The sequence below is a fragment of the Wolffia australiana genome, chromosome 4, assembly GCF_029677425.1.
Source record: "Wolffia australiana isolate 7733 chromosome 4, ASM2967742v1".
NCBI lineage: Eukaryota > Viridiplantae > Streptophyta > Magnoliopsida > Alismatales > Araceae > Wolffia > Wolffia australiana.
Window position 1 is genome coordinate 8,520,168 of NC_135838.1, and position 72,089 is coordinate 8,592,256.

Below are 72,089 nucleotides of genomic sequence, written 5' to 3' on the forward strand. Positions count from 1 at the left end.
TCAGGGACGTTTGTGCAAAATTCCTCTAAAAACTCGCCCGACAATGAGAGATAGACTCATGATTGCGTGTTTCAAAAGTTAAAATTAAATAAATAAAAATTGATCCAATGGCTCAGATTGGTCGATTTCCATTCATTAATAACTTTTGATCCTGAAGTCGGATTGAGGTTAAATTATGGATTTATTCGTCTTTACCTCCTCTTTATATCTGTATGGTTGGATCATTCAGATCAAGACTACGTTGATGGATAAAAATCAATTATTTATTGGGGGTAAAATAGTAGTTTTTACCATTTAACCCAAGTATAAAGGCTGAACTTCAAGATGAGGATGTCATTCGGGAAGAGGCTCTTTCACAACTGCAAGACAGAGATGAGCTACATCCTGGATCAACCCTATTTGGTATTATTTACTTTATTGTATTTAAGTTTTAGTATAATTTGGATTATGTGTTAGTGAATTTTGTGATTCTTCTTCTTAGTATGCATTTCTAAAAAAGGTTTAATTGCTTGGCTTGAGACGAATGTAAAAGCCCTTACTAGGATTGAGAGGAGAAATTATGAAATTGATCTAGCTCTTCCATTTGCACATTAAGAAAAAATTATAAAAAGGTTTAATTTCTAGGATATATTAGATTGTGTTTATGAGTTAGTAGTTAGTGAATTTGGATACCCAATTCCCCCAAAACAACCAAAATTAAAACTTGTTCTTAACCCCTCTACTTGAGTCATTTGATCCTTTTTATTGGATCAAAGAAGTCAATTTAGAGATCCAAAAATTTTCTAACCTTCCCATCTCTTCTACCTTCCTTTCTAAATTATTCTTCTACTTAGGGTGAATTGATCTTCATTGAAGATTAAATGAACTCTAATTAGGGCTAAATTATTCCAGTATTACGAATTGAATTCCTTACTAGCTTCCCTTGGATGATACTTATACTTATCACTATACATCTTAAGTTAGAGTTTCATAAATTTTATTGATTAAGCTAAAATTAACGACAAGGGATTCTAAAATTGCATAATTCACCATTATTTTTGGCTTATCAAGTGCCTTTTTTACAAGGATGAGAGTTGTATTGATGGATCTGAGTTAGTGGATGGGTAGGGATGTAAAGATGGAAAAAATGTCAAAGTTTCAGCCGGAAAGTTCTTCTGAATCTTCACATATTATAGTCTGAATTTGGGACCATCTTGAGCCATCCAACTTTATCTCTCCTTTGATCCATGTGGCAGATTTACAGCCATTGTAAAGTCTCAGAAGACGTGGAAAATAAAAAAAAGTTATTAAAATCTTTAAATACATTTGAACTTATATTTTCTGACATATAAAATTATTATCATTATGAATTTTATGTTAGAAAGTTCTGTAAAATTCCATGAAATCCATAAAAATTATAATATCACTCCAAAAATATTTAAATAAATATACGGAATATATTTTAAAACATTTAAAATTTACATGAAATTAATGCCAAAAAATTATGTTTAATTGGCATAAAAGCAAGCAACTGATAAACTCCTTATAATAAAATAATTTATTTAAGCTTTAATAACACAAATTTATGATCATTTTTTGAGAATAATCATAGAAGATACATTCACGATTTAGTAAAAACAATAGGTTATTTGCAATTATCAGCCAGAGATCAATGTGGATATGTCTTGAGGCTGGGATACATGAATATTTCAACATCTCACTTGAGGAAGAAATAAATCACAAATCTGAAATGTTTTGAAAGGCGAATTATAACTCTGATTGGTCTTATGATGCACAACCATTCATATTTTATATCAATCACGACCATATGATGCAACATTCAGACTGTCATCCTCGCAGCAAGAAAGTGGCTTTCACCGATTTGGCCAAACAAAGTAGAAGCTGGAATATCCAATGGTAGCGAGAATATCACCTCCAAGGATTCTTAAGGGATCAACAACATCTACGGCTCCTCCTCAACCCATAAAATCAGATTTTCTTCATTTGTGTCCCCATCTATTGTTTTGGTACATTGAAATTAAAAAGAATGCCCCTCCAGTAGTTTGGAGTGTGTGATGAAATTGATTTGAGATCCATGATGGCTCAAAAACATGGGGAGGTTGCAGAGAGGCACCATGAAATCTAGATTTACACAAGAACATATGACACAAAGTGGGGAAGCACACTAAAATTAGGGGGCCAATCGACACCCCTTTCATTTTATCATGGAATTAGGGTAATATGTTCATTTCTGAATATATTGGTGAAATTTAATGTTTTTCCTTGGAGTACATTGGATTTAATTAGCTTGAATTAGTTTTTATAATAGAATTAGATAGGTAGATTGGATTAGGAAGTTCATTGAACAGTTGGTGACTCTATGCATTTTTTTTTATTTTTCCTTCAATTGTACATCAATACTTTATTAAGTAAATGCCTAACTCTATAAATCTCTTTACATTTTTGAAGATAATCTCACCCTTTTCCTCTACTAATGATATTGAATGTTTCTTAATATCTTATTATTCCTCTCACTCTTATTTCTAAATTGAATATACTCCTTATCCTATGCATTTACATCTTCATCTTTCTTATAATGTTTTGAATCACATTTTTCTTCTCACCTATCATCCTCCTATGATTTCTAGAGTATATAAAAAATACTTCCCCTCCCAAAAATACTGTAATTACTATTTTCATACATCTCTTTTAGATATCTACTATTTTTTAGTATTATACATCTGTTTCCATTTCCTAAAATATATGAACTAATTATACTAATAATTATCACTGTTGTCACCATCTTACTCATTCATTCTACATTACTATATAATAATAGAGTTATTATCTTGCTATCATGTATTCTTCTCTTCTAGATATAAATTGGTTTTATCTATAAGCTCCAGTCTTTTGGAGATGACCTCAAACAACAATGGATTCTTATTTATTTTGAAATTAATAAATACTATTTATTGAATTCAAGTTGAAAATTTCAAAGGCATAGTTTTATGGTCCAAATTTAAGTTTGTTAATAAGAAGGGAGCTCTATGAGGATAAGGTTCATGATATTTTTTGGTTAATGATCTATACAGATGAGTTAGATGAGTAGCTCCTTGATGATACACTCTCACAAAACGAGTTCAAATCTGTTATCCTATGTTTTTCATGTGCATAATAGAATGCATTAGCTGGAAGATATTTGGCTCTAATGATACTGCGCGATGGAGGCACTGTGATAGAAATTTGAAGATTTCTTAGCATATGTTGTATCTAGAGAAGTTCTGAAGCCATATTTTCCATATCCTTGTATTCATCATCTATGTTGGAATAAGAAATATTTGTTTGTTTCTTTGAATGACAGTACACAAATCCTCTCCATATGAAGATAACATAACCTCCAATATTTTGGTGAAGATGCATCATGTGTAGGTATCATCTCTTTTTGCACAAAGAAATAAGTCAAAGTGTCTGTTCATGAAATGTGCAGTAACAATACTATTTGCGATAACAGAGTGGATGGTCAAGAGATTTCTCATTGGATGTTTTTGGTAAATTCATTTTTAGGAAGCTCTTTTGATGTAACACGATGGATGTCGGGATCGAATGGCTCATGTTACTCAGAGGGAGGGCGAGGGCAGTCATGTCATGTAGTAGAGACGACTAATGTGGACGTAATGCAAGTGATGATGCAACAATGAAATCACTGAGAGATATAAATCCAGCGTCGACGGAGATACAAAACCCCTAGGCTACGGCAAGTGTGACCTGGGAATACCACTAGACTCACGATGACCCGGATGATGGGTTGAGGCCAGAAAGTGCGAGTAAGACTATTGCAACTCGTGCGTGCACTGTTGGAAGCGCCAACCAAGACCATACCAATAGAAACCTATTCCCACTAAGGTATTCCTATCTATCACTAACCTAATCCCGACGGTGGAGAAAACGTTTCTGAGGCACTGAAAGAAATCATATGATGTTGAGTGGTAGTTTAGAAGTGCACCAATAGTGGTAGATGGGGGCAATGCCTGATTCGTCAGCACTAGAAGGCGAGCCGCACGTAGGCCTGATGACAGTGCGGGTAGGTGTAGTGGCGCAATAAGGCACAGTGTCGGTCATGACGCCGGTCGCAGAGATGGGCGCGACAAGGGTCGCAACGGCTAGCACGGCAGGGCTCGTCGGTTGCAAGGCATAGTGACAGTAGGATGCGACGATGACAGAGCACAGCCGGTGTGGTGGAACGATACCAACACGGCGTGGTGACGACGTAGTGGCAGCACGGTGGAGGCACAATGACAGTTCGACAATGGCCGGGTTTGGGTAGTGCGACGCCGACAGAGCAGGGAAGTACAACAGAATGGTAGCGGCAAGGTGCGACAGCAAGGCGTGGTGGCATGGCAGTGCAGCGATGGCAAGGCGCAACTGACGTAGGACAACTACGGAATGGACGACTAAGGAATGGACGACTAAGGAATGGACGACGAAGGAATGGGCGACTGGGTTGACAGGACAGACTACGAGTAGATGGACGACTAGGGATGGATCGGATACTGGAGGGATAAAACAGCCAGAGAAATCACACGGTCGAATTCGGACTTTAAAACAGAGAAATCACACTTTCGACACCAAAGAGTTCAGGCGTACCCCGACACCGTAATGCGTGAAGAGGATGCGAGAAATTCTGATCGTGACGAGGCTGGGCGAATCCGGGCGTTGAGCGGCCCACTAGACGAGGAAGATTCTGGGCGTTTTGGGCGTTGAACGGCCCTGGTAGAGAGTAGATATCGTTGTCGCAGAGTCAGGCGTAGGCGAATACCCGCGCCCGCGAAGCGCGCGTAGGGTGCGCAGAGCACACGGAGCGCGCAGAGCAGCGCGCGCGGGCACTGATTGCGCGGAGCGCGCGGAGTGTCGGCGTGCGCGCGGAGTGCGCGGAGGGCGTGCAGCGCACCCGACGGCCTAGGGCGTAGCGCGCGTGGATCGAAGCGTCGGACGGCATCAGCGATGACCGCCATCGATGGCACAAGCGCGCGCGGCGCTGGCTGGCAGCCTGGGACGCTCTGGGCGGCGGCCTAGGGCTGCCTTGGGCGGCGGCGTGGGGCGGCCTTGGGCGGCAGCCTAGGGCGGCGGCCTAGGGCGGCGGCCTAGGGCTGCCAAGGGCGGTAGCTTCGGGCGGCCTGGGGCGGCGGCCTTGGGCTGCCTTGGGCGGCAGCCTAGGGCGGCCTGGGGCGATGGCCGTGGGCTGCTTGGAGCGTCAGCCTGGGGCGGCCTGGGGCGGTGGCCTAGGGCTGCCAAGGGCGGCAGCCTTGGGCGGCCTAGGGTGGCCTAGGGTGGCGGCATTGGGCAGCCTGGGGCGGCGGCCTTGGGCGGCAACCTGGGGCGGCAGCCTTGGGCTGCCAAGGGCGGTAGCCTCGGGCGACCTTGGGCGGCGGCCTTGTGTTGCTTTGGGCGGTAGCCTAGGGCGGCCTGGGCGGCGGCCTAGGGCTGTCAAGGGCGAAGGACAAGAAGGGAGAGAAAAAGGGAGAGAAGAGGAAAGGGGAGGAATGGAAAGGAGGAGGAAAACGGCGACCGACGACGTGAGGCGGTGGCGGCGATGGCAAAGACGACGGAGGCGGTGGAGATAGGTTGAGGAAGAGATAGGGAGGCTTGGGCAGTCCTCCAAAAAGAGTTAAACAATAACTCGATTCTTGAATTATGACTGCCTAAGTGTTTCTTGAAAATAATGGCCTATATATAGGCCTTGGAGGAAAGAGAAAATGACGAGAAACTAGAGAGGAGAAATTAAAGACGTGCGCCATGTCATGCCAAAGGGCAGTTGTGGATCTTCCTCTGGCGTCGTGTCATGACGCGCGTAGGGACGTGCGCGGTTAGAGACGTGCTTGTCGACGGTTGCGGCGTGTTGACTTTGGTTGACCATGGCGGGTTGACTTCGGTTGAATTCGCCGTTGGGTCCATAGCAGGCGTGTTGACTCCGATTGACCGTGGCGACACGTTCGACGGTGATGTGTTGGCATCCTCGCCATCAGCGATGGTAGTAGGGTGTGGCGGCGCGATGAAGCGGCGGCAACAAGGCACTATGGCACGGCAGCGGCAAGGCACGGCGGCGCAGCGGTGGCGAGGCACGACGGTGTGGTTGCTGCGGTAGAGATGGCTTGCGGCCGCAGTTGTGGCCACGGTTGCGACTGATGTTGCGGCATCGGCGGCGACAGGTGGGCGTGGCGGTGGTTGTGGCTTGCGGCCACGGTGGCAGCCCGACTGCGGATGTGGCCGTGGCTGGTGGCCGAAAGGCCACAGTAATGGCGCGGTTGGCCGTTGCAGTGGCACGGGCGACCCAGGGGACGATGGTCACTGGTGGGAAGGCCGCCAGCCGCAGCGGCCGGAGCGCTGGCGGCGGTGGGTTTCGGCGATCAAGACTAGGGTTTTTTTCTTTATCTATTTTCATTGTGGCATTTTTTTAAATACTGTGAAAACTAAAAAAACATTTTAAAAAGTCAGGAAAATCATTAAAACTCATATTTGTTGAATATTTTCTTCTCTTTCTGTCTCCTATGGGCGGCCGCACCTTTTATAGGGGCAAATATGAGCCTTCCCCCTTAAAAATAAAGGGGAGAAGACCCAATTCAAAGTAATTAGGGCCCCCTAATAGGAGAGAGAGACCCGTAACATGCCCACACATGGACTCACACTCGTGCAAACGTGTAGGTCCCTCCAGCGGTCCAAACACATGCAAACAAACAAAAATAAACACATACGCGGCCGACATACAAGGCCTACTAAACAAGGAAAATATAAGGAAAGATAACGTCAAACCTTTGTGGCCTGTTGACTAGGCCGGTTACTCTGAAGGCTAGGTCTCGTGCGTGAATCCTCGTTCAGCGAACTGGTTCGATCGGATCTTCGAAGGTTGATGGTCCCCCATCATTTTTTGTGGTGTTGAGAATATCTAGAAGAGTCAGAGTGACATATTAAAAAGCTTGAACAATGCTTCTATGAATTATATAATCCACTATAGAAGATATGTTAGTGGAAAGTACTGAAGATGAATAAGTAAATATGTTTTCATATGAGGTTTTCACGTATCTATGTTTTCCTAAGAAAACCTGAGTATTGTGCTCTTTTGGTGTAGTCGGTGGTTTTGTATTCAATGTAAGTCATAACAGAATGGATAGCATGGTTAGTGTTTAAGTTGATATTTTTGGGTTGGATCTCAGTGCTAAATATATTATTTTAAAGTTTTTGAAGATTGACAACATAGTTGGTATATATCATAGTTGGTATATTTTTGGTAGGTTGACAGCTCAACAATGGGCATAATTGGTGAGGTCAAATTATACACGGGCTATGATCTGTTTTATGACTTGAAGACTCATAGAGTGATGTATCAGCAATATCACATGATTTTCTATAATGTGGGTAATCTTTATGAGGTGATGATAAGAAAAATAGAATGGGATCACCGAGGGGTTTGATAATTTTCCACTATATGGGGTTACCTATGGAGCTAACCTAAAACATATAGTGGTCAGTCTAGTGGAATGAGGAAATGATCCTAGAATTTAGTTTTTGGGTGGAAACGGATCTATAACATTTAATGAAGGTTTAGTTTGGATAACATACATTCTATTCAACAAATATGGCATGCCAAGGAATAAATATTTAACCAAAGTTGAGAGAAAGACATAATAACAAACTGATCAGAAAAATAGAGGTAAGAAAGAATAAAATTGGATTTTTTTAAAAATAGAATAAAAAACTATACAAACCAGATTATAAACTTATTTGATACAGGATAAAGCCGTGACCTTCCAGCTTACAAAGTAGCCCTGTAAATGCCTTCAAAATGAATAGGCTTATGATGCGTGAATGTTTTTGTTAATTTAGTTATTATGGATCACAAATGCTGATGTAGAGATTAGTGGTTGATAATTTTTATCTCTCTAGACTAGTGTTTAGCGATTTAATATCAAGAAACATAACCAAAATTTTTATTTGAATAAAATTTATGATTAAATACATTTTAAAATCACAATTAGGTAGCTACTTGTTCCTTTGAGAGAGGGCATTTATAAAATCATACAACTTATTTTTATTTCCAATTTTTCTAGTGCACACTAGCCAGAGTTTGTAATAGGGCCTAATAAACTTTTAATATTACCATAGCAAAATGATGCCATCATGGTGATGTTCTTGGCATGATGACATTGGTCCTCCCCATTTCGTCCAACATTGTCCTCCAAGATGGATATCACATAAATAACTAGTGATTGTACTGCTCATATGAGAAATAGATTTTGGGCAACCCAAATAGACAATCGGGCTTTCTGTTGGGCAAAATATAGCGTCCAACATGCCAGGCCCCAAAGCACCTACATGCGTCTCTGGACAGACCTAGAAGTTGCACTAGGAGGCCCATAAGAGTAACCTTACAGACCGCCAAAAGCATATAGACCGACACATGAGCTGTCTATGTCCAGAAAAAAAACTACCATTCAGCCTACAATGCCATCACTTAATCATATATATGTCCAATCGCTTATATAATTACACTTTATCTCAAAAAGTTCCTAAAATCTTGAATTTCATCTCAATACAAAAATACTATATAAAATATAAAACTCTATTGGATACTATTTTTTACATAAATCTCTCATATTCCTTGTAATTTTAAGATGAAAATTGGCTAGTTTTATAACATGCGGTCTTATTTTTCCTAAAAGTTGGGAATAATTAAAGACCATTAGAATAGGTTTTTATGCAGTCAAACATGTTCAAGTTTTGGGGTTTTTAAATATATAATACTAAACTAATTTATTGAACCACTCCACAACCTATGGTCCAAGGGAGTTGATAAGCCAAAAATAGGGGTCAATTATGCGATTTTATAATCCCTTCTCGTTGTTGATATTAACTTATACAATAAAATTTATAAAACCTTACCTTAAGATGTATAATGATAATTTAAGGTACTCTCCAAGGGAAGCTGGTAAGGAATTCAATTAGTGATCTACTTCAATAATTTGACCCTAATTAGATTTAATTTCATCTTCAATGAAGATCAAATCACCCCAATTAGATGAAGAATTAAGAAAGGGGGGTAGAAGAAATGGGAAGAATAGAAGAAGTGAGGAGCTCTTGATTGACTTCTTCGATCCAATAAAAAGGATCAATGGGGTCAATTAGAAGGTTTAAGAACAAGATTTTGTTTTAGTTTGTTTAGGGGAATTGAGTATCAAAATTCACTAGCTACTGTATCATAAACACAATCTAATTTATCTTAGAAATTAAACTTTTTCTATAATTTTTTTCTTAATGTGCAAATGGAAGAGCTAGATCAATTTAATAATTTCTCTTCTAAATCCTAGTAAGGGCTTTTACATTCTGCTCAAGCCTAGCAATTTATAAATTCACACCAAGATTGAGAAGAAAGATGAAGAAATTCACTAAAAAATCATCCTAATTACACTAAAAAATCAAATACAAGGAAACAGAAAGCACCTAATAGGGTTGATCCATGATGAAGCTCCCCTCTGTCTTGCAACTGTGATAAAGCCACCTCCAAATGACCACCTGCTTTTATACTTAGGTTAAATGGTTAAAATTACAATTTTACCCCCAATATAGAAATTAATTTTTAGTCATCAATGTAGGGTTGACCTGAATGATCCAACCATTAGAAAGCGGAGGTTGAGACGAGCAAATCCATAAAAAAATACCTCAATCAGACTTCAGGACCAAAAGTTATTAATAAATTAAAATTGACCAATTTGAGTCGTTGGAACAATCTTTATTTATTTAATTTTAATTTTTGAGACACACAATCACATTTTAAAGATTGTTCCAATGACATTTTATTTATTTATTTAATTTTTCAGGATCCCTTTGGCTATCGCATTTTAAAGATATTTTGGCACGTTCATTCTCTGCGTGCCATATATCCCCTTGTCATGAAATCAAAATAAAAAAAAGGGGATCAGAAAATAATCGCAATACATTTAAAACACAATTACCTGTGCGTTGTTCCTAGCGCTGCCTAATCAGAAGTGGCCACGTCACAGCCCCGGTGTGCACTTTCTATGCGCCGCATGGGCTGTGAACTTACAGCCCAAAGAAGATTCCTTAAGGAACCTCTTTTACACCGTCGGATTCTCATCCGACGGCAGCGATTTGGCCACGTAGCCACCCAAAATGCATATTTGGAGTTTTTGAGCTTAAATCCTTTAAAATATTCATGTGCATAAGTTGACGCTGCCCAAAAAATATTTATGCATATGCCCCTCCGTATCTCTCTCCTCCATATTTTCCTGAAAAAACTCCGCAAATATTTTAACTAGATCTTTACGCCTACCACGGGTGACCGATAGCTGTTTTAAGGTAATAATTGCAATTAAAATTTTAGAAAAACTTCTCTGACTTTAGAAATTGCTTTAAAACTCGTATTTTCCTTGAAAATATATTATTTTATATCTAAAAAAATTATTTCTTCCTCGAACAAATTCCCAAAAAATCCACTAAAACTCCAAAAAATATAAAAAATTCTGTAATTCATCCTCACATTACTTAACTTTAGAATTATTCCAAGCTTAAATAAATTCCATAAAATTTATAAATTAAAATAAAATTAAGAAAAAATCATAATTCACTTGGAAAATTTAATTAACATGTAATTTATTTAACCCTATTTAAATGCAGAAAAATGTGCTATTTTCTTGAGTTAAAGACCAAATTTAGGGTGTTATCAGGAGTCAACCTCATAAGGCAGGTAGACAAATGAGCCGAAGGTAACATCCCATCCCCAAAAATGGTGTTATGACAGGATAATAGTAAAAGCACCTATAGTAACAACCATAATAATCCAATTTCAGCCTTAATTGATTATTACTCCATTCAGATTCTGTGTTTAGCCTGTTTTAAATGTTTTTTGATCTCTTATCCCTTCCCTAAACTCCAATTCTCAATTCATTCCCTTCTCTTGAACTTATCTTAGCTTATTTTCATCCATTTGGGTATTCAAAGGATGGACCTTCTAGAGACAGGACCTCTAGTTAGGCGGGGATATCACAAGATGGCTCTAAAAGTTAAAAGAAGAACTCTGGCCTATGATCCTTATTTTTTTATCCCATCATACTCTAACCAAGGCTATTATTTTATTGTCCATTTCATCCTCAATACTTGTCATCACTGATGGAATCTTCATCGTGATGATTAAGTTTTGATTGGGAAGATACTCCTAATAAATAAGGGTAAGGTATAAATCCATTTCAAGACTGTACCAGATACTGTCTTGGGAGTCTCTTCTGGTCATGGAATCAACCTCTAGAAAATGAAAGAACTATAAGTGAAAATTAGTATTTCAATTTAGTCAAGGGATTTTCCTTATCCTAGGATGGTGATGTAATATAAATTCAAGGTGAAGAGAGGGATACAAATGAAAAAATATCATAAGATACTGATATCACAAATGGGGAGAAGAGAAGAAACTAGGGAGTAATCATATCATAAGCATCTAAGAGTAGCAGGGAATAGATGGGTACCTAAAGGAATGAGTGAGATTGGGATAGTGGTGCGAGGTAAGCTAGGAACAATGGGTGAAGAGGATACACACATAGGTTTCAAAAGGTGTTTGAAGGTGACTCAAGGAAAGGTGATTCTGTGCTTGAGAATTGAAAACATGACCATTTTTACCCCAAGAGGGATTCACTTGGTGGAGATGAAAAACTCTAGACACGACTCACTCACTGAAGGGTGGCTGATGGGTGGCATACTGAACATTTCCCTAAAATTATAGTACTTCAACCCATTGATTTTCATGTCTGTTCCTCACCCTACCAGATATCCTAACCATTTGGAAGAAAAACCCATGCATCTAGGCCATGGCTCATACCATTAAGACATGTATTTGATCCGCTACGTGAGGCTAACTTCTATACTCATGTTGCTAGGACATGTAGTGAGTGATTCTCCAAGATGGGCATGATTAAATTCATACAAGTATATGCTACCCTCCAACTTGAAATGATGCAAGGAATAGAAAAAAAAATTACAATTTTGGAAACCATTTTTTTCCTCCCCTTCTACTTGAAACATGCATTGTCCCTAATCCAAGCAAATATAGAGAAATATAAAATAACTTGCAAATCGTGGTTCCATAGGACATGTGACTTGGAATGAGTTAGTACCTTTTTCTTGTACCTCCTTGCTCCATTCAATTGGGACTCTCGTTGTTAGAGCCCTGTCAAAATGGAAATTCCGAGAGAGGGATATTTACAAGGTCATCAAAACTATGCATCTGATAGCCATTTAGTGGTTAGGAAAATAAAAGTAAAAACCAAAAAATGTCAAAGGTAAAACTCAAAATTTTAATTGTTGCAAAGAAACTCTTTGATAATCTCAAATTTAGGGGATTTAATTTGTCGTTGGTAATTGAGATTATTCAATAAAAAAATATTTAATCGTACTTACTTAGGAATATTCAGCTAGTGCTAGGTATGGATCGTCTCCATAGGGAATGATGATTAAGGAATTAATTTATTATTATAGTGATGATCAACACAAGAAGAGATGAAGAAGAAAATATAATATGTGAGCTAGTGATATCAAGTTAAAGGATGTAATAGTTATGTTTTAACTGATATTAGTAAAGAAAAGAGTAAGTGAACATAGAATTGTGTGAAACGATATGGTGGTGCGATAGAGAACGTGAAGGACATGATGATGATTGAGTGCATGAATGATGATATGGTAGAAACGAGATATGGGGATACAAGGAAGTGAAACTACAGTGAAAAGACGATGATAAACCCTAATACAGCTAACTATTATGTCGGAACAACATAAGGCGAAGATGCTTACCTTAGATCCTTATGTTCTGCCAGGATCACGACAATTTGTGAGTGCTGGTAAGCTTTTCCCATTTCTCTAATGCTTCTCTCCACACACCCAGGACACCCAGAACACACTTGATGGATCTCAAAATTCACTATCTTTCAATTAGCCCACACAAGTAGGAAGCAAGTTCAGGATGAATTTCACAGTAATCCAGACTATTTATAGATCACAGGGTATGAATGGAACGAGGAGGGGGAGATGAAGCAGTGCTGAAAATTTCTGCTCAATCAGAGTTGTAGATCGTCAGTTATGGCCATTTGAAGTTGGAGCAATCCTCGCCCTTGATTTTTTCTCTCCTCATCATTGTCGCTGACGCTTCCTCATTTTCTGTTTCCGTTCAACTGTCCAATCGTTGAAATTTCGCATCTTCTCATATTCTGCACGCATGCATTTGAGAGTCATCACATGTATGTGTAAGAGAGAAAAAAGTCAAAACAAAATGTTATATATATATATATATTAGATTGTATTTTAATACTCTTCATAGCTGACGTGGTGTCATGTCAACGCTTCTCTTTTTTTATCCACTTAGAGTTTGATAGCTGCGCGCCATGTGTACTTTCATGGGCCACATCTACACGTGGCACCGTGTGGTGCGGCCATGTCGTATGCCGCTATTTAAAAGAAAAGGAAGAAAAAAATTATATTTTGTTGTTTTGTGCCTTGGCCGACGTTCTCATTTAATTGGTCCACATCGCTTCTGCATCAGAAAAATCCAAAAGTCGATGCGTTAGTCATAAATGCAATCATGGCTTCGTGAATCGCAAAGCCATGATTGCATGATGCCAATCATTAAGGAAGTTAATAATTGGCTGTCACCAATCATCAGTGCTAGCTATGATTCATCACCGTTCGATGAATCAAACAGCGACACGTGGCGACGTGAGATAAAAGGGCTAGAAAATAATTTAAATTTATATTAAATAAAATAAAAGCCCAGAAAATACAAATACATATATATTCTGACTTAGAAAAATTGTATCTTGTCAAATTTAATGTCAAAACATTCCAGAAAAATCATATTCTGTCTGTAAAAGTTAAATTCTTTTAGAATCTATTTTCAGAAAATTCCCAAAAAATGCAAAAAAATAAAGAAAATTCATAACGTCATTTTAAAAATATATATAATCATTTTGAGTTTGATAACATGCAAATATAAGTAATTCATTAAAAATAAACATGTAAATACGATCATAAAAATTACTAAAAATGCATGTTATCAGACCCCCCAACTTAAATCATTGCTAGTCCCTTAGCAATAGCTTTGAAGATTTGTTGGGTTGTTACTCAAATTGTGACCCTAGAAACTTGGGCATGAAGTGGTGAGGCTATCAAGTACACTTATAAGTAAGAATATTTCCATGCATTTCTGGACCACAAATGATTAATTCCCTCATGGTTTTGGAAAGAGCTGGTGGTCATGAGGAGGGAAGCTTACTTCTCGCAAGGTATGATACTATAATCAAGGTGGTGCTATCTCTTTCCTTCCATTCTAGGGCACTCTCTCACTTGTGATAGCTATGTTGACCCCTGGGATTCCCTATTAACCTTCCTCCCACATGAAGTTAGAAGGTGAACATTCTTCTCCTCTTGTTTGAGCACAAAATATCAACTGCGTGTCAACAAATCATGGGTAGTGGAATTCCTATCTAACTGAGGGAAAAGAAAGAAGCGAATGGTGGATGGCTCAAAAGAAGGGTAAGGGTAGGTAAGGGATGTCGGGTGGATAGGTAGCTTAGATAGCTTACTCCCAATAAAAGATGAATGAGTAGAACACACTAGAAAGGCGTAGAGAATAATGATGATGATGCATGTAGTGATCAATAGATTCCTCTAACTAATGAGCATATAGAATTTTTATCGTCATTTTATAAATCTTATTTTCCTTCATGTGAGTTCATATTATTTCTAGAGGATTCATCCATTTTCAAACAAAAGACATCATCAACTTGAACGACAGAAGTATCATCAAAAGGGCATTCTTCACTTTCAACCTGATCCAAATCTTTCTCAGATTCTTCAATATGGTTCGAAGCTGGTTTAACAGAAAATATTTCCATTCTTATATTTTTCAGTTTCCTTTTAAAATAGAACTTTTCAACATCACTATTGGTATTATTGGCAATAAGGAATTAGTGTAATGTGAACAATCCATAATTTTTGAAATATATTCTTGCTTTTTACAAATATCAATTATGCCAGGAAATATATTTCTAACTATATTTTAAAGAATTCTCATTCTGAAAATGCATTGATACTTAAAATCCTAATTTTACTCCTTAAAATAATCTATTAAATATTGGTCACTTTCAAAAGAATCATCAAGGTGTCCAATCCTATTTTGAATCAATACATAAGTATTTTATTTTATTTTTGGCTATTTACGTATTTGAAAATAGGGAACTTGAACATTTTGATTTATACAAAATTGAAAATGATTCGCATAGGAAGTGTTATGATTTTCAGAAATATGATAAGGGAAATCTGTAAATTTCTATGAGATGACTGAAGACCATGATGATACTGATCATATGAATCAAGTGGTGCCTCATGAGGATCAAAGCTTTCATAATATTCAATATCATAATATCTGCGATTCAATTTAGAATAATAAGCATTCATTTATGAAAATTAAATAAATCTAAAAATGATTATCAACAATAAATTTTTTTTTTATACCTGCCTCTGAAGACTTCTCTTGACTTTGTTGACAAAATTCACATTCAAAAGACATCAGTATATGACAAGGCAGATCACCAAAATATAAGAAAGTAGAAATCCCTAACTAGATTCTATTTCACTTTTCAAAAACACTTAATGCACTAGTTCTAATGTAAAAATAAGTTTATTAAACAAAAAATAACTCACCAAATAAGAGAGTAAAATCTTGAACGACAACGTTCCCCGGCAATGGTGCCAATTTATAAACTCAAAACTGGGGGTGAAATTACGTTGTTGAGAATTTGAGTTTAATCAATACAATTTATACACCTATACTCATGAATAATTTAATTAGATAGTGACGAGTAAGCGTCGTCTTCACAAGGAACAGATGTTAGGAAAAAATGATCTAAAGTAGGTGACATCACAAAGATGAGAAGAATTAATGATGGAGTGTGCCAGTCCGCTCCACCGAACATGTCTTCGGAATCACCAGTATCGTCATCAACGACCCCCGGTTCGTGTCCCACCAGACCGGCACGCCAAGGCGTAATTGAAGACACCTGGGTCACATAACCCAGGCGAGAGCACGACCGCACCATCGCCTGTTTTGATTTCTAGCAGCTTGTGCTCGTCCTGTTCGACGTTTTACCACGTTCTTGTGTTCGTTTTCATGTTGTCGCGTTGGTATCCGTAGTATTGTGTTCGTGTTTGTGTCATCGCATGTTGTGTCTGAGTCATATCGTCGAACAAGTGTCAGATCAGTTGATTTTTGTGTTAAAGGGGGGAGGTCCTATGCATAATACAGGGAGGAAGGAGGCAGGAGAAGAAAGGGAATAGAAGAAGACGGGAAGAGATCAGGGGAGAAGACATGGGCCACTGTCCCTCCCGTTTCCCCGTCGGCTGCTTCGCCCCAAGCCCGCCATCGCCGCCGCGGGCTCTCGGCCTCTGGTGACCCTTCGGCCTCCCCATTGAATGCCGTAGACCATTTCCCGTGGTCGCGCGCATGAACAACTTACGTCGCGCGCAACGAATCTATCGCGCCAGTCAAAGCGCGAGAGCTCCCGCGACGTCCGTTGTCGCGACGTACCATCACGGCGTCATGATTCCACCGCGCCAGTCAAACGCCGTGGAGTTCCCGCGACGTGCGCTGCCGCAATAGACGGGCACGAAGGTGTGGCCTCACGCGCTTGGTCAACTCAGGATCCTCTACTTGGGTCTTTTCACCGCGGAAGCCATGCACGGCGCAAACTCTCGACGGGTTCAACCGTGCGCTGGGTCATCGCTCCTTGGGCCATCACTCGATCGCGCGACGCATTCGTCCGCGCGCTGGGTAGCACATCACCCCACGATTCCTGCAACGTTGACTGGGCCTCCGCGCCCTCGACTGGGGCTACCGCAAACATATCCAGCCATAGTGTTGTACCGGCCTGCTGCGTCCTCCGCGTACACGGAATGCCTGCACCAAGCTGATTTCGTGTCGCTTCAAGCTGTTCCCCCAACAGCGCCATACACGGAACTCGCCTCTGGCGCTGACGCTGGCTAGTCTCTGCTTGGTGTTATACTGCCTGCCACAATTTTCGTGGCACCCTCCGGTCGTGCCGTGCCGCAAGACCATTGCACTGGCGCCCGCCTGTGACGCACGCCACCTGCTCGATCGTGCGCTGCTTTGAGCTGCAGCACTCCGCTGCACCTCTGAGTCATTGTGCTGGCCGACCACCCACCGGTTGTTGCCTCAACTTGCCCTGTTGGCGAGTTGCCGGCCGCCGCTATGCTCCACTCGTGCTGACACACATCAGGGTTGCCATCAGACCCGGCCGACCGCTTGAGCCACTTTTGCTGCCGACCGTCTCTACCACTCATCCTCGCCTCCATCCCTCTCCACCACTCCGGTGCCGCATTCCGCCAACTGTCGAGCCACACCTTGCCTGTCTCCGGCACCTCCCCACCACACCTGCCTGGACCGGTTCGCGCCGACGAAGACACCGCCGACGAGGTACGGCGTTCTCCTTGCTTGTTAGTTATATTACATCTTTCAGTATATTTTCGGCTGCACTCTACCGCGCTCGGGTTAGAATAGGTGAGAGAATTATCTATCGAAACTACGAATTGAGTGAATTCCCTAGGACGGGTCAAGCTTGTCTGTTATGTGCGAGAGCCAACGAATTTATTCCGCTCGATGCCCTAGTCGCCATCGTGGCTCCGATGAGGGTTAGAAGGTCACCGTCATCGTCACCATCACCGGTCGCCCACCCCGGAGCTCGGAGCTTGGCGAATCCCCACAAGTCGGGGCTTGTGCATACGTCTGCCTAGGATTCATCGTATTACATAGTTACATCCCCGTTAAGAAATTATCCGTCGGACGATTGATGACTCTCATTATGTCATTAACTATTATGAAATTTCTGAGCATCAAAGCATCATTTGCACACATTTAACCCATATTGATCATATTTCAGGCATATTATTTTCTTACTTACTAACCCCACTTGATTCTCTGAATCAAGTGGACTGGATCTCACTTGTGTGATTAATGAGTTCAGATATGGGTTAAGCATCAAAAGGAAAATGCAATTGATCAAGAAGAGCTGGCGAAAATCATGAAGAAGAAAAAGCCCTAAAAATCTCCAAGAAGCATGATTGAGAGAAACCTATAAATAGCTCTTGAAGGCTCATTTTAGGTTGTCCAGAATTTCTCTCCAAAGAGGCTAGGGCTTGGAGAAGAAGGATTTCTGCAGACCCTCCAAGAGCTGATGAGCATTGGGGCTGGGAGAGAAGCAAGCTGAGGAATAGCTGGAGCACGACAATCGTCATCTCGCCGGGAGGGGTGTGACACCAGGTGGCGTGAGGGCTCCAGTTTCAGTTGATGTATTCTTCTCCCTACAAAGACAATTGAGGTTGGATTGGAAGGTGCTGAGTTGTGTTTTCCAGTTGTTCCAAACGAGATTGTACTGTTTTCTAGATTCATTGCAAGTGTATTTGTTAGAATCGATCTCCCTATTCAATCTCCTGTTCGACTTCACCATCATAACTGAGTTTTTGCTTAATTGTGCTGCATTGCTGTGCAAGCTTTGCCGGGGTTGAGCGTAGCTGAGCCACGCCCAGCCAAGGCAGGGCGCAGCAGAGCCACGCCCAACCAGGGCCGAGCGAGGCTCAAACAGGTGCACACCACCTGTTTGTCGCCTGCGCGTAGAGAAGTTCTGCGCGCAGCCTCACGGCCGCGAGCTTCTCCTGCGCGCAGCAGCACCCGCACGCAGCAGTGCCATGAGCAGGGCTCACTCGCACGCAGGAGCGCCGCGCGCAGCAGCGCCGCGAGCAGGGCTCACCCGCGCCCAGCAGCGCCGCGCGCAGCAGCGCCCGCGTGCAGACGCGGAGCGGCGGGCTTGTACGTCCGAGCGTAGGTAATTGCCTGCGCACAGGCTGCTACCCGCACGCAGGGTGTTCGCTCACTTGCCCCAAAGGGCAGAGGTGAACCGTCAGCAAAGAAATTCTCTGCTGACGGTTCTGCTCAGTTAGGTTCTGTAAAGATGACTCTGTAGAACTTAACTGAAGATAACTTTAACTGATTATTTCAACTGAATTTAGAAATCTGACTATAAATATACATTGAATTGAAAAGGAAACTGCTTGATTTACCTGCTCCCTGAGGATCGACACCCCACTTACCCTAAGGTTGTGGGGTTATAAATTTTGTTGCTTAAGCTCAATCCTCACACACTTGACTGATAAATAACCAGTAAAAAACCACCCCAAATTCGAGCTTATCAACGACATCACTGAAGGCATCTGACATCATCTAGGTATCCGAGCATCTCCTCGGTATCGACTGGACGACGTCCCCGACGCCGTCTGGCATCAATTAAGTTTAGCATACACGATAGTGAATGCGTGATGAGAGGGAATGATAAGATGAGAGATGACTTATTAGGGTTTTAGTTAGTAGGGATTAACATGGAAGAGAATGGAGATACAAGATGGGATCATGACAATGGCGTGGTAGTGGCGTGGTAGGTGGTGGATATGGTGAATGATGTAGTGATATTGAGGTAGGATGATAAGTGGAGTAATGAGATAGTAATGTTGGTTTCAATGGGAAATATAGAGGTAGGTGACAAGATCGTGATGGTGTAGGAGGAGACATGAAATGGATGAGAGTGGATGACAATGGATGATAATGAAGTGGAGATATGATGTTAATGGATGCATGTGATCGATGGTAAAGATGGTTAAACTAACTAAATGTGACGGAGACTATTCAATGCTAACCTTAGATCCCAATATTCTGCCGCGATCAAGCCATCTTTTTGCTACGGATCAACCTCCCTACTTCTTTGTTGAGCCTCTCTGAGCACTAGAGACACTAATGAACACTTAATGGACCTTCAAAACTTCACATTCTTTCAATCTGCTTCTCTAGAAGGATCTGAGCATAAAGATGTTTTTTTACAAAGATCGGGGATCAGTTTATAGAACCACCAAATGGATGGATCGAGTATGGAAAGACGAAGCTGCCCTTAAAATTTCAGCTCAATCCAAGTTCTGGATCGTCGAATATCAAGCCTGCAAGTTGGATATTTCCTATTCATTGATTTAATTAAAATATTTCTCTCTCCTTGTCCTCCTCAGTGCCATCTTGTCATTCTGTTAGGGTTTTGTCTCGTCCAAGCATTTACTACGATCATTGGCTGAGATTCTTTCTCGTCATCCATGATTGATGGCTCTCATCACACCACGTGGCACCCAGGAGAAAAAGACAAAAGGGAGAATAATTATTGGTGTCGGACGTCGTCCGGTCGACACCGAGTATGATGGCTCGGTGCCGATAAGGGATGATGGTATCGAACGTCAACTGGTATCGAACGTCGAAGATGTCGTCGTCCGACAGATCTAAAACTCTAACGGGTTGATGTAACTACGATGGGATGAATGTCCTACGTGTCGTACGTGCAGGCTCCGACTCGAGGAAGGCGCTGAGCTCCAAGCTTGGACGGGTCGCCAGGTGGTGGTGACGGTGGCCTCTCGAACCTCGTCGGAGCGACGAAGGCATCTACGGCCGAACGGAATCTATTCGTAGGGCTCGCACGTAACATACGTACTCGTCCATACCGGTGAGACACTCAAAAGTCGTAGTTTTCACTCAATTTATCTCTCTCACCTGCCTAGCCCAAGCGTGGTGGAGTCGAATCGAAATTATACTGCAAGTGATAATTAAACGAGCCAAGTGAGAGGGCAGCGTACGTCATCGGTGAGGCTCGTGGTGCAGGGTTTCATCGACATCGACGGGGATTCAGAGCGGGTGGAGCGGAGAACGTCGGAGAAGACATGGCAGCTCGACTGGCGGCTCGGCGTAGGACCGATCTAGGGGGGGGGGGGAAGAATCGTTGGGGACGTTCGGCGCTCGGGGCGATGACCACTTCGGGTTGGCAAGGAATGGCACCCCGGGCCAACGTCCGTCGAGGCGTCTCAGATCGGGGACGCTCGGCGAAGGCGTAGGGCATGGAGGAGGTGCCCAGTGGCAGCACCCAGTGCGGTGGCAGCGCAGGGGGCAACGGCAATGTCAAGTGGCTGCGACCGGCGTTGACGGTTGCAGCCGCCCTAACGGCTGCAACCGCTCCGGCAGTGGCGACCGCTCCGGTGATTGCGGCCGCTCCTGGCGGCTGCGGCTGCTCCAGTGGTTGCGGCCTGCTCTGGGCAGTTGCGGTCAGCTGGGCGGTTGCAGCCGCGTCGACGGCTGTGGCCGCTTTGGTGGTAGTGGCCACTTTGGCGGCTCCGACGGCTGTGGCCCGCTCAGGGCGGCTGCGGCCTACCTTCAGCGGCTAGGCCGCCCTAGCGTCTTGCCGCTGCAGCCTAGCAGCTGCGGCGGCTCTGCGGGCGCCGATCGGTGCCCGGTGGTGGTGCGGCGACGACGCGAGGTTGCGAACAAGGGGGGCCCATGACAGGGGCATCCGACACACGCTGATCCAGCTCTGACGGCGACGGCCTCAACGGGCACGATGCCGACCTTGGGCAACCTGGCGGCGGCCGCGGGGCAGCGCGGTGGCGGCGCAGTCGCGGTGGCAGCCGCCTAGGTCTCTGACGGGCGGGTTCCGTTGAACGGAGCCCTAGAACGGGCGCGCAAAGACGGAACGGGCGCGATTCCGACCGCGTTCCTTTCTGCCACTCCGTCTCCTCCTTTTTTTCCCTTGTTTTCCTTCCTTTCTCCTTTTTTTTTTCTTTACTAAAGGTCAGACCAAGATTGAACAACGATTTTTTCTTCTTGTTCCTCGTACTGCCTTCTCTAGGGTGCCCTCTCTTCCCTTATAATGGGGGGAGGTCAAATGGGCCCCCTAGATGGGTCAACAAAAGGGAGAAGGGTCCATTAGGGGGCCCTTATAATTTGGCCCCCCCCAGTACAAAGAAACAAAGGGAAATTGAAAATATAAAAAGAAAACAAGGGAGGCAAAGGGGTCCCTCCCGTGATGACGACGATGGGCGTGCGGACATGTCGCGCACGTGATGAAAACAAAACGATGAGAACTGGAAAAGATCAAAACATGCATAAAGAGCGATGAAAACAAAAGCGATAATCAAGCGTCTTTAACCCGGTCTCTGACGTCGAGGGCGGCTGGCTCGGATGACGTTGTCGACGAACTTCGATGGCGTGCGCCATCAATTATTACTTAAACAATTGTCCTTTCAGATATTTACTTAAGAAATATGGAGTACATCACAAGATGCAGCACTAGATCGTAGCTGACATGCAGCACTTCATCGCACACCACATTTTCAGCAATTTCTCCTAATCCAATGGAAATGTGACATGTGGCGCTGACATGTTGCTCGTTTGTCATTGTTGACCATTCCAATGAGAGAGACAATAAAGAAAAGTCATCATTTTTAATTTTTTTTTTGCTTTAGTCCACACATGCATTTATTGCAAATAAAAGAGGTTCTTCTTTATGATTGGTCCACGTCACTTGCGCCACGAAAAAGTAAAAAGTTTTTTGTTAGTATTTAAAGCAATTATGGCATCGGTAATTAAGATGCCATAACTGCTTAATTAAATGATTAGCTGAAACCAATCATTAACTGAGCTTAATGATTTGTTGTCTCCAATCATTATACTTAATCCTAATTCCTTAGCATTTGATAAACCAAGCAGCGATATGTGCCGTCGTAAAATAAAGGACCTAACATATAATCTATAATTCATATTTATTAAAAAAAGTCTAAAAAACATAAATAAATATATTTTGACTTAGAAAAATCATATCTTTGCGAATTTAATGCTAAAAATTATGGAGAATCATATCATGACTCAAAAAATTATATTATTTCAGAATCTGCTGTCAGAAAAATCTCCAAAAATACAGAAAAATTCCAAAAATTCATAATATCCTTCTAAAATAAATTCAATCATTTTAAGCTTGATAACATGCAGATATAGTTAAATTAATACAAATAAACATTTACATATGGTCAGATTAAGCTACTAAAATGCATGTTATCGATTAGTATCAAATGAGTTGGAGCTAGAGGGTAACGAGGCATGAAGTGGTGACATGAGACGAGATGGGAATGAATGATAAGAAGTATACAATTTAGGATTTTATAATCTAGGGTTTAAAATATAGAAAGATGCGATGGGATCGTGACGGCGTAAGTGACAGATGAAGTGGGTGATAGAAGAGGATGGAAAGGGGTGAAAATGGATGAGGATTAGTGATGATGATGGATGGAAGTGGAGGATGTTAATGATAAATAATCTACTTAAATGTGTTGAAAATCAATCAATGTATGGCAAGAGGCTAACCTTATATCCCTATGTTCTGTCGAGACCAAGGCAGCTTCCTGCTACAGATCAATGTCCCCACTTCTCTGTTGACCATCTCAAAGCACTAAGACACCAAGACACCCATGATGGACCTTCAAACCTTCACTTTCTTTCAATCTACCTCTCTAGGAGGAAGTGAGCATAAGATGTTTTTTGCAAAGATAGGGGGCTCAATTTAGCGATCCAACCATATGGATGTATAGAGGATGTTGAACTAAGAGGGGGTGAATTAGTTCTACTTCTTTTATTTATATAGATTCCTTCTTTAACTCTCTCTTACATCACTCAAGGGACAATAAATTTTTACCCTGCTTCAGGGCACTAATGTGCCCTTACTGCAGCCGCGCCTCGCCCGAGGAGTCGCCCTAACTCTACTAATCACTTTGGCAAATGCAAAGTGAAAAAAATTGTTCGCGATGTACAATCGCTCGCACTGATCTCAAGTAATCACACACTAAAAACACTTGCTCGGTGCCGACGTCTTCCTCGACCTCAATCGAGTGCCTTCTCAGCTTCAAAGCAACGTGCTGAGCCTCTCCTCAGTCCACTCTGTGCTGACGAAGTCCTCACGTCTCAGGCCACCATCCCGTGTTCAAGTGGATGTGATCTTTCTCCTGTTAGTGCACTTCCCTGAAAAGCAATATAATGACAAAATCTTTGTTGACCTTAAGTCAACTTTTCTCCTAACCCTAGTTTTCTCCTAAATTCTGTTTTTCAACTTTCAAGTCACAAATCGTGTATCAAATGTCAATTGATGTCAACTACCAATGGATATGATCAAATGCAGTCAAAATCTAAACTTATATCAACTGGTAATAATTCTTCTCAATTGTAATAAGATAGTCCAATGAGATCAATTGATGTTTACTAATATCAGAAATATTCAAAGTAGACAATCAGATCAATCAATATTAAAGATCAACTGTCTTAATTCAAGTTAAATGTGATTTAACAAATATCAATTCAAATAAAGTAATTATAGTGAGTCTGATCGAATGTGATTTAGAAATCTCAAATTAAATCAAACAATTTCACTGTGTAAATCCTGATCGAATGTGATTTAGAAAATATCAATTCAAATCAAATAGTTATATCAATTCTGATCCAATGTAGTTAGATGATATCAATTTAAATCAAACACTTATATCAATTCTGATCCAATGTAGTTAGATGATATCAATTTACATCAAACACTTGTATCAAATCTGATCAGTTATAACAAAGATATATCAATTCAAATCCAATAGGTATATCAATTATGATCGAATATATATATATGGGAGATATCAAATGTATTTGAATTTGCGAGTTAATGCATTCAAGAAATCGATTTAGATAGTTATTTAAATTTCATCCAATCTAAAATTCAAATTCAAGCTTACAAGATGAATGAATAATTTTCGAATTGAATTTCTTATATCTGAAGAAAACTGAATTTCAAGAACGTTACTTAAAATCAATTAGAATTAGGGCGCCTAAAATATTCCAGTATTTTGAAATCAAATTCAAAACTAATTTGAATTAATCAAAGAATTCAAATAGATTTTAAAGCTGTCAATATATTCAATAATCAAGAAGTCCAATGAAGTTGGTTATATGATTTCAAATAATTGCAAACATCAAAATCGAATTGAATTTTTTATCAATTAACTATGTAGTAAAAAGCGATTTAATCTTTAATCTTTATCAATCAAGATTTCAATTAGATTTTATATTTGATTTCACATAATCAAGAAACCGAAAAACAACTTGTTATTTAGATTTCAGAAATCCAAGATCAAAAATCAGTTTTTTCAAATTATGAATGTTCGAATTTTGATTTTAGATTCTAACTTACAAAAGTCAATGAATTTCAAGAACCCTCAAATTAATTTCAACAGAAATCAAGAAATTGGTATCTTGATTTCAAGAAATCAAGAAATTGGTATCAAGAACCTTCAACAAGATATGGAACAATCTAACCAGGATTTTCTTGAAGAATCAGTAATCACAAACATGCAGATGATGACGTCAATTAATTTCAACAGAAATCAAGAAATTGGTATCAAGAAACTTCAACAAGATATGGAACAATCTAACCAGGATTTTCTTGAAGAATCAGTAATCACAAACATGCAGATGATGACGTCCACCAGTCTTGAATTTCCTGACAACCAGCCAGAACTTTCAAGAACTTTCAGTTGAGAGAGAGAGAGAGATCACGATTTTTCAAGAGAAGAGAGAGAATGAGCACCAAAAAGAATACCTTAGAAAAAGGCTACATTGGATATTTATAGCCTTCAACTGTTATTGGGCCCAATTTTCATTGTCTTATTGGGCTTCTACCTTAATTATAAACTTATTATCCCTAATATACTCCATCACATATTTATCTAATAAATGTCTATATATTACTACTATATTCAACTACTTAATTAATTTCATTAAATATCTATTATATTAAATCATCAAAATCCTTTTCCTAACAATCTCCCCCTTTTTGATGTATTCTAAAAATTAATTAAGTTGATAAGTTGGATACTCCAACACCCCCTTAATACCACAACTCCCCCTCAATATATGATCTATCTTTCTCCCCCTAATTTTAAGAAATATCAAATAGGTGAACTTAAATTGTCTGATTCAAGACCTTCATGAATTTGAATACCACACAAGATGGACAGTCATATCAAAATCCATTTCGCTTTGGGGATCAGAAAACCATTTCAGTGTAGTAATGTGACATATACTATCACATACAATCATATTCTCTCATTGATCAATTTTTGTAAATCAAAACACGAATAAAATGTTTGATATTTGTGGTTTACTTAAAAAATTATATCCATACAAATTTCAAAACAAATTCATAAGAATATTATATAACATATATAAGTTTTTCAAACACAGTTTATGCTCAGTTCAAAATCGTAAAGAATTTAGTAAATCCCAAAACACGAAGGAAATCTGTATCAAATAGACCAATATGGTTATGTTATCATCATTTCCCCTTTCTCCAAAAGTTCATTAGATGTTTAGAAAACACCTTCACCTTTGTTGACTAGTCCATTTCTCATATGTCATTCAGCTTCATCATTCCTTGATCAGCTCCTTTATATCACTATATTTGATCATTCCTAACTCTCTTACTAAAGTATTAAACCTTTCTCCTGATAGTGATTTTGTAAATATATCAGCTATTTGTCTTGAAGTTTCTATAAACTTCAGTTCAATATCTCCTTTTGATATGTGATCTCTAATGAAGTGATGTTTCACTTCTATGTGTTTTGTTCTGGAATGAACAATTGGATTTTTAGCTATGTTTATGGCACTTGTGTTATCACATAGCACAGGGATTTTAGATGTTTTAATCCCATAATCTTCTAATTGATTCTTAATCCAAAGAATCTGAGCCACACATGCTCCACTAGACACGTATTCTGCCTCTGCTGTTGACAATGCAATCGAATTTTGTTTCTTTGAGCTCCATGATACTAGTGATCCCCCGATGAAGATACATGCTCCACTTGTGCTCTTCCTCTCAATTTTACATCCTGCAAAGTCAGCATGGCAATATCCCATAGGACTCATATCATGTCCTCTAGGATACCATAGCCCTAAACATGTGGTTCCTATAATATATCTAAAAATCTTTTTTACAGCTTTTAAGTGTGATTCCTTTGGATTGCTTTGGAATCTTGCACATAAACATACACTAAATAATATATCAGGTCTACTGGCTGTAAGATATAACAGTGATCCTATCATTCCTCTATACATACTTTGATCCACTGATTTTCCTGCCTCATCTAAATCTAATTTAACTCCACTGCCCATTGGAATTGGTTTTGCTTTCAAGTCCTTGAACTTGAATTTATTTATGATATCCTTTGAGTATTTTTCTTGTGAGATAAACAATCCTTTATCCGATTGTTTTGCCTGTAATCCAAGAAAATACGTTAATTCTCCCATTAAGCTCATTTCAAATTCACTTTGCATGAGCATTGCAAACTCATCACATAAGGATTTATTGGTAGATCCAAATATGATATCGTCTACATATACTTGTACGACTATCATATTTCTATTTACTCCTTTTATGAATAGAGTAGTGTCCACACAACCTCTTTTATATCCATGATAAATCAGAAAACTGCTCAGTTTTTCATACCAAGCTCTGGGAGCTTGTTTGAGTCCATATAGTGCCTTATGTAACTTCTAAACCCATTTAGGGTTTTCATAATCCTCAAATCCTGAAGGTTGTTCAACATATACTTCCTCTTTAATTGTTCCATTAAGAAAAGCACTTTTCACATCCATTTGGTACAACTTAAATCCTTGAGCACATGCAAAAGATAACAATAATCGTATTGCATCTAATCGAGCTACAGGGGTATATGTTTCTTCATAATCTATTCCTTCTTCTTGAACATATCCCTGAGCAACAAGACGTGCTTTGTTTCGAATGATATTTCCATTCTCATCTAACTTGTTTTTGAATATCCACTTTGTACCAATGATGTTATGCCCATCTGGTCTAGGAACTAATGTCCATACTTTGCTTTTACTGAATTGATTAAGTTATTCATGCATAGAATCAATCCATTCAGCATCATTTAATGCTTCATCAAGCTTCTTTGGTTCAAATTGTGATGTAAATGCAATATGCATATTCCCTAATATACTCCATCACATATTTATCTAATAAATGTCTATATATTACTACTATATTCAACTACTTAATTAATTTCATTAAATATCTATTATATTAAATCATCAAAATCCTTTTCTTAACAGAGGACATAAAGATGAAGCTACAATTGGAGTTATGGATCCTCAGATATCAAGCCTGGAAGTCAGATGATTCTCAGCCGTCGTTTTACTTAAAATATTCTCTATCCTCATCCTTGTCACCATTGTCACGCCACGTCTAGGGTTGTGGGAATTCAATGCTGGCGGATGTAGGTGATGAGAGGTGCAGATCATTCCACATTGTTTGTATTCATGGCCTTCGTCGCGCCATGCGGCCGTGAAATGAAAAGGCAAAAAGAAGACAAAATGAATACAATAAATAAATGACTAAAGGTGTGTGTGATGTGGCGGTACATCAGCATGTGCAACATCAGCACACTCTCTTTAACAGCCACAATCTTTGACTGGTCAAAGAGAAAAGAAAACATATTTTAAAATCCACTCTCGGTCTTCGCACGACATTTATTTGCAAAAAGGAATTATTCTTTTTATTGGTCCACGTCACCCTGCACTAGAAAAAAGTAAAAGCAAAACTATTAGCTTTAAATGCCATTATGACATCCCTAATCGCGATGCCATAACAGTTAAGGTTTGACTAACGCTAATAATTAACCAGGTTTAATGATTGGTGTCATCAATCATTATCTCTAACTTTGGTGGGTCGCTGTTTGATGAATCGTATGGTGACACGTTGCGTCGCAGAAATAAACGAGTTAACAATATTTAACAAGGTCTAAAATTCATATTAAATTAAATAAATAGGTATTTTGACTTAGAAAAATCATTTCTTTACAAATTTAATGTTGAAAAGTTCTTGAAAAATTATATTGTGACTGAAAAACTATATTGTTTTAGTATTTGATGTTAGAAAAATCAGTAAAAATGCATAAAATTAAGAATATCATTCTAAAATAAATTTAATCATTTTATGCTTGAGAACACACACATATAATAATTTAATGCAAATAAATATGTAAATATGGTACGATTAAGCGAATAAAAATGTGTGTTATCAGAAGAAATGTTAGTGGAGATCCTCAGCACTAAGTATCTTACCATAGAGAGACGAAGATAAATATTTATTCGAAATGTTGTAAGTCACACATACATCAACCAGGTTGAACAACCAAGTTTATGGAAAGTTTTACCCTAATGGATAGATATTGCTAGAGCATGTCAAGAATGAAACAAAAGAAAACAGGAAGATAATTTTTAGACACGGTCATGACCACTAAAATGCCCCTCTATTGTTTCCCAATTTATCCTCATGTCATTTCTTCATATTTTATGCTTATTCGAGGGCTCCATAACTTGCAATTTTATTCTCCTATTTAGGAGGGGCATTAGAGGGGTTAGTGGAGGGATCCAGTATGTGGCTCACATCTCTAAATTTTCCTTTGAAGCTTACCACAAAAAATGATCCTTATGGAGCAATGGCCCTGGGATTTGACTTTTAACTTTCAAAAAAATTACTATACAAATGGAGCAAGAGAATCTTAATCAGTATTAAACAATTTGGACTTTTTATCAGTCAAACAGTGTTACTGAAAATTTTCCACAGTATGAATGACGTGACTTAGATAAAGTTCAGGCATATTCCAATAACTCATTTAATGAAATGATATATTCATGATTGATAGGTCTTAAAACATATAAAATGCATGGATTTGTAATCACGTTTCTGATGTTATGAATGATTTAAGGAGAGATAATGGGGCATTCTCAAGGTATTAGAAATGAATAATTCATGGGTATTTAATAATTACAAATTAATGCATACACTTAATGTACTTATTGTTCTGCCTATATGTATGATATATGTAAAATACAAAATCTTATTTATTGATAAATTTTTGGAATGAAATAAAGTGACCACTTAATTGCTATTTTCACAGTTATATGTACTTATATTTGTTTTGATACTAATCCAACTTGACTTCCTCGAAGTCGTGTGGTGAATCTCTCACATTTTCTTGAGGTTTATTATAATGGAAAAAATTTAATGCATTTAATGAACATTAATGCAGGCATATGAAGATGATGAGGATTTCAAGACATGGACTAGAACAGATGAGCAAACCCAAGCCATAGAAAGGATAATTCAGGGTTTATATAGTTCCACATTGAATGGCTCTAGCCTAACTTCCATAATTATTCACCGAAGCATTGGCCAAAGTAGTTCTACATTTGGTGGATCTCCTCTCATTTGTAATCATCTCCTTTGGATGTTGCCTTAGATGTGACTAGCCTTGTGAAATATAATTTCCTGTTTTCCATTCTTGTTCAAAGAGTGTTGGAGATGTTTCAGAGGGGCTGATCAAGGATTTTGGAATAGTAAAACGCACGACAAAAGAGGTTTATATCACCTCCAGTTCTATTGCCTTCGATTCCTGGACACTGAAAAAAATAATTGTCTACCATCTCCATACTTGAATCCCTTGTTTGTGCCACTATACATCATATTTTCTCCCTATCATCATCGGGCTCGATCATTATGACTTACTTAGCACAGTCAAACCTTACAACATAGCCTCAGCCTGAAACTGCCACATACATGCACGTAACTGCAATGTGTTATAACTCTGCAGAAGATTTTTCCAGCCAAAACTCTCATTTGTTGCCACATATGTGCAATGGCTGCATTAGTGGGCGACCGTTGATGTCGCCACTCTAAGCCTTGACCACCTACTTGTAACATCCACTCTATAATGGTAGTGCCATAAGCATACATGTGATTAAAATTCCACAACAGCCTTTCAGAAACCATCGTTTCACTAGTCATTGGTGATGTATCTATGTGGACATGCTGTCATACCCATGTGAAAATACTGCTAATGTTGCACTCAAAAGAGACATCAACACAGTGGCTGCCACCGTACACCACCCAATGTTGCAACTAGGACTGCACACATCTGCCATTGCCATAACACACAACACGCCAAGTTTCTGGAAAGTGCCATTAGACAGCAATTTTTCATATGTCAGATTAAAACAAACCTTTCACTTATCTTTTCGAGTTATTCACACATTTACTTTTGAAAAATCAAGCAAACATATATATGAATAAATCATTATGAAAAAATTTCCTTTCTACTAATAGTTTACTGATTTCCAAATAATTTATCCTTTTGGATTTAACCAAATAGAAATCAAATAAACCTTATGAATTAACACTGAAATTGGGTTTCAAATAAAGGTCACCCTATCATCTTTTTAAGATTTTAATAATTTGATTGTTTTTTAGACATTACTTGGACCTGATTTAAACTATTCCCAATAGCAAATCTTGGAATACAAGTGAGACACCAAAATTATTATGGATAGACCAGAAAAACCACTGTTCAAAAAGGATGAAGTTTCAGTATCAAAGTTCCTAGTTTTATAAATTTCATGTTTTTTGGGAGCTTCTTACCAATGACAATCAAACCCAACAACCCCTCTCTTGTTTGTGTTAAAACTATATGCTGTCAGTCAGCCAATCACACATTCCACATATTGTTCAATATTCATTGGTACACTATATTCACTATAATGCACGTGTGATGCTTATAATGAAGTCCACAACTGCGCCAGTGACAAAATTATTATGAATACAAGTGAGACACCAAAATTATTATGGATAGACCAGAAAAACCACTGTTCAAAAAGGATGAAGTTTCAGTATCAAAGTTCCTAGTTTTATAAATTTCATGTTTTTTTGGAGCTTCTTACCAATGACAATCAAACCCAACAACCCCTCTCTTGTTTGTGTTAAAACTATATGCTGTCAGTCAGCCAATCACGCATTCCACATATTGTTCAATATTCATTGGTACACTATATTCACTATAATGCAAGTGTGATGCTTATAATGAAGTCCACAACTGCGCCAGTGACAAAGTGATTTATGAGGACATCATTATGTGGTGATGAAGTTTCTTCAAGTATTCATATTGAAAAGATACCTGAGAAGAACATACAAATCTAACAAGGATAATACTGGCTAGTCCCACTGGCATGATGAGTATAGCTGATCCCCTAGCCATTAGTGTTGATACACCAATCGATGGTGGTTTCTCTTTGGAAAAGAGTTCATTCGATTGATCTACATGAATATCTGAATTGTATTAAACCTAAATTTAAATGATGTTAATTGTATAACTCAGGTGTAAGTTTTCCTTATAGCTTACAGACCTAAGCCATCTTGTAGATGGATGATTGCATTTTGAATATGACTTATGAACTTCTAATCCTATGATCCCAAATTGTCTCAGCTGAAATATAGAAACAAATCCTTGAAGATGATTTTGTGATCAGGATGGCATCATTTGACTTCAATATATGAAGAGATCAACTCAAAGAAAGGATATGTACTTTAATGCATTGCTCTAATTATTAAAGAAGGCGCTTTTCAATGATTTTTTACCAGACATTAGTACTTAATCGAATGATCATTGGGTTTTAATGGTTAACCATACCCTAAGTCATTCTTGAGTCTCATGTACATCACGAATTATAGCTATATACAAACCAATGAAGCCAAAACTTCCATAACAGAATTGGCACACTCCTTTGAATCTTCTAGAACACGAGGCAGAGCTATGCACTTCACAAGCTGCCGACACAACCTATTAATTTGGTTAAATTGATGGGTTGGCCGATAAAGGATCTTAAACTATTTAAGTATTAACTAGACTTATACATAGAATTATAGGGTACCATGCATAATATGTTTGGCTGTCTTGTGGGAGATTTTATTAGGGATGGTGACTTTCATGAAATTTGCTAAGATTTTAATCAAATCGTCCTAGATAATATAAATAGAAGGGGTTCCCGCTTTTGACACCCATGCGATTGATTATTGAGATACCCCCTTTCTCTTTTCTAGCGATTCCCAAGTGGTGAGTTTGAACAGATTCAATGGAAACTCAGATTTTTGGCAGCATATTTTGAGGGAACAATGAGGAGATCATATCAAATCACAAGGATATGTTTATAGGACTGACATCTGCATGGCTTGAAGATACTCATCCGAGGAACAAAGAAATTCCAGATTCAATCCTTATGAAGGTGATGTGATCATTTTATTTTTTGTTTTAAGATCTGCCTTCGACTCAATCACCCATTACACAACTGATTTTAGATTGATGTGGTGGAGGGCATGCAAAACTCAACAGTTTAGGACCCCCTTATCATCATTCACAATAGCTAATTATGCTGCGCCATAAATTTCCTCTTAACCTATGGAGCATTTCCCCTCTTAATCTATGGAGTAGTTCTCCTAATCCTCTTCAATACCCAGGGGCACAACTGTCTACACCAATCCTTTCTCAATCCTAGCTCTCCAGGAATATTAAGTGACGATTACATTCACAATGGAGATCCAATCAAATATGCCTGACCATCATGGCCTAAGAGTGGACATGGTGCTGAATTACCAATGTCGCAACTCGGCTGTGCATGCTGTACCCCAGGATGACAATTCAGCTATTGTCAATGGATCTCTAGTCCGTAGGCTTGAGTTTGACTAGGTTCTACTGTCTTGCCACTTAACTCTCTTATATTATCAAACTAAACTGATTTTTTCACACTAATTTCTGTATCTTTCATTCAAAAAAAATTTCACTCAGTTTGACCTTTATTAGTTTGTTCAAACCTGATATCAATCTTAAGGTTTGGTCAACATTCCTATCTGGTCTCTTTTCTATTTTTTCAGGACCTTGTCTGTCCAGGTTGCACAACCGAAATATCATATTTATCAAACACATCGATCAGTGGTAGCCCATCGGCAGAACAAGATCAATTTTTCTTTAGCAAAAGCAAAGAAAAATCAGTTCAGTTTAAGAGCAACTGATGAATTTTTTACAAATTAGACTCAAATCCCAAAATCTTAGGGATTATATTTTTAGTGTTGGTCGACGATTAACTTCTGCCATCTATAAGCCAATACAACTGTAAGAGATGGCCCGATCTATTGAAGGGAAATTATGAGCCGCTGGATCGGATCACATCATCTGCTTTCTGAATCTAACCCGATTTCTAGTGCTGTAACTATTCTTTGACGGAACTATTTGAAGGAAATCTGTCATATACGCTAGATCTACTCTCCTCACATTCGTCAACTCTACTCTTGACAGGTCATCTTGGGTCTATAATGTAGAAACGGGTCATCCCTTCTTTAGCCCCCCCATCCTGCAAGGTTTGAGTTTCTTCTACTTCGTACTATGTTTGGAGTTTGTATTATACCCGAAAAATAAACTTGAACGCATTTCTTCCAAAAAAGGAACTTTGATACTCCAGCAGAGATCCAAGTTTTGTGGATGCAATACCAAACATTTGAGGCCACACCAAATTGAGTTTAACATGCGAGTAAGCTATTGTCTTTATAGTAACCACTAACAAGATCAGGAATTTGAGTATTACTCCTGAGGCAAGAGGCCAACATGCGCTACCATGTGTTCTTCAAAAGTCCCATCTCAGTAGCAATCGATCCAAATAGGATAGATACACAAAAAGAGATTGGCTGCCGGTAAATTTGTATCCAGACTAGAAGCACCTCAAAATCTAAGTCAAAATTTGCTAGTCCATCAAGAAATGCATATCAAGAATGGATGGATATACGAATGGATAGATATGAAGATTATCACAGTAAAACCACAACAGTGGATTGAAAAGCATGTCGAATAAGAGAGCAAACGGCAACTACTCAATTTTTTTTGGGTGGGCTCTCTCTTAGCGCATGAATAACAAAGAAGAAAAAGAAGGGGAAAAAGTAAAGTGAATTTTACTTGGAGTTGATGGCAAATGAGAGCTTGGGACGTGTCTTGTTCTTCCCCAGAAGCTTCATCTGGTTGGCTCTCTCCTCCTCTTCCTCCATCTTCTTCCTTCTCATGGCCTCTTCTTTTTCTCTCTGAAGCCGCTCCAGTTCTCTGTAACGTTCCTCCTCTCTCTGCAGCTGCTCGAGTGCCTCCTTGCGCTGTGATTCCTCTACTCGCCGCCGGTTCTCTTCCAGCATCCTGTCCAGCTCCTCCCTCTCCCTCCGTGCTTGCGCCTGTACCCAAATGGAAAAAGCCACACAACCCACCATTAGATGATGATCATGATGCAGGGTAAGAAGATGATGAGGAGGACAACGCTGACGATGATAATAATGATGATGATGCGAACTAAGAAGAATTCACTAATGGTGATTCAGGTCAGGAGCAAGATGATTATGATGATGATGAAGATGATGGTGCAAGCACAGAGGATGATAAGGAGGAAGCAGAATAATAAGAAGATGGTGAAGATGTTAAAGATTAAAAATGATGATGAAACGATGAGCAGGAAGAAGATAACGGGAAAGAGAGAGATGACCTCTTTCTGCCTTGCTTCACTAAGCGTATCCTCCTTCTCCCTCTGGAGCTGCACTGCCACAGCATCAAGCATCTGCTTTCGCCCTTCCACTATCCGCCTCTCAATCTCCTGCTTGATATCATCAGAATTCAGCATCTCCTCAACTCTTTTCCGAATGGCCTCTTCGATTCTTCGTGCAGTCTCCTCTTCAATAAGTTGCAACTCTGCTTCTTGTTGTCGCCTGCTTAATATTTTTTTTGAAAAAAAAAGAAAATAAATTCAGATACTGAGATGTTACCACGCGCGAGAACCCGTGGTTGCAGCGACAGAAAAAATAAATTACCCCCTCATGAAGAATAACTGATCACTTAATCTCAAGTATAAAATTAACCCTCCGGTGATTTCAAGGCATACCTCTATAAAAGATTTCTGACCCAAATTAACAAGTATTTCAAACCGAAGGAACAGTAGTAAAACGATGCACCAAAGGAATCATCATCATCATCAACATATGACAAGTTGAAGAACTATAGCGGGAGCATCCTTGAGAAAATCCTGCAGAGACGTATCTCATGACCTGGCATCCATCTCCAAAGATAGTCACGAAGGTACTAAAATTCCATCAATGAGCCGTCAAATTATTATAACATAAACAAAAAAATCACCTTTTTATTATCCCTAAAAACACAAGATGTAATTCCAGAGCTGACAGACGCATAGAACACATAAAATGGCACCTTACTCTTAGGCATGTTTTTTTTTTCAAATTAAATGCGTCAGCTGACCGTGCCAGACGCTTTCGTGCAGCTTCAGAACATAACACAAAAACACACGTATTGTGGAATCACACCAGTTACAAAAGAACACAAATAGACAAGAATAAATGTTTCAAATTAACAAATTATTGACGAGTCCTTGAAAATACGGCTTTTGCGCCCAATATATGGTTTCATCAGTTTTTAATCAATGATTTTGATTAAGAGAGTGGGGAAATGAAGGCTGATAAGCGAGGGGCATAAGGGTAACTTTTTATCTACCTTTTCTTTTCTTCATCTTCCCTTGATAATCTTTCGATGGAAGCTTTTTTCTCCACAAGTTGAGTCCTCGGACTTGGAGATTTTTCTAAGGGAGACCTTGAACGGCTCCGTGTTTTATGTCTATTTGATTTCCTTGGCGTCGGAGAGCGACTTTTATGGCGCCTATATGATGGAGAACGACTTTTCCGGCGTCTTGGAGAAATAGATCGGCTTCGTCGCCTGAATAAAAAATTAAATAACATCTGAGCACGAAAATTATCCCCCAGCTTCCCAAATAAGAAAGACAAGATTTCTCCCAGCTTACAGTGGAAAAATCTCTCTAAATTATCATAAATTAAACTTAGGAATAACTAGGAGAAAAAATAACACAGCATGAACAGGAATCATTTTCCTAGCGTCGGAAAATAGTTCAAAAGAGGAATGGTCGTCGACATTTTCATTGTTATTATCTTTAAATATTTTGGAAATTAAAAATTGAGAGGACAGATGCATAACAGGATAACCTTTCAGCACGACCAAGTTTTCAGATTCAATTTTCCAAATGTGGTTACCACTCTTTCCTTCGCATGCAACTCATGGCAAAATATATGAGACGAATATCTAGGGAACAGCAAAATAAAAGCCCCTCAAGAACAGGTGAGAACAAAAATGGATTGAAACTGTGGCAAAACTGAAAAACTGGGCAACATTGCGGGAAGGAGTAATGGTTTAGTTGAACCTTCGGCTGCCATTGCCCTTTTTTTTCACTTTGCAGCTTAAACAAGTGAAATAATATTGCAAAGGGTACCTTTTCTTCGCTAGCTTTAAAAGCATAAACAAGCGTGAGAGGCCGTTGCTGATGCTCGCTGCCACTCACTCAATCCAGTCAATTATTTCTCAATTCCTATTCGACGCGATGCTACCTTCCTTCTTAAGCGATAAAAAAAATTGATTTTAACAAGAGAATGCATAAAAACCGACGTCAAATCTCAATTTCCGGTTTTCGGTCGTCTTCACGGGGTGGATGTTTCGTCAAATTTCTTGATTGACGTGTTCTTCCCCGTTTATTCCTCGCAATCAAAAGTAGTGAGGAAGTGTAGACAAAGGAATATAAACCTGCGTCAATTAGCGCAAAGTGATACAAATTGAAGAAGAAAAAACGCCCACAGATGCCAAGAGATGAGACCTGTTCGAGTAGGGGGAGCGGCTGCGATCTCTGCGATTTCTTCTGCCAAAGCCGTAACGGCTATGCGCTACAGGAGACGGCGAATACCTCCGCCTGTAGGATGGCGACCTAGACAACGTCCTCGGCATACTTTCAGCCTTTTCCTGAGATTTTCCACAAGCGAGCAGAAAAACCTAAAAACAAACAAACTAAAATTTCATTATTTCGCGAAAACAGAAGATTCGAGGATCAGTTTTCATCAAAGAAAAGAAAGATCACGCTTTGAAGTTACGTCGTCAGGCAGACCTTACCTTTGTTCAATTTACCCTAAGGATTTCCCATTGCGACTCCTTCCGGAACGAAGATGCACTCCACTGTGAATCAATGGCCGCTCCTTTCGAATAAATTTCACGAATCTCGACGATTTTTCCTCTCCTCTGATTGGGTTTCCGATCGAAGTCTGCCGAGTTGAACTCAACTACGCAAGTCTCGTTCTTATCAGAATTTCTTCAGTCCCTCGGATACCAGAATGGCCTCGGATACGTGCAATCTACGAAATAGGCTAAATATGTTCCAAGGAAAATATGGGCCTGACGTGAACACATTTCTTTTTTATTGGCCCATTATCTGTTTTAATTATTGAGCAAAGGCCTATACAAAGTAAGGATGGGGGATTCGTTTGGATCTGAACCTTCATCACTCGGGTCAGAAAGTTGATTCGGAAGTGACCCACCTGTTGAGCCTGATTGTATTAAATTATCCGGTCAAATGTTCGGATCAAATAACCCAAACCAATTCGATTCAAACCGGCTGGTTCAGATGATCAAATTGTAAGAATAAATCAACAAAATAAATATGAATTAATGAAATGAGAGGGAGAGAGAGAGAGAGAGTGTGTACAAGTGTGTGTGTGCCATAGAGAGAGAGGGGGGAGTTAAATTTTCACTCATTTTTTGAACTGTTAGATTTTGAATAAAACAGCTCCATTGACTTTTTTATCAAATATCTAGACCGAACTTGAACCAATTCACTGTTCGACGAAATTTTTCTGTTCAGATCAAATTGTTTTTTTCTTGGTTGAAACCTCCAACCATTTTCAAACAATTTGATTCCGTTCAATCCCTGATCACTAATACCTAACATTGCTTGAGGGCCCTCATACATTACTTAGGCACGTGGAGAGACTTGGTCCTTTCACTGTTGTAGGGATTGATACATCTTTAACTCATATCAGACATTTATATTGGATGTCCTTTCACGGATGTCACTATTGTAATAACTGATTTAATATATTGAAATTCAGACTGATATCATGATCCGTTAGTGTCTTGTTCTTTGGATCATGACATCAGATTTTTGCAGGACATCCATGAGAACCACATGGTCTGCTTTGGTCATGGTCTACTCATGCAAATATTGTAGGGCTTTTCTAGTTTTTATTTTTTCACACGGCCTCCTTGTCCTACATAAAGGGTGGAAGACTACTTTTTTTCCCTCAGACTTTATTGACTATATGATTTCCACATGGTATTAGAGTGAAGCTTCCACATGGCCTCTTTATCGTACCTTTGGCTAATGTATCACCTCAAGATATATGCCTTCAAGCCACATCAGGATCTGATTTTTTTACCTCCTTAAGCCATGTGTCTTCTGAAGATTAAGCTTTAATGGCATTTTAGTAAAATGCTTTAATGTGTGATTTGATGAATGCTCAGCATAATGCATGCCTCAATTGAGATTGTGATTAAGCACAATAGGTCTTTAGTCAACTATTTTTCTAATTTTTAGTAAAGATCAAATAGCCATTTATAGGTATATTTAAAGACTACTTAGTTTGACCACTTGAAGACCAAGTCAAATAATTGATCTGAGACTTTGATTTTCAATCAAACGGAGATAGTTTAGCATGTGGTCTAACAATGTTAAAATATTTATTTGAATTTGACCTCACTTGATTGGTTTAATAATTTTTTCAAATTCCTAATTACTACCTTGGGGTATTTAAGGCTAAACTATAATAATTATTTAATGAAGATCAATTACATGAAGATATTACTATCCAATGACGATATCTTGAGTAAATGATGTAATGAACATACCTGAAATTTTTCAGATTATTTTATTTCTGAAATCATTGGCGTAATGGCTAGTTTTTACTCTTAACACTAGAGAGGTATTTTGAACTTATTGCAAAATAGTAAATGTAAAATTCAAGATTAAAAGGAATGGTGTTTTATATTGTCTAATCATATTCAATACATATGACTATTGGACTACTGAAAAATTACCATTATGACCTTTTGAATTTCCAAGTCCATATATGCAGTTTTGAGCCCTAACTTCAAACCCCCCTTCTCCTTGCTCTTTGAAAATTGCAGTCCAAAAGCTAGAGAGATCTTTCTCTCTCTGAAGTAATTTTTTAGCAGTTTTATAGAGTATATTCAAGAAGATGTTTGTTCTAAAATCAATCTTGTTGGGTTCCGTAGGCCTAGATGGGGATGAAGAAATCAAAACAATTCGCAGCAAAAGACTTAAGCGAAATCTTATAACATTGAGAAAACCATTGAAATGAAGTACCTCGGCATGGATCAAATCCGTGATTTCTTGAGTCCCCAAGCGAGAAGAGTCGAGCTACTCAAGTGTGCAGCCTCTAGAAATATCTACGCGGTCCTCGGCACATCGGATCTCCTCCTTCTCGTTGACGAGCCCCGTTCACGCTCCATCATCGTTGTTACGCCGTCCCTATGGCATCGGGAGTGGAAAGGAGGTGTGGGGGAATGGAGAAGAAGGGGAAGGCCTCTGAAAAATTCTGGCTTGGGTGAATTTCTTTCAAGGCCTTCCCTTATTTAACTAAGTATTTTTTTCATAAAAAATCCCAAAGCGTAAGTATATCATTCTGACGTCCAAAAGACCATTTGCGTATTACCCTCTAGGACCATTTGCGTATTAATGACTCCAGTGGCCCAATAACCTTTATTTGCCTTCCAAATTAACTAACTATATCATCATATAGATTAATTAACGTCGAATTGATTTAACCCAATCGATAGGTTGAGTCTTCAACACGTGGTGTGCTAAACTACACCTCGTGCTCTAGAAGATACAAAAGAGTGTGTATCGACTCACTCATGGAACCTGTTTATCATCGGTTATAGTGTATGTATATTCCCTCATCCACTTGATTCTCTTAGGAGGACTTAGGGTATGGTCAACTTTTAAACCCTAATCGGTGATCCGAGTTAGTACCGATGCATTCAGAAATCATTGGAGAACTCTTATCTTACGTTTCACTGCATTGTCCAAGGATTTCATCGCATCATCTTCCTTGAGCTGTCACCTCTGATACTGAGGGTGGACGATCCCATCTTGACCATTCAGTCGTCTTTGTGAACTTCTTGATGCACCCGAACTAAGACCGTTAAGAATCCCATGATTAAAGACTCGTTGGCCATAATCATAGTACAACTGTCCGCCCACAAGACGCCTTTTGTGTCTCAGGTCTAAGCACCACTTACTTCACTGTGACGTGAATCAACTTGATTGACAGTTTGGTATAATACCATTCAGGAATTTGTACGGATTAATTAAAGGAACTCTTTCTACTAAAGAGCACCCACTATCTATCCTTAGTGTCTCCACATTAATGGTTCCATGACCGGCCATACTCATCATATGAGTGAGGCTAGATTGTGTTATTTTATCTGGATACCTCAATGTCCTTCTCTCGTATCCTTCGAATAGGAATATTTAGAACACATGTTGTAAAGACTAGTGAACTCCGTATTATGATCTCATGATTCACTAAGTCCGATCATGTATTCATGGACTTCATTATAAGCATCATATGTGCACTATAATAAATATGTTTTATTAATGAACAGGGAACGCAATGTGGAATGTGTGATTGGCTTTCCGGCCACATATATTTTCATAAAATCTGAGTTCATAGAACTTAAAATCATGGTTTTTGGTGTAGGGGATCCATGAGTCAAAGGAAAGAAGGCTACCTATGAATTCCACACGTCCTCGACTTAGTGATAAGTTTGATATCATTATCATATATTTATTTATTTTGATATTGTATTCAACTTATGAATAACATCCATAAAATCCATATAACTTCGGATCATATCTTTTTGTTGAGTTTTGAAAGCATTATATGGAATTGAGTGAGAATGGGGAAATATTGACCTCTAGAGATTTATTTAATTCGATTTTGAATATTTTGTCTTTGTTAACATTTTTTTGTAATTTTGTATTACAAAACCAGAAAAGGTAGAATCATCTCATTTGGTGCAGGAATGAAGAATATATTTTAGTTTTAAGCATCAAAGGTTAAATACAAATCAACAAATTTTATCTTAAGAGAAATGTGGAGGAGTAGAGGACTTGAGGAAAGAATGACCACAAACAAGGTATAGTTGTAGGAAGTAATAAATTTCTGATATAAAAATGTTCCTATTGAAATACATAAAAATAGGCATTTTCTTCAATACTACTTAAGGAATGGTGATGCTGGACGACGACGGTGGCATCGTCTAGAGGATAATTCCTTAACAAGTTATGTAACTACATGATGACATGAACCATATGCAAATGTATGTGCATGCCCCGACTCGTGGGGACTCGTTGAGTTTCAAAGTCTAGGAGAGATGACCAGCGGCGGTGACTATGTTAGAGTGATGACGGCGACTATGGCGTCGAATGGAATAATTATGTTGGCACTCACACGTAACGGACAAGCTCAACTCATACCTAAGAAATCACTCGATTTGTAGTTTTCTTGATAAATTCTCTCACCTTACTTACCCGAGCACGATGGAGTGCAATCGGAAGATATATTGAAAGACATAATCTAAATGATAAGCAAGGGGAATGACGTAGCTCGTCGGTGGTGATGTTCGTCTTTGGCGTCGTTAGCGTCTTTGTCGGTGCAAAGACCAGTCTGGGCAGGCATGGTGGAGGCACGCCAGAGGTGAGCACACTATCGCTCAATAGGTGGTTGAGCCACAACAGGTGGAGTAGTGTGTTGGATCTGGTCGCATTGCAGTGTAGGGCACAAGGACAATGATATGCCTGGTGGGTGCAAGGTATTTTGTGTACGTTAGGAACGATGGCGCTAGGCAGCACAAGTATTGGCTGGACAATGTTTGGTCAGGCAGAAGTGGGGAAAAGTGTGGTTCGATGGCGTTGAGCGCGGTCGATGGGGGCACATCCAGATGTAGATCCCATCGTAAGCTAGGCGTCATTGGAAAGGTTGAGGGATGTTTGGCAGTTGTAGCCGCATAGTTACGATGTACTAGATGGCCGTTGTGACCTGGGGAAGTCAAAGTGGCCAAAATAGAGTACTTGACGCATGTAGGGTTCAACACCGGAAGAGGAGGAAAGCGACTTATCAACTGAGACACGAGGTGGCCATTGACTGGCACAGCAAAACACACATCGTGCGTGCGTTCAACACCCAAAAAGTCCGTATGGACAGATTTGGCCACGAGATCATTATAACATGCATTTTTAGTACCTTATATGATTATATCTACAGGTTTATCTACATTGAATTACTCATAATTGCATGTTATCAAGCTTAAAATGATTAAATCTATTTTAGAAAGAAATTCTGAATTTGCTGCATTTTTAGGGATTTTTCAAACCATATATCCTAAAAGGATTTTTTTTAGACAGAATATGATTTTTCTCAAATTTTTTGACATTAAATTTGGAAAGATATGATTTTTCTGAGTCGAAATATATATTATATGTATTTTTGGGCTTTATTTTAATTAATACAAAATTTGAAATATTTTATAAGCCCTTATAGTTTGTGTGCCATGTGTCGTCGTTTGATTTGTCGAACAATGACGAATTAGAAGCTATTTTACTGTTGGCAACAACCAATCATTAACTGAGTTTATGATTGGCGTCGGCAAATCATTTCAGCAGGCAATCATCGCTTTGCGATTCGCAAAGCGATGATTGCAACCAATGTTAACAAAAAAGTGCTTTTAAATTTTCTGCGTAGGGTTAAGTGGACAAGCCAAAAAAAAGAGCCATTTTTTCGTAATAAATGCTGCAAATACTGAGTAATATAAGACAAAAACTCAAATAGAAGTGCCCACTATCTTACCATTTAATTTCAAAAAAGGGAGCCCAAATTCAACACATCAAGATGAAAATGATGAAGCTATTGACAATAATGGTGAAGATGTAGAGGAAAATCAGGAATCTAGAGAAATGACTGAGACTCAATCGTGTCAAGGATATTCTGGGGATGACTCAGACTGGCCAATTGCATTAAGGCAGGGAAAAAGGAGTTTCACTCAATTTCCAAGATATCTTATGTCACACTTTATAGGATACTCACAACTCTCCACTGAATATCAGGCACTTATTAGCAGACTTGATGCAATATCCACACCCACGACAGTGCAGGAAGCTATGGAAGATAAAAATTGGAAACAAGCCATGGATGATGAAATGAATGCACTACTAAAAAATGACACATGGGAAATTGTTACATTACCCTCAGGCAAGAAGAAAGTGGTTGCAGATGAGTATACACCATGAAGTAAAAGTCAGATGGTACATTAGAAAGATACAAAGCTCGTCTAGTTCCAAAGGGTTACACTCAGTCGTATGGAATTGATTATGGAGAGACATTTGCTCATGAAGCAAAATTGAATACAGTTCGCATTCTACTTGCAGTAGCAGCAAATCTAAATTGGAAATTATTTCAGTATGATGTGAAAAACGCTTTCTTACATGGAGATCTAGATGTGGAAGTGTATATGGAAATTCCTCCTGGATATCATCCATATATCTGTAAGGATCAAGAGTGCAAATTAAAAAAAGCACTCTATGGATTAAAGCAATCTCCAAGAGCATGGTTCAGGAAGTTCTCTCAGACAATGAAAGACATGGGCTATCACCCAAGTAATGGGGATCATACTCTTTTTGTTAAGACATGCTTGGACGGAAAGGTGGCTGTATTACTTGTCTATGTGGTTGATATAATTGTTACTAGTAGTGACAATGAAGAGATTTCCATCTTAAGTCAGAAACATGCTCAGATTTTTGATATCAAATCTATGAGACTGTTAAGGTATTTTCTGGGAATGGAGATTGCTTATTCTTCTGATGGCATTTTCATTTCTCAGAGGAAATACATTTTGGACATATTGAAGGAGATCGGTATGAGCAACTGTAAACCGTCGCCATTACCTATGGATCCAAACTTGAAGCTGGGACTGTGTCAAGAAGTAGCACCTGTTGATCGGGGACATTATCAGAGATTGATTAGTAAACTCCTATATCTTAATCATTCTCGACCAGATATTGCATTCGTAGTGGGACTTCTAAGTCAGTTCATGCATAGTCCACAGGAACCTCATTCGCAGGCAGCATTAAAGTACTAGCATACCTAATGGGAACACCTGGACATGGGCTAGTATTTCAGAAAGGACAAAAATTAATATTTGAAGAGTACACTACTGCAGACTATGGCGGATCTGTGTTGGATCGTAGATCAACAACGGGATACTGTATGTTTCTTGGTGGTAGTTTGATTACTTGGCGCAACAAGAAGCAAAAGGTAGTGTCAAGGTCGAGTGCAGAAGCAGAATTCAGAGGAGTTGTAAAGGGAATTTGTGAAATTCTTTGGATGCAAAATATTCTCCTTGATCTAAATATAACTCAAGATTTTTCTACAGTACTTTATTGTGACAGCAGATCTGCCATTGAAATAATTCATAACCCAGTTCAACACGATAGAACAAAACATGTCGAAATTGATAGACATTTTATCCGAGAGAAGATTGATTCTAAGGTGATTGCTATGAAGTATATTCCTTCAAATCAACAGGTTGCAAATATACTCACCAGAGGCATTCCAATCAGTTTATTTCATTGGTTTTATTCCAAGCTGGGAATGAAGAATATCTACCTACCAACTTGAGGGGGAGTGTCCACCTAAAGGTACTTGGTATGAAGTTTAACATATTAAAAAAAAAGGAAAAAGGGCTATACATGACAATTCGGCAAACCGATATTTTCTTACTTTCTTTTATATATGACTCAGTAAGGCCAAAGACTAAACTTCAATCGAGCCGATTGAAGTATCTGTAATCGAGATTACGATTACTTTTGACTAAGTGATATGGTAAAAAATGCCTTTCTAATCCCACCTCTAATCTTTCAGAGGTAACTCGATGAAATGTGTCTAGGTTTGACACATTCCATTCATATTGACAGTGAACGATCATGGCATCAACGTCAAGACACCCACAACGATCATGAATGTAAGTTTTCACCTTCCAGGCCATCATCATATCAATAATGGTACAATTAACAGTTCGGAACTCATAGTTTGAGCAGCAAAATTGAGTCGGATTCTTCCAGGAAAATGCTGACAAAAGTTAAGAAAATAATTGAACCCAAAAATAAAAGGCGCTGACTGAGAATAATTGGTCAACGGCCGGAAAATTGTTGCATCACTCTACCTGAATCTTGTTGCTGTTCATGCTTCTAAACCTGCAGATGTCTTCGAAGAAGTCATCAGCCATTTCGTTGCAGTTCTTCATCTGAGATACTCTGATGACCATCCTCCGCAGCCGCGGGCTGTGCTTGACCAACGACTCCAATGTGCTCAGCTTCTGCTCTGCATTCAGCGGCGATCTCACGGTCACCACCACTTCTTCCAGTGAAGGTATCCAGAACCGAAAATCAACCTAACGAGAAGTCAACACCCATTAGTCAATGCACAAAAGTCAACACCATGGAAAAACGAGAGGGTTTTAACGAGCACACACACTCTGGAGGCTGTCCTTCTGGCAAAGGGCGGCAAACATGGCACCGTGGATTTCAAAGATCTGGAGACGAGGGTGGGCATTGAAGAACTGGACGAGGTCAACAGGCGGAAAGGGCAAGAATCGGTCAAAATCACCGCAGAATTCAATCTTCATGACTAGGCGGCGGACCTCGGCGGCACAGTCGAGGGCAGAGCTTACTGCAGCCCAGCTCCATTGAACCCCACGCAGAGACAGGAACTCTAAGGCCGGCAGCTTCTCCGCCTCCACTGTCTCCATCTTCCCTAAAAGTCCAAAGTCAACCATACTGATAATCTCATGCCTAACATTCAGATGAAGATTCATGCTACGAAGTCAATAAAGACTCAGGCAAATGATAGTATGACAAAATGTTTGATTTGTGGAGAATTACACTTTTTCAATTCAAACTTCTCTGACTGAATCAGTTTTATGAACTTCTAATCATCACAATTATTTAACTTATCGAAGAATATTGCATCCTTGACTAGCAGCATTCAATCCGAACTCAAAGGCTCCACTAACTCAACCAACTCTCAATGAAGCTGTCATGTACCGTAGAATTGGCAGATTTTCTCCTTCACCACAACCTCTCTCTTCTCTACAAGAATCATCATCATCATCATCATCATCATCATCACTGTCAATCATTATATATCTCTCCAAATTCAAACACAGCAAACTACATCACCGGAACTTTCATGCAACTCAATCTAGACTTAGAGAAAACGGAAAACGAATAAGGTCATGAGATTAAAATCTACATGATTTTCTCACCTGATGTCTTGGCGATGGAGAGGGACTGGAGGAGGCCAGCTTGCTTCAGGATGACAGAGGAGAAGCCCTGCACCTCCAGGGACCGGAGATTGGGGCAGCCGACGGACAGGGTCCGGCCACGTGGACCAATAAAATCGAGCCGACAGCTCTCCAAGAGCTCGAGCTCGAGACAGAGCGAGCCCACCCCGTCGCACCCGAGCAGCGCCAGCTGAGCCAGGTTCGGGCAAGCGGCCAACGCCGCGACCAGGGCCGAGTCGCGGAAGGCCCCCCCGACGATCTCCACCGTCCGCAGCGCGATGAACGGCTCCCAGCGCGGGGGGGCGCCCATGCAGACCCCCCACAGCTTCAGCGACTCGAGCCCGCGGCTCCAGCCCAGGCAGTCGAGCTGGGCTGGCCCGTCGACCCGCAGCTCGAGCCGGCGCAAGGACGGGGCCTTGAGGGCGAGCCAGGTGGCCAGCAGCGGCGCGGAGAAGGGGCAGTAGAGGACGAGTTCTTCGAGAAGCGCGGCTCGGGTGACGAAGTGGGTGATGGCGAGGTCGGCTTGCGGCTGGGGCAATCCGTCGAACGCGTTGCGGGGGAAGTAGAGGGCGGGGAGGTAGAGAACGCAGTCTCGCCAGCGCTTGGCGACGCAGCTGCACCGGGCCAAGTCCCTTGCGTTGGAGATGCGGGAGAGGACGTAGTGGAGGATGGCGTCCGGGGCGGAGTTCATCTTCTTGGGTGGGCTATGGCTGTATGGCTGGAGAGTGATAGAGAGGGGAGTTGGGTGCGGGGCGAGCGGTGAACTTGGGCGGATTCTGAGAGTTTTGGACCGCTTGTTCACGTTTTTCTCTCGCGCAGAGAGGGAGGGAGAGTGGGTACGAGAGAGCTTGAAATTTGAAATAGGCAGGCAGTCCGGGGTGCTGGTTTCACCTCTCTCTTTTTCTCATTCTCTCTCTCTCTCTCTCTTTTTCTCATTCTCGCTCTCTCTCTCTCTTTTTCTCATTCTCTCTCTCTCTCTCTCTTTTTCTCATTCTCCTTCTCTCTCTCTCTTTTTCTCATATTCTCTCTCTCTCTCTCTTTTTCTCATTCTCTCTCTCTCTTTCTCATTCTCTCTCTCTCTTTTTCTCATTCTCTCTCTCTCTTTCTCATTCTCTCTCTCATTCTCTCTCTCTCTCTCTCTCTCTCTCTCTTTCTCATTCTCTCTCTCTCTCTCTTAACGGATATATACATCGCTATATCTCAACCAGTTATTCTTTGCCCGGATATTGGAGTGTTGGGTTAGTGTGGTGGCGCACAGCAAGGGAAGCTGACGATTTGAATTTCTGGAGTCTCGTCGTGATACCCACGGATATATACTCTAGGGGTCGGGTCGTGATACCCACATAAGGTTATGGAGCTCTCTTTGAATTTCCTATTTTTCAGTATTTTGGGTTTTTTTCTTCTAATTCCAAATGTCACAAGGAGAAGGCTATAAAAGCCCCCCTCCCTCTACGTGAACAGTGGTGAAATTTGAATCAAGAAAATCTTCATTTTCACTCTGTGGGCTTTGTGCCGCCGCTGCCTTCGCTCCCACACAAAGCTCTCCTCCTCTCGTTTGCGATGAGCCGTTGCAGTCGTCGGCGCCATTTCTGCCATATGCAATCTGTCACCTTCATCTTCACCTTTGCAGCCGCTGTCCTGCATCATATTATATGCCGTCTCGAGTGCAGACATCAGATATCAGTCTCTACAATATTGTATGCCGTCTCGAGTGCAGACATCAGATATTTGATGTCGGACGTCATCGGGTACATCGTCTGGTCGGCACCGAGTATGATGGCTCAGTATTGATAATAGGTAGTTGTATCGAACGTCGATGGTGTCGTCGTCCGACGAATGAAACTCTAAAGGGTTGATGTAACTACGACGTGATGAAGATGCATCCTACGTGTCGTATGTGCAGGCTCTGACTCGAGGGAGGCGCCGAGCTCTGAGCTTGGACGAGGTCGCCGGGTGACGGCGACAGTGGCCTCTTGAACCTCGTCGGAGCGACGAAGGCGTCTAGGGCCGAACAGATTCAATCTATAGGGCTCGCACGTAACGGACGGACTCGTCGTAAGACACTTGTGACGTCATAGTTTCTCTCAACTATTCCTCTCTCACCTACCTAGCCCGAGCGCGGTGGAGTAAAATCGAAATTATACTGCAAGAGATAAGTAAATGAGCGATGGGAGAGGAGGACTTACCTCGTTGGTGCGTGGCTCGTGGTGCAAAATTCATCGTCAGTCAGTGGCGGTCGAAGCGGGTGTGGCGGAGCGGCGCCGGAGAGCGGACTGCGGCTTGACGGGTGATGATGATGCCTGAGCATTGGTAAAGGGCGGAGGAGTCGAAAGGAGGGTGTGAGTGGCCAGTGGGACGGTTGCTTAATATCTCGAGCGCACATCCAGACAGCACGCGCGTCCAGGGAGATGGAACACAGCGAGACCTGGTAAGAGTGGTGAGCAGCAGCGCGTGACTTCAGGCTAGGTTTGGAGGTTCAGCGTGGAGACGCTGACTTCGTCGCATCAGGATCCTCGACCGGACAGTTGGGTTGAACGAGACGACGGGATACCGGACGCTCGCTGTGACCAAGGCGAGGAGAGCAAAATAAGGGTCCCCAATCAGGCGACGTTCAGGGCGCTGGAGACTAGGGTGCCAAGCATGGAGGGGGCACCCTAGATCCAACAGGCCTTGCCAGCAAGGTAGGCTCCAGGAGACTTTCACGCGCACCCAGAAAACTTGAGTCGCCGATCAACAGGCGAGGGTGCAGGCGGTGTTCACCGATTACCCAAGGAAACTAGCAGAGTCTTAACACCGTTTGCGGACGTGGTTAGTCATTCGGTTGACCAGGTTGACTCCCCCTGATAGTCTGACTGGTTCCCGCGATCCGTCGGGAGTCCCAAAGCCACTCTCAAATGCACCATCGGGAGACATGCTGCGAGAGCAGGTCTAGTGCTCCTGGGTTGCCCGGAAATCTTGGGGTGGACCCAAATTCACGCACGAGGGGGGGGGGGGGGCGGGGGCGCCTGATCCCTTCCTTAAGGCTTCTTTTGTCCGTCCGGGTCATCCGCGGATGCACCAGACGCAGGCAGGCGGCAGGAGAGGGGGGGGAATACAGCGAGTTCTGGCTGGAGAACGATGAGAGACCTTCACCGATGAGCTTGAATCATGAAATTGAGCGAGGACGGTGGCCCTTGGCGGCGGTCTTTTCGTTCTGCCCGTCTTCCTTGCCTTCCTCCTCCCTCTTTCTTCTAAACGAGGGAGGGAGACCAGAACAAAAACAACGCAATTTCCTTTCTTGATTCTTCCTGGTCTGCCTGACCTAGGACGCCCATCCTTGCCCTTTACAGAGAGGTCAAATGGACGCCCATCCTTCCCCCTAGAATGGGCCCAACGGGGTAGGAAATCATGTCCATTAGTGGGCCCTTATATAATGGGCCCCCCATTACAAAGAAAAAAGGGGAAATTTAAAACATAAAAAGAAAAAGACAAAGGGAAATGTGGGAGGGGGAGTCCAAGTTGCTAAGGACCCCTCCAACACGTCGACAAAGGCACACGGCATAGACGGGACACGTCGTGGTGCGACAAAAACAGGATGACGAGAGCGGAAAAAACACAAAACATGACAAAGAAACGGTGAAAATCAAAAGCGATAAGTAAGCATCTTCACCCGGCTGTCAATGACGATGGCGGGCGGCGCGAACAACATTGTCGATGATCCTTAATGGCGTGCGCTATCAATGTCGTCTCGAGTGCGGACATCAGATATCAGTCTCTACAATACCAATGTCCGATAGCTCTATTCTTCCTGATATTCACCTTTGCTATGAGGTTTCCAAACCAATATTAGATATGGGTCTGCAGATATCAAGATTTTTTGATATCCTATGTGTCATTTTAGTACATTTTCATAATATTACTATGTACGACATACATTGATGATTTTATAACATGAGGCCATTAACTAAAATTTTTCAAACTTTTGGTTTTGACTCTTGACTCATGAGATGGGGCTTTGTGATGAAAATACTAGCAACTTGAGACTTCCGACTGGTGATGCTGGCATGGCACAAAGTGGATCATATGCAAAGACATGTCCTTATGAATCCTTCACTTGATTTTTTGCATAGTTATAAAATTTGAATTCCAGTGGTGTGAATTGGTTTTTCCTTCGTCTAAGCCTTCCATTAGTATCAAATCTTCAGGCAATACTGTTTTTGTCTTTATGAGTGCATTGGAAAATAGATAGGTGACAAAATCCATAACCCACTTCCTCCAGCCTTCGTTTTAACCTCAATTGATTGTCTGCAATGAATCCTCTGGGCATTAGAATAATAGAAACATCAAAAACTAGCCAATATCTACGATGTATTACAATCTTAACTTCTTCACTTGGTGTAGTCTTTGTCAACGAACTTGGTGTCGACGAACACCAACGACTATTAGGCTATGGTAATTGCGACCTGGCAATGCCACTAGGCTCCCGATGATCCGGACATTGAGTTCAAGACCTACAGTGAAAGCTCTGCTCCTATCGCTTTTGCTCACGCCTTCGACAGTCTCAACCAAGGATGTACTGCATAAAATCCTAATCCTCAAAACGTGAACCCTATCTATCACTAATCTAACCCCGGCGGTGGAGGAAACGTTCGGAGGCACAGAAAGAAATAATAATAATATAACGCCGAGAGGGAATTGGTGAGCGTACTAGGAACGGTAGGCTCACGAGGTGTCTGATTCGGCAACGGTGGAAGGCGAACAACTCGTATGCGCGATGATGACGCAGGTAGGTGCGGTGCCGCAAGTAGGCGCGGGGTGCAAGTAGGCGTGTGGTGGCAACCACGACGACACATTGGAACCGGACGTGCCTCCACCTCCACACGAGACATCCCGTGTCATGACACATCATCAGCGACAACTCCAGAACTGCCCTTTGACGTGACACGTCGACAGGTCGTCTATTTTCTCTTACTTTCTCTTTCCTCCAAGGCCTATACATAGGCCAAAGTAGCATGAAATACTTGGTGAATTTCTTTTAGAATTGAAGTTTCTTCTACCAAAAGGAAGCTTGCCCTAGTCGTCTTTCCTGCCGAGCCATTGTCGCAGCCTCTTGTCGCCGCCGCCGCCGTTGAGAAGATCACTTGCCCTCCTATTCCCGCCGTGCATATGGCCACCCGTCCACACCTGCCGTTTGCAAGGCTGCTGCCTGCGCCCACCGCGCGCTCGGCCACCCGCGCCTGCCGCGTGCCTGGTCGCTCGCGCCTGCCCTGGCCGCCTGTGCCCACCGCGACCTTGGCCGCCTACGCCCGCTACGCCCCCGGTTGCCCACGCGCACCCAACGCGCCCCCGTCTGCCAGTGCCTGCCACGCGCCTGCCGCCCGCTCAGCCACCTGCACATGCCGCACACTCGGCCGCCTGCGCCCGCTGCACGCTCGGCCACCTGCGGCCGTAGCGTGCTCGACTACCCGTGATCGCCACGCGCTTGGCTGCTCGTGCCCGCCGCATGCTCGACGGCCTGGCTGCCACTTGCCACTGCCAGTACCCTCGCCAGCCATTTGGTCTTCGTGTCCAGTCGCCTACTCCACTTCGCCCTCGCAGCCACTTGCCGTCGTGCCACCGCGCCTACTCCACTTGGATCCGCAACACCCTGTCAAAGCACGCGTCAATCGCCTTGCCAATGACGCATCAAGAATCTCTTGCATCGCCACGACGCACTACTCTAGTGCCAAGGTACTCTCTACACTCTTTGGTGATAGTGCTCTTCATCTAGTATTCTTTAAGTATTTATCCACCGCCGTCGGATTAGTTTTGGATTTTGAATCTTCAAGCAATTAAACTGAATAGGCCTTTGAATCTTCTAGCGATCGTCCGTTCAAATTTATTGATCTTGTTGCTTTGTTTTAACCGCAGTGGTTGCAAGACAGTACTCCCCCCCTCGAGTGAGGAAAGGGGCTGCACCATCAGTATTTACACCAGATTTAATTCTCGAATTCGATTGTGTACTATGGTCTGATTTATCCACCCTAGCCAAGTTAGTCATCCTACCCGAGTTAGTCCCATCATCCTACATCAATGTGACAGGGCAAGTAGGCGCGACGACGCAAGTAGGTATGGCGGCACAAGTCAGTGTGGTGGTGCAAGTAGGCGCGACGATGCAAGGAGGTGCGGTAGTGCAAGGAGGCGCGGTGGCGCAAGTATGTGCGGTGATGCAAGTAAACACGGTTGGGCAAGTACGTGCTGCGGCGCAAGTAGGTGCTGTGGCACAAGTAGGGGGCTAGGGATGGTGACGCACATGATGGAAAGGCACCACAACGATGGGCGTGGTGACGGGTGTGGCAACAAGGCACAGCGATGGCGGTAGCCACGAGCACGGTGACGAAGTGCATCTTCGGATGCAGTGACGGGCGTGGCGACGGCTGGGCACAGCGATGATGGCAAGGCATGGTGGCAACGTGAGGCTGCTGTGGCAGATGGCTGACGGCCGCAACGGCAATGGCAGGGCATGACAGCGGCAAGCGGTTGGTGATCGCGGTGGCCATGGCAGGACATGACGACGACGATAGACAGATGGCGGCCATGGCAGCGATGGCAGGACACAACGACGGCGGCGGTAGGCAACTGGCAGTCGTAGGCGGCTGAAGTGGCCGCGTGATGTTGTGGCGGCCGTGTGCAGCTGCTGCGGCATTTGCTATAGGCTGCTACAACGGGCGCGGGCGACTCCAGCGGCCCCTGGCTACTGCTACAGGCGCCTTGGGCGACCAAGGGCAGCCGAGGGTGGCCTGGGCGACCTGGGGCAGCCTGGGTGGCCGCGGATGACCTCGGACAGCCGGTGCTTGCATGGGTGGCCGTGGGTGGCCCCGAGCGGTCGCGGGCAGCTTGGGCGGACCTAGGGCGGCTGCGATCGGCGTGGGGCGGGCGTGGGTTGCCTGCGAGCGGGCGTGGGGCGGCTTTAGAAATCACATTTTTTTCAATCTTTCTTCTCTTCTCTCTTCCTATGGGTGGGCCCCACCTTTTATAGGGCCAATATGGGCCTTCCCCCTTAGAATAAAGGAGAGAATGCCTAATTAAAAGTAATTAGGGTCCCCTAATAGGCCCACACATGCTAACACACGCGCAAACGTGTAGGTCCATACAACGGTCTACACACATGTGAATAAACAAAAACAAACACAAGGCCTACTAAAAAAGGAAAATTTAAGGAAAGATAACGTCATATCTTTGTGGCCCGTTGATGAGGCTGAGTACTGTGAAGGTTGGGTCTCGCGCGTGAGCCTTTGCTCAACGAACTGGTTCGACGGGGTCTTCGAAGCTGGATGGTCCCCCATCAGATACTAATAAGAAGACTCATGAACAATACATATGTTACAGGAAGCCATAAATCATATTTTAAAACAAATAATTTGTACCATCAGATCAAAATCCATTCAAAGTGATAATTAAATAATTTTGATGAATTAAATAAATAATGTGATAAAGTTACTACTAATATTTTTTGGTGAATAATGTGTATTCCATTATAACCATATATTAGTTATCCTTGATGGAAAAAAGTGTTAAAATTCATGTCCCACGACTGCATCTCCATTTCTGATCATTGAGAAAACTTGGTCCCAAATTAAACTATCTTGTACTATATAATTGTGACTGGTGCACTTTATATTTTATCTTTTCAAAGAGTGAGTTCTAGTGATACTCAGATTTCTTATCCTAGAACTCCTGGAATAAACCTTTTCATCTCCATCATTTTCATGGTTTTTTGGGTCACCGCCTGCATCAAAAACTAGCTGAAGGACTGGATAGATTTACATTTGTATTTGACACATGTCAGATGACCAAACATATGTACTTCACTTCATCATAATATACACAGAGGAAATATTTTATATAGAGTCTGATATTTGGGGCTATTCTCCTTTCCAACTGTTAGAGATACTCAGTTATAGACTATTCTTACTTGATGATATTCATCACTTTGTGAAGAGAAAAATATAGGTAAAAATTATAATACAAAGGGATAAACCAAAACCTGGAGTTAATAGAGGCATTAGAATACTCTCATTTTGGTAACAATATTTACAATAGTTTGTCCTTCAAAGATTTAGTAATAGTTTATCCATAGAGAGCAGGAATAAAATCAGTAAGATTTTGTGAAAATACAAATTTATATGTCAAATATGAGTAATGAAAAACACTATAACTTGCGTTATATTATGAATTTTTTGATGTGGTTGGTGGTGTTGGAAAGCTCTAGTCCTAGATTTTTATAAAGTAAAATAGCCAACAAGAGGAGAGAAACATGGTGAAAATTTCTATTGAACACACTAACCTAGATGTCACACATTGGTTAGAGCCTGAGATATTGTTATTTCCTTTATCTGCATATAAACATATACGATGAACTTATTTCTCAATATGACACTATTTAAAGAGAGTGAAACCAAGTAAACTGACATACTCAGGCATTTAAAAATGATTTGGGATAGAATTCGGGGATGGAACTCAAATAGGCAAAATATAAGTTAAAATATAAGAGCCCTAATATTGTAAGCCCGTGGAACCGATTCTAGAGAATTAGGGGGTGATATGTCTTGAGTTCAGACTTGACCCATGTTCTCAACCATCCTCCCTAGGGAAGCAACTTTCAAAAGTGAATTATGGTGTTTGTTCTGCCAAACTTGCTTCATTTTGAACGGCCTATGTTGGGCTTTTTTTGTCCTTGAGTATTGGGTAGGATGGGAAATTTGGGTTTTGGTATTGGACAAATGCTGTTGTTCTTTGACGAACGAACAGCCAAAATATCCAGTTCATGTTTGTGTTTGGTCTGTTTGCCAGCGTTCACAAATGAACAATTGTTCAATGAATAAGCCATAGGTGAATATCATTTGACTATAGTTGAATGATTTAAATAGAAAGCCGTGTATGTCAACAAACTTGCAGAAGATGGAGTAGAGTAAGGCTCCAAACTTGCAGAAGATGGAGAAGATGACTATGAAGGCGGCTGATATCTGCATCACCATCCGGCTGCCAATCCCAGTGAAGAGTTGCCAATCCGGCTGGCCCATCACCATGAATGATCACACCATGAGCGGTCTAAAGTATGCTTTTATAATGTCTTAAATAAAGACTTATATGGAATTGGAGCTGTCATTCATCTTTCTGAAAGCTCCCTTGAGTAGTATTCCACCCATGCCATGCAGGCAAACACAATTTTAGATGATGCACATTGGCAGCGGGTTAGTACTGGACAAATGCGCCCTAGCAAAGTGAGTTCCCATGGAGTGACCAAGAAATTCAGTGTCCCATGGACTGACCTGGCAAAGTGAGTTCCCATCCATGGAAGAAATCCACTATTAAGAAGAAAAGAATTAACTCTGCAAAGATATATTTTATTCACCAATAATTGCTTCAGATAAGAGTAGTTTTGCATCTATCGATGCCTACGCCAATTTGGTGTAATCAATGGCCATCGATTTCCTCTAAAACCTTCAAATTCTCCTCAACCGTTGATTCCTGGATCATCGTCCCTTTCTGGCTCATTATTTCTCTTATTCTTGAAGATCAGATAAAATCATCTGGCATTCACCAGATAATTTTAATACTCACTTCTGTCCTCCATCGATTTCTATCCACAATCCAGAAAATCATCAACTCTTGATTTTTCAATCCATGAATCAATTACAAATGCATTGCTAGTGATTTCCCTAAAATTGAAAACTAAATAAACTTGCAAGAAAAATTCTTCATTCCAGATGTCAATTTGTTTTTCCATCATAAAAAGGTCTTCAAAAGATTAGATGTACCAAGAAAATAAACTGTTTCTCAAGGTTGTCTAAAACCTGCCCTACAAAGATACAAGTCCCTGAAGATCCATAAAAGCATGGAGAAAACAAGGTGGTGACTCAAACCAATGTATGAGGACACTTACTCACTTGTTCACCATCATTCCCCATTACAGACCATTATGTTAAGGGTGAAGAGAGAGAAGCAAATGAATTACAAGCTTGGATGAACAACATGATTGGTACAAACTAGGGGTTCAAAGCTGATGATGAAAATACCACTAACTAGGTCGTTTGTAAGGTCAATATGGACCTTATCCACAAATGTTTTACCTTAGTTGTAGAAATTAGTAAGGGCTGATACCATAGGAAGCTAGGTAGCTAATTAGAATAAATCTCAATCTTTATTTTAAGTTCCAGAATTTTATAAATCTCTTTTAAAAGGTTTTTCTTTGTTAAGAGAGTTTATTTCAGAGAAAAGAGATGCTTACTATTTTTACTAGGTATGGAAAATTTTCAGTTAAGAGCCTAGACAGAGAATGTTTTTTGAGAAATTTTGAAGGATTTTTTATCAACTCCAGATAAAGATTAAAAATTTATTGAACCAGATGAGAGAGAAGAGGTGCGTGCAGGTCAGCTGGAGTCCTCCGTTGGTGTCTTGACCATCCTCAAAGCCTCCACAAACATTCTAAAAGGTTTTCTTCATTCGCCTTCACATCAGGCCTATTAGTTGAGTCAGCTCCACTGATTAGCTTGCATTTTTTTCTTCATATCTCCTTTGGATCTGAAACTTTTTCCCGAGCCTGAAGACTCATGTCTTGACCTCCTAAAATTTTGTAATTTTATGACCATCAAAAGTCAACCTTTGACCTGAAAAGTTAGCATACTAGGGAAATGGTTAGATTCACATCCCACTTGACTCATTGAGTAGTGGGATTCCTGAATCTTCTAAAATAACCCTAAACTATGTCACTCTTCAGATATATGTCAGAGCACATATGGAAACCTCAAATCAGTAGCAAAAAATTATCTTTAATCATTGGAAAAAGTTTAAGGCCACAACTGATTATTACGTAAAATGAGAATTTTTGGCAGTGTTGAACTAAATTTCAGGAGAGTTAAGATGAAGAATGCATGAAAATGACTACCCTTATTTTACCTTATCACAACATCAGTAATACTACCCTCATCCTTTGACTATCACCAGATCACTATCTAGGAATTCAAAGGATACATGAGTGAGGTCTTGAAATGAATGAATCTTTATCTCCTTGTCTTTTTGGTCCACCATATGTTTTCAATGTTTCCCCTTACTTATATCTGACAAGAGAGAAATATTGATTCTTCATAAAAGTGGGATTGAAACAATTTTGAACAAGATTGTCTTAAAAAAATTTTGTATGCTCATCAAATGATCTATATTTTAATGTTCCATGATAAAATAAAAATCTTAAAATAATACCTTCATTTTGGAATGAAAATTTTAATTCCTATGCATATCATAACCATAACTGAAATTTAATATTCATGAAGAAATTCCTTCTATCTTTTAAAGTTATTTATTCTTTAGTCTTTAAATATAAATACATTTATATGAGAATTATTGAAATATAAATACCTTTAAAAACATTTATATATTTTTAGATTTATTTTTCAGCAATTAGACTTGAGATTGATTTCTGATATTTAATTTTGTAGATTTTCTTTTATAAGAACTTATTTTATTCTTTACATAACCTAGGATAGTAGGTGTAGTAGCCACTTTGACATGAGATAATAAGCATTTAAATAGCGTGCATAGGATTTCTTTTCCCACCTTGTTTACTATTTGCTTTAGGTTCAATGCAAATAATACTTGGACCATGATTTGAGTTTGAAACTGAAAACATTTCATCTTATGATGCATGCATACTTAATTTATTCATATCTTATGGCATGCACATCGTGATTTTTAGTCATTTACTATGATTTTTTAAATCCTCATCCCTCATTCTGACCCTAAACATAATGTTTTTTTTTATCTATCATTCACAATGGCTAGCAATCAACCATTGTTGTCTTACAACTCCGAATATGCTGTCTCTCAAGTCCTTTTTCTCCCCTATGATATATCATTCTTTCATGATATCATATCATTACTAATGTAACATGATAGGCACCGGGATCGAACGGCTCGTGTTACACCACATGGAGGGTGAGTGCAGTCATGCCATGTGGTGGAGATGACTAATGTAGACGTAATACAAGTGATGATGCAACAATAAAATCACTGAGAAGTATAAATCCGGCGTCAATGGACACCAACGACCACTAGGCTACATTAAGTGCAACCAGGGAATGCCACAAGGCTCTTGATGACCTGGATGATGGGATGAGGGCAGACGGTGGGAGTACAATGATTGTTGCTCGTGAGTGCACTGTTCAAAGCGTCAACTAAGATCGCACCGATAGAAACCTATTCCCACTAATGTATTCCTATCTATCATTAACCCAACCCTAGTGGTGGAGAACATGTTTGGAGGCACTAGAAGAAATAATATAACAACGAGAGGGAATTGATGAGTGTACCAGAAGCGGTAGGCGCGGGTGATATCTGATTTGGCAGCAGCGAAATGCGTTCAACACATAGGCACGATGACGATGCAGGTAGGAGCGGTGACATAAGTAGGCGCGACGGCAGGTCGGACGACTGACACAGCGTTGGGCGCGGCAATGGGCACAACGGCTAGCACAAGATGGCATGACAACTGCAAGACACAACAACAGTAAGACGCAGTAGTATTAGGGTGCCACAGCGCAATGTCGTGGTGGCGACAACAGAGTGTAGCGGCGTCAAGGCACAGAGGTACGATGGGCACCAAGCTTAGCTGTGGCTGGATGCCAAGGGCGACCGAGGAGCAGTTGCGGAGGCAGGCGAAGGGGCGGCTGTGGGGACGATCGAGGGGTGGCTGCAAGGCCAGCTGAGGGGCAGTCGCAGGGGTAGCCGAGGCGCGGACTCAAGACCGACCTCGGGGATGGGCGAGAAGCAGTCGAGGGGCATCTGAGGGGTGGTCAATGGGTGGCTGAAACGACAGTCGAGGAGTGGTTGAGGGGTGACCAAGGGAGGGGGACGGGTGGACGGAAGGCGGCCATGGGGGCAGCGGCCTTAGGGCAACCGAGGGGCAGCAGCCTTAGGGCAGCCACAGGGCGGCGGCATTAGGGCGGCCATGGTCGGCAAACTAAGGGCAGCCGCGGGCAATGGCTTCAAGAGGGCGGTCTTGGGGCGTCGGTTTCAAGAGGGCGACAGCGGGGGCGGCGGCTTGAGGAGGGCCGCCTTGAGGCCGATGGCTTCAGGAGGGTGGCCGCGGGCAGCGGCTTAAAGAGGGCGGCTGTGAGCGGCAGCTTCATGAGGGCGGCCGTGGGCAGCGACTTTAGGAGGTTTCATGAGGGCCACCGTGGGGCGGCAACTTTAGGAGGGGGGACGACTTCAAGAGGGCGGCTACGGGTAGCAGCTTCAGGACGCCTGTGGGAGATGGTGGCCGGAACTCCGGTGAAGGTGGCGGGGGTGGTTTCGGCGAAGTCGGTGATGGTTTCTGACAAACACTAGGGTTTTCTTTCTCTCCTAACATTGTAGTGGCATTTTCATAAATATGACAAAAACTAAAAGAACACTAAAAGATCAGGAAAAATCATTTAAAAAATCACACTTTTAATCTTTTCTTCTCTTTTCTCTTCCTATAGGCAAGCCCCACCTTTTATGGGGGAAAATATGGGCCTCTCCCTTAGAAATAAAGGGGAGAAGGCCCAATTGAGCGTAATTAGGGCCCCTTAATAGGAGAGAAAATTCCACTAACACGCCTACACATGGGCTCACACACAGGAACGTGTAGGTCCATACAACATTCTAAATACGTGTGAACAAACAAAAACAAACACATACGTGGCCGACATACATGGCCTACTAAACAAGGAAAATGCAAGGAAAGATAGCATCAAACCTTTGTGGCCCATTCACAAGGCTGTGAACTCCCAAGGCTGGGTCTCACGCATGAGCCCTCGCTCGACGAACTGGTTTGATGGGGTCTTCGAAGCTGGATGGTCCCCCATCAATTACTGTCCCTCATTTCTTCTATATCTTCTCATTATGTTTCTTTATATTCTCGTTTGGTAGCATGGGATGACTTTCTCTTTGCGGCTCTAAACATGGCCATCATTTGTTTTTCTTAGTCATAGTAGGTATAGTATTGTTTTTTGCACTAGAATCATCTTGTTTTAACAGCTTCGTTCAAAATAAAGAGGAAGGAAGACAGGAAATAAGAAGAATGAATGTCTTGAACTCAAGAAAAATCTGAGCAAAAAAACAAAAAAATATATCATTGTTGTCTCAAGGTCATACGATTTTTTTAAGAAAAGGTTGGCCATATTTATTTGTGTTCATCCTTTTCTTTAGGTGGAAACATGCATATCCAATCTATTTGATTTCTCTCCACACCCTTCTGGTGTCTTCTTCTTACTTCATCTCATCTTTGGGAGTGGATATGTCATGAATAATTTGCATATCGGAATACCTGTCCCATGCATTTTGTATAATTGGCATCATTCCTTTGTGCAAATACAACTTTGGTTTCTTTATTATACCCATAGCATTAATTTCTTGTGTCATCACCCCACCTTTTGATTGGTTCACACTTGAGATTAAGTAGTGATGATGATGAGGAAAAATGTATTCCTTACTTTCAGGTAGAAGGAAGGCTAGTGGATTTTCTAGCAGAGAGTAGGCACTGATATGAGGAAGTGGCTTAAATGAGAAGATATTTGACACTAATTTTGGGGTTATAGTATCATACCAATAGAAAAGTAAGCTTCACTTCTCATGACCGCTAGCGCTTTCCAAAATAAGAGGGATTGACTCACATATTCAGAAAGGGCTTTTGGTTAAAATTTCATAGGGTGCACTCATTCTGGAAGTGTGTTTGATATTTTTAACACTTCATGCTTGTATTTTCTATGTTTCAAGTGATACATAGATGGCGGAAAGGAGAACTTAAGTGACATCACTTAGGGACTAGTAAACGAATAAAGATGGGAGGTGTGAAAACATGATAGATGCAGTGTTATCTCGAAACGTTTTATATGATTTTATAATCATTACAATTGATTTTTTGATGCAATGACCTGAATTAACTAAATAATTATGCACATTATGGAAATATTTAACTACGGTTGACTTCTTTGAAGTTAAGCAAATTACTATTGATGAATACTTTATAGATCCTTTTATGTAGAAATTTAAAATAATTAAATGGGACATAATCAATGAGCTTGATCATTTATTGGAGAATTTTACAGCACAGATGGGCTTAAATAGGTCAGAGGAGAAATCAGAGGAGACTAGTCCACATGCTGATCAACCCTTTTACTTTTTAATCATGTATTAAAAGGGGAATACGAAAGGCTACCTATTCGGAACAGTCATTCTTTAAGGTCCAGGTTATTTAGAAGTTTTAGTTCAATCTCCTATGTTGTTTTGATTAAACAATACCAGATGATGGTGGAATATAAGGATTGAAACCTGAAGGGAATCATTGAGAACTTAGTTCTCCCTCATACAATCATTTTTTCTCTCTTAAAACATTTCCCCCTTCTTCATCATCTAGAATCATCTATTTCTCTCTCTGAACCTTTATCAGTATCTTGAGTTTATTTCTATCAAGTTTCATAAAAAAGATCAAGCATTTTAGCTTCAAAATCTATTTCTAACATTTCTTACACCATTTCTTCTCTTTATCTATCTATCTCTTCATTATGATTACTTTATATCTGAAAAATATGTGTCTTTATTTTTCTTGATCACAACCAACATCTTTAGTATATCCCTTTACAAAATCCGAAATGGATCGCATCATTTACCCATTCAAAAATTCCTTTTACGATCCATCTGTGATCATTATCACTTGAGTGGACTTCACATGTGACATGTTAGCTGCATGCGTGCCCCGTTGCCTCGAGTCTATGGGGAGGGGAAACTACATGATCACTATCCATATGGTTGTCTCCTTTTGGACTGTGTCAAATTTTGCCTATTTCAGGAACTGGGTGAGCTGCATTGTACATGAGCTGAACTGGCCTTGGCCAGCCTGAATTCACTTGGATCAGGATAGCTGACCCAAGGTCCCAACTCATAGCCAAAGAAGTAAAATATAGTACTTTCAACATTTAAAAGTTCCAAAAACTTGCAAAGCATTTCTAAAAATAGTATTTTGAAAATATAGACACTCTATCTATTAAATAAAATATAAATAATTATCCAAGTGCCATATTTATCATTTTTAGTCAGTTTCCTTTGAATTAACTGCAAAAAATATGTAAAGAACAAAACATAATCCCCCATTTACAGTATCTAAAACAATTTCGGAAACATGATAAAAGTTATTTTATTCATTTTCCTTGCATATCTACAAGAAAAATAAATCTTATAAATTATTCATTTTATTCCCTAAAAGTTACTTAATTTCCTTTGAAAATCATTTATTTTATTCTGAAGTTGAAGAAGACTGATAAACATGGCATGCCTCCTAGTGGATCAAGTACTCATTGATATGATATTTATTATATAGTATTTATGTGGGCTTTCAAAAAAATTCGTTAGTTAAGTCTACATTAAATTAATGACGTAAAACCATAAATTTAATCACTAGTTGATGACTATAATTATGCCATTAAATAATCAGGTAATTACCATGAATCAAAGCATTATTTCCATATTTACCATTTCAAATATGATCTTTACTAACCCCACTTGGTTTAGAGAATCAAGTGGATTGGATCTTATCTTTCATTTAAATGAGTACAGATGTAGATCAAATCCAACAAAGAAGGCGCCTGATTAAGCAAGACTGACTTACAAGATCTACAAGACGAAGGCCAATTCTCAAAAGACTGAAAGTCACTCACTTGGGCCAGCCCTAAAAGCCCAAGAAGCCCAAAAGGCCCAAGAAATATGCCCAAGAGAGGAAACCTATAAACAGTCCTTCACATAGTCATTTGGGGTCTGTCTGGAATTTCTGCCTAAACATGTTAGGGCTTGGAGGAGAAGAGTTCTGTAGAACCTCCAAGAGCTGATGAGCATTGGAGTTGGGGAGAAGAAGCAAGCTGAGGAGTAGCTTGAGCAAGACGACCTCCACCTTGCTGCAAGGATCGTGACACAAGGTTGGAATGATTGCTTAAGTTTCAGTGATTGTGTAATTCTCCCTCTCAGACAATCTAGGTTGGGCTGGAAAGCACAAATCAGTGTCTGTCCAACATTTCCAACTGAAGTTGTTCATTGTTCTAGGTTGATTTCAAGTGTGTTTGTTCAAAAGTGTTTTCAATCCATCAATTTTTCAATCCATCTAACCATTGCCAAGAATTTCAACCTCAGTAGCAGCCCATGTGCAAGCACAGCCAAGGCCGTGCTCAGCTAGAGCCGATCACAACCAAAGGCGCGCACCAAGCGCCGCGCGCATTTAAGGCCGCGCCCAGCTGAAGCCGAGCGCAGCCAAAGCTGCGCACAGGGAGAGTCACACACAGCCAAAACGCCGTGCACGGCTCCTGCGCACAGAGCGCCGCGCGCAGCCAAGGCCGCACCCAGCTAAAGCCGAGCGCAGCCAAGAGGCTGCGCACAGCCCCCGCACGCAGAGGGTCACGCACAGCCAAGAAGCTGCGTGTTTGGTCTGCCCCTGCTCAAGATTTCAGGTGAGAGCCTGTAACAGAGCAGGGTATTGCTCCATAAAATGGTTTCTCTGAAGATTAGATTTTCTAAATCTAATCTTCTGAAGAAAGACCCTAATAGAAGCTAGTTAAGATTTGTTTAAACTAAATTTATTGACTGAAGATCCTGCTAAATTGATTTTACTCGGAGATTTCTATAAGTTAATCACTGAAGAACTTTCCAGAAATTATCTGACGAATATCTACTGGAGAATATCTACTTCGAAATATCACCATAACCCTTATTGAAGAATATTCTACAGAGTATTACTGAAGATCTTTGAATTGATTGTTAGAATAAATTATAGGAATTTGATTACATAAATTAAATTGAAAGAGGAATACTGTCGGATTACCTGTTCCTTGTGGTTCGACACCTTACTCGCCCTAAGGCTGTGAGGTTAATTTCTATTGTTGACTATCTCAAATACTCACACGACCAACCAGTAAAAAACCCCATATTTAGAGATTATCACTAGTCAAAAGGAAATATTGGCTATGAGTGGACAAGTGGTTACACAACATTTTTGTCCTTAAATAAGATGGGGAAGACGGAGTTGTATCATATCAATCTAACTTTTAGATTGCACCAACTATATGGACTATTCCAAGGAATGGGACCTGGGTAAACGTTTGCCCAAAAGTTTGCTCTTTTAACGGAGTCTACGACTCTGAAAAGAACTAGACTTTAACTATAATTTCTTATTTAAATAGATTTTTTATCTTGATCATTGTGATATTTTGATGGAACAATGGCTCTGATCAGCCGAAAATAGGGGTGAATTACACAATTTTATTATCCCTTATCATTGTTTATTTTAGCTTTTAGAATAAAAGTTATAAAACCTTAACTTAAGATCTATAATGATAAGTATAGGTATCGTTAAAGGGAACCCAGTAAGGACTTCAATTAGTGATTTACTTGAATAATTTCACCCTAATTACAATTAATTTAATCTTCAATGAAGATCAAATCACCCTCATTAGATGAAGACTTTAGAATGGAGGGTAGAAGAGATAAGAAGACTAGAAGAATTAGGGATCTCTAAATTTACTTTGTTGATTCCATAAAAATGATCAAAGGTTACAAGAAGAGGGGTTGAGAGGAAAATCTGATTTTGGTTGTTCTGGGGGAATTGGGTATCCACATTCCCTAACTAATATCTCCTAAACACACCCTGATCTTCCTAGAATTTGAACTTTTTTATAATTTTTTTGTTTTTAATTTGTAATTGGAGTAGTTACATGAACTCAATGCTCATTCCTATTAATCCTAGTAAGGAATTGTACATTTGGCTGAAGTCTAGCAACTTAGACATTCAGACCAAGATCAAGAAAAATAACCAACAAAATTTCACTAACAAATCATCCAAATTACACTAAAAATTCAAATACAACGAAATAGAAAGTACCAGAAAGGGTTGACCCTGGCTGGTTCTCCTTTCGGTCTTGCAGCTGTAAAGAACCACTTCCAAAATGACCTCCTTAATTCCAAATTGTGCTTTTGTGCATTGGTTAAATGGTAAAATTACCATTTGACCCTAATAAGTAATTAATTATTATCCATCGATGTAGGCTTCAGCTGAATGACCCAACAATTCATATATAAAGAGGAGATTGAGACGAAAAAAAATTGACTTCAATCCGATTTTAGGATAAAACTTTATTAATAAATAAAAATTTACCAATCTGAGTGATTGGATCAAAATAATGTTTATCGTTACACGCAATCACGTGTCGACTGCTGATAGGCTGGAGAATTTTTAACTTCATTTGGCAGGTTCTTCCTTGGTGTGCCATTTACCTCTTGGCTAAAATAAGAGAAAAAAATAAATAAACATAATACATAGGGATTTGCACACACCTGTGCACCTTTTAAGTTTCACCTAATCACAGGGTGCCACATCACCTCCCATGTGTGCGCTTTGTATGTGTTGCAAAGGGGATGCACTTACTGCCCTGAAGATCAATAAATGCATATTGCATTTAAGCCATTGGATTCATATCTGATAGTCGAGATTTGGCCACATGGTCCTGCCAAAATCGCTCTATTGGATTTTTTCACATAAACCCTTGCCTTTCTTTGCGCGTGCAAATTGACGCTGCCCAAAAAATAATTATGTATATGCCCATCCACTTTCTCTCTCATTCATATTTCCTAAAGAACTGTAGAAAAATCATAGAAATATTCTGATTAATTCAATAGAATCCTGGAAATAATTTTATTGGATTTTAAGGCCTACAACGCGCGACCGAGAGCTGTTTTAAGGGCATAGTTGCAAACATAATTTTAGAAAAGTTCCTCTGACTTTATAAATTTCTTTAAAACTCCTATTATCCTTATAAATATATCCTTTTTCCTTTTAAAAATTCATTTCTTTCTCAAATAAATTCCCAAAAAAACCAAATAATATTCTAGAAAAATATAGAAAATTCAATAATTCATCCCACATAAATTAATATTAAAATTTTAAACCTTATATTTCCATTTAAATAGGATTATTACAAGCTTAAATAAATTCTATAAAATTCATAAGTTACCATAAAATTAGGGAAAACTTAGAATCGCTTGGAATAATAAATACACATTTGAAATATATGATAAAAACCCTATTGAAAATTTTTTAATTGTATAAATTTGAGCCCATTACATGAATTAAATATACATCAAGTGTAGGATTTTAATTAAAATACCTGCTTTGTATAAATTTGGGAAGGCCCGAAAACAAATTCTCCACGACCATAATTTTTTAGAGCCCATTCCCTTTTTTTCCTTTTTACCTCAAACTCATCTCCAATTCTGATGTGATGGAGATGGTAACAACACTTATGGAGCATGAGTGGGGCTCATTAGGATGAAGTAGGAGATTTAATGTGCTAGGGATAGTATGGATATGTCTAGAGGTTGCACATTTGAGCAGTTCAACATATCTCACTCAAGGATCCAAGAAATCAGAGATCTGATCTATGCCCAGATGATTTGATTTAATCATCATTTTTTAGATGACGTTTAAAATTCTGTTCACAGTATTTTGATGCATGAATTGCTTTGAAATAAAAGCGTCACACTAAAATTTATGGGTTAACTATATAATATAATTCAAAACAGAAATATTAATTTTGATGTAGATTTTGACTTCAGCAATCTTTTTCATGGAATAATATCTAGTTGTGAAGAATTATTTAGACACAACATCTAGGGATATTAGAAATAGTCAAATGTGAAATATTTATTTCTTTAGAACTAATAGTCTAAAACAGTAATAAAAAAATCATTACTTAAATAATCACTAGATGGTGTTTTCTTATTTTTCTTGGAAATGATAGCTAGGTTTAAAATTAGTATTTACATAGTGGTTACACATATAAGAATATGTAAAGTGCAAAAGCATTATTCTATATTTAATAATTTAAAAATTTTAATATATGAAACATGTAATTGCCAGAATTTTTTTAAGGGCGGTTTCAGCCCAAAAGTTAAAAGATTGTTTTGTAAACATTACATAGTCAATAGATTTTCAAAAACATTAAAAAAGCTAGGTTGAGGTTACAAAGTGGATTGCTTTATGAGCCATATGTTGCCACCAGTACAGGTTAATTGGGAAAGTTCATGAGAGGCAAAGCAGCTGACATTACATTGAATTGAGGCAACCATTGCCTGAGTGAAGTAGGGAAACAAGTTCTGTAAGGATGCATGGTATTTACCCCAATTAGTGCAATCTGATTGCTAGAGAATATGCATCCATCGCCTATGGTGGCATTGTTGATGGCTTTGACACTATCATTAGAGTTGCTGTCAAGTTCGAACTCTAAGCAGACTACAAAAACAGATGAATCCCATGGTTGCTTTGCTAGTCTCTGTTGGAGAAGACTTACACTCCGGCGTGGTATGCCTCTAGGTTAAGCTCCTGCTTTCTCCTCGGTCCCAATGACATCGTCAACATTGGACAAACCCTGAATACTACCTGTAGCATAATCCATGTCATCTACTTTTCCATAATCACATTTAATGTATGAAAGAAAAAATGTTCCAAATAACTAAAAAAATTCCAAATGAAAACTTATATTTTTAAAAGAATATATCCAAATGTCAAGTATACCAAAATTTATCAAGAGACCTATGGGAGTATCAAGTATACAATTCCTTCTCATGTCCCAAATTGTATTTGACGACTATCCCCTATGATACCTGGTAACATAATGGAATAAAACTTATCAATATGTGCATTATTGTACTATAAAGAAATAAAATAAAATTATAATAAAATGAGATATAACTAGAGATTTTGGTCTACCATCCTTCTTGTGGAGTATCTTCATTAAAGTCTTTTTTTGCCAATTCGACCTCTTCAATTGGAGGCAATGACTCGGTTATATTGCTTTCTGGATATTGTTGCCTAAACCAAAATTTTAATGCCATATATATGGATATGTTTTGAGCCAAAAGCCTTGAATGTTTGTACATGCAAGTTCCAATAGATGTAGTGAAGAAAGGATGATTTATACTATGAAAGTGCACAATCGGACTACTTTCATGATTATAGGACTCCTTGAATCATGGTAACTGTCTACATTGTGACATCAGTCCTTGTATTTATGGGTGTGAACATTCACAGGAGGCCTTCCCCATTATCATGCACATTTGTATAATCTGAAATCTACATAGGCAACAACCCCTAAATTGTTTTTTTATAATACCCATGATCATGTATTCCACACTCATGCCATGCCCCTTTTGGAACATCCACACTATGAGTGGGGGCAATCACCGTCATCAGGACATTCCTCTACAAGTTTATTGCAAAATGCTTCAGCTTCATTTTCCGAAGAGTATCATGTATTTTTCATGACTTTAAAATGATTCAAGAGAAATGATGATGCTTCCCTTTATTTTTTTCGAATCATAAATGAATTTTTTGTATCCTTGTTTAAATTAAAATGATATCCTTGTAGTTTGGTCTAACGTCAAAATTTTATGTTAAATCATTCAATCCCTTATGAACATATTTTTAGTCTAACATCTCGAAAATGCAAATGATTTCCTAGGCCCCTCAAGCACACTCATTTATTGTGGCATGTCTTTACAATAAAAATATAATACCAAAACCCCGCCCAATTGGAAAACCGGAAAGCTTTCTGTAAACCCTAACCCTTTCTGTCACAATTGATCAGCTTGACAGAACCTTTTAGTTCCCATTGTTAGTTATGCAGCCAACAAAGTCTGCCAAAACATGTGGCAACTAAGTACTGACCACTAGATTTCCATTAAATATTTACCTAACGGTTAAACTCAACCATGGTCTTAACTTATTTTAGATTCAGGTTTTGAAATGGAAATCAAGAGTGATGTCAGCTGGAAAAGAGAAGCCAATGTATAGACAATCCATGAGACAGGGATTAAATTTTCTTCATTCCCAAACTCTTAGTCTATCATTTAGAAAAAATGGTGTCTCTCTGCAGCACAAAAGCTGAATTGAAATACATCACAAGTGTCATTAATAAGCTATTATTTTTACAATCACTTCTTTCAGAAATTTAGATTCCTCAAGAAACTCATATCCTTCACTTTGATAATTCCATGTATCAATTCGAGGAATCATGAGATCTCCCAAAGGAAAGACAAAGGACAAAATGCACTTCTAAATTACTCATAGATAATATTTTCCCCCAATATAGGAATGTGAAAAAAATTTCAAATCATTTGCAAACATGCAAATGAACCTGTTTGCAAACGTTTTGCAAACTTGCAAACAAAAACTAACGAACGCAAACACAAACAGGAAAAATCGCACACAAACCTGTTCGCACTAGTATGGGAAAATACCTTCTTACTCTGAATCTTACTTGAGAAAACTGAGATACAGACCAGATTGATATGTCTCACAGACCAAGTGTGGACCATCGTTGATGACAAAAGTATTAGAGAAGTACTAATTTATTGTGCACATTATAAGATGAGAATACCATGCTAGAAGACCATTTTTGAATCTGCAAAGGTCCTCTTTGCTCGAGATAAGCACAAGTTGATAGACTCATTATCCAATGAGATAACATGATAAGTGAACATGTATTTCCATACATTTTAGATGTTTTAAGTGTTATTAATTTATAATTTATCATTTTATTGTTGAAATTAACCAAATATTTATGCATTATCTAGAAATTCCAAATTTTGCACATTATGATAATTTTTCTCTAATTTCATTGATTTCTCTGAAGTCAATAAGTTTGATTACTGCTGAGTATTTTATAGTTCCAGATGAGCAGAAATTTTACAGGAATTAGAAGATACAATTCTTAGGAAATCGGAGAATTTTTGGGAGCCTAGTGATTATCAAAATGGGCTGAAATAATGAAACGGTGTTGTGGACATTTAAAAGATAAATCACAGGGGCTTGGGCCACGACCTGACCTACCTACTGGGCCTTAAAACACTTTTCAAAAGAAACAAGCTTGAAATTACAAGTCAAAGCTCTCAACCAATGGAGAAAAAGGGGTAAAATGACAAGAAAAGACAGTAGGCTCTTTTCCGCTTGTTTCTTTTGTAAGTACTATTTTCCTTCTTAAAGGGGTATTTTAGTAATTCTTAAAATGTATAAGTACTCTTCCCCCCCTCATTTCCCCTCGTCCTGGACGTGCTCCAGCAAGTGACTGGCCAGCAGGACAAGGCAGTCTCGTCTCTTGTTTGAATTGACAAATGCCTGATCCTGGAAAAATATAAGGATACGAACTTGAACATTTTCTATTCCATACTTTCTCTCTCTAGAATCGGTTCATTAACTCTCAATATATTCATACATATCCCCAATTTATCCTATCAAAATTTCATAAAAAGTATCCTTCATTTGCGACTTCAAATTCTATCTCAAACTTCTTCTACACTCTCTCTTTCAGTTATTTTTCTCTCTAGATTCCATTATTTAGGGCAAAAAAAAGGTGGAGAGTGGAGGGCTTAGTCAAATTGACTAAGTCCTCACCATATTGGGTCAAGCCCAATAGGGCTTAGCCCATTTGCCTAAGTATTGACTTAGCCAATTGGGTTGAACTTTAGTGACCTGACCAACGCAGCCCTATACGGGCCACACAAGGACCACTGGCTCATCTGGTTCACTCCTGCCACCAGCGATAGCCAGAAAACATATTTCTTGTTTTATATATTAAAAATTCCAAAACAAATCACTAAAAATCCTTAAAATTAATATAATCAATATTCAGTATTTTTAACATCTACAAAACTTCCAAAGAATATTTAACTCTCATTTTTAATATTTCTAATGTTTTTTGGTATTTCTAAATTCAAGAAAATTCAAAAAAATATTCATTTCCTATTTTTAGTGTTAATTAAAATTATGAAAATTATTTCTAGTGTTGATTAAAATTATGAAAATTTTGGTGTTCTTTTATATTTCTAATTCAATTTAGATCATA

General features: G+C 40.1%; 3 protein-coding genes and 1 long non-coding RNA gene across 9 annotated transcripts; 1 reads left to right on the top strand and 3 right to left on the bottom strand.

Annotated features, from left to right (window-relative positions):
* Window positions 1-16,346: 16,346 nt before the first annotated feature.
* LOC144701832 (uncharacterized) lies at window positions 16,347-18,510 on the top strand. Its single transcript, XR_013581110.1, has 2 exons — window positions 16,347-17,518; window positions 18,066-18,510. It is a non-coding gene; the product is annotated as an uncharacterized LOC144701832 (long non-coding RNA).
* Window positions 18,511-26,407: 7,897 nt separating this feature from the next.
* LOC144702488 (secreted RxLR effector protein 161-like) lies at window positions 26,408-27,151 on the bottom strand. The gene has a single exon (XM_078574550.1). The coding sequence runs from the start codon at window positions 27,149-27,151 to the stop codon at window positions 26,408-26,410; it is 744 nt and encodes a 247-aa protein (XP_078430676.1).
* A 7,495-nt stretch (window positions 27,152-34,646) lies between these two features.
* LOC144701833 (arginine/glutamate-rich 1 protein) lies at window positions 34,647-38,096 on the bottom strand. Of its 3 annotated transcripts, none has more exons than XM_078573606.1 (5): window positions 37,873-38,096; window positions 37,583-37,755; window positions 36,418-36,636; window positions 35,402-35,621; window positions 34,647-35,096 (listed from the first exon to the last, which is right to left on the bottom strand). In XM_078573606.1, the coding sequence occupies exons 2-5, from the start codon at window positions 37,708-37,710 to the stop codon at window positions 34,830-34,832; spliced, it is 834 nt and encodes a 277-aa protein (XP_078429732.1). In that variant the 5' UTR covers window positions 37,711-37,755; window positions 37,873-38,096; the 3' UTR covers window positions 34,647-34,829. The 3 variants fall into 3 exon arrangements, with proteins under 3 accessions (XP_078429732.1, XP_078429733.1, XP_078429734.1); XM_078573607.1 differs by having other exon boundaries at window positions 37,583-37,770; XM_078573608.1 differs by lacking the exons at window positions 37,583-37,755; window positions 37,873-38,096 and adding an exon at window positions 37,205-37,524.
* Window positions 38,097-45,850: 7,754 nt separating this feature from the next.
* Window positions 45,851-50,466, bottom strand: LOC144701834 (F-box/RNI-like superfamily protein). 4 transcript variants are annotated; one of them, XM_078573610.1, is made up of 4 exons: window positions 49,362-50,466; window positions 47,158-48,764; window positions 46,366-46,646; window positions 45,851-46,284 (listed from the first exon to the last, which is right to left on the bottom strand). In XM_078573610.1, exons 2-4 carry the CDS (start codon window positions 47,864-47,866, stop codon window positions 46,048-46,050), a joined length of 1,227 nt encoding a protein of 408 aa, XP_078429736.1. In that variant the 5' UTR covers window positions 47,867-48,764; window positions 49,362-50,466; the 3' UTR covers window positions 45,851-46,047. The 4 variants fall into 4 exon arrangements, with proteins under 4 accessions (XP_078429736.1, XP_078429735.1, XP_078429738.1 ...); XM_078573609.1 differs by having other exon boundaries at window positions 47,158-48,813; XM_078573612.1 differs by having other exon boundaries at window positions 46,366-46,425; window positions 46,534-46,646; window positions 47,158-50,466.
* Window positions 50,467-72,089: the final 21,623 nt, after the last annotated feature.

Excerpts from the sequence above, each read along its gene's own strand:
- LOC144702488 (XM_078574550.1), bottom strand. The coding sequence starts at position 27,151 with ATGGGCAGTGGAGTTAAATTAGATTTAGATGAGGCAGGAAAATCAGTG.
- LOC144701833 (XM_078573606.1), bottom strand. The coding sequence starts at position 37,710 with ATGCCGAGGACGTTGTCTAGGTCGCCATCCTACAGGCGGAGGTATTCG. Across the intron at positions 36,637-37,582 it reads CGCTCCCCCTACTCGAACAG|GCGACGAAGCCGATCTATTT; the intron begins GTCTCATCTCTT and ends TTTTTTATTCAG. Across the intron at positions 35,097-35,401 it reads GTGAAGCAAGGCAGAAAGAG|GCGCAAGCACGGAGGGAGAG; the intron begins GTCATCTCTCTC and ends ATTTGGGTACAG.
- LOC144701834 (XM_078573610.1), bottom strand. The coding sequence starts at position 47,866 with ATGAACTCCGCCCCGGACGCCATCCTCCACTACGTCCTCTCCCGCATC. Across the intron at positions 46,647-47,157 it reads CTCCATCGCCAAGACATCAG|GGAAGATGGAGACAGTGGAG; the intron begins GTGAGAAAATCA and ends TTGGACTTTTAG. Across the intron at positions 46,285-46,365 it reads AGAAGGACAGCCTCCAGAGT|GTTGATTTTCGGTTCTGGAT; the intron begins GTGTGTGCTCGT and ends ACTTCTCGTTAG.